This window comes from Dendrobates tinctorius, unplaced genomic scaffold (genome assembly GCF_039654945.1).
Source record: "Dendrobates tinctorius isolate UK_male_01 unplaced genomic scaffold, ASM3965494v1 ptg000430l, whole genome shotgun sequence".
Taxonomy (NCBI): domain Eukaryota; kingdom Metazoa; phylum Chordata; class Amphibia; order Anura; family Dendrobatidae; genus Dendrobates; species Dendrobates tinctorius.
In genome coordinates this window covers 1189514-1261602 of record NW_027362093.1, presented here as the reverse complement: position 1 = coordinate 1261602, position 72089 = coordinate 1189514, and the positions used below count along the sequence as shown (strand labels likewise).

General features: G+C 45.0%; 1 protein-coding gene and 1 pseudogene across 1 annotated transcript; one reads left to right on the top strand and one right to left on the bottom strand.

Moving 5' to 3' along the window:
• Positions 1-13134: 13134 nt before the first annotated feature.
• On the bottom strand, positions 13135-32938 carry LOC141076812 (oocyte zinc finger protein XlCOF8.4-like; annotated as a pseudogene).
• A 27789-nt stretch (positions 32939-60727) lies between these two features.
• LOC141076811 (uncharacterized) lies at positions 60728-65554 on the top strand. The gene is made up of 5 exons (XM_073564120.1): positions 60728-60949; positions 61032-61155; positions 61239-61336; positions 61535-61625; positions 64143-65554. Exons 1-5 carry the CDS (start codon positions 60728-60730, stop codon positions 65237-65239), a joined length of 1632 nt encoding a protein of 543 aa, XP_073420221.1. The 3' UTR covers positions 65240-65554.
• Positions 65555-72089: the final 6535 nt, after the last annotated feature.

Here is a 72089-nt window from a genome sequence, read left to right as displayed (position 1 = left end):
AGGACAAATGACCTGCATTTTTCCTGCAGATTTCTTCCATTTTTAATGCGGTTTTTGTGCGGTTTTCCACTGTGGTTTACCCCCTGCGGATTTGGAGACTGGGGAGGTGGAAAACCGCACAAAAGAAGTAACATGCTGTGGATTTTGTACCGCAGGAAAACCGCGTGGAAAAATCCGCACCGTCTGCACAGCGGTTTTTTTTTTCATTGATTTTAATGCTACTGTACATCACAATGCGGATATGCAGCGTTTCTGCGTGGAAAAATCCGCTGCGGATCCGCTAGATATCCGCAGCGTGTGCACACAGCCTAACAGTTTCAAAACACAAGTCATAAGTAGCAACATTGATACAATAATTAAAGCAGAATCAGCCGCCCCTGCTGGTGAGAGCTCACACTCTACAATGAGGAGGGGAGATACAGAGGACAGGGGTGTATTTACAATGAACGACATCATTGGTTTTACCATATCGTGTACTCAAATATGGGAAAAAAAATTCCAAGTGTGATGAAATTGCAAAAACAGTGCAGCTCCACAACTTTTTTTGGATTTTCTTTTTGCCATGTTCCCCAAATGCTAAGACTGCCCTGCCATTATGATTCTCCAGGTCATTTCAGGTTCATAGACACCAAACAGGTCTCAGTTGTTTTGTATTTAAGTGGTGAAAAAAAATCCAAAATTTGTTGGGAAAAAAATATTGCGCCATTTTCTGAGGCCTGTAGCGTCTCCATTTTTCATGATTTTGGGTTGGGTGAGGGCTTATTGTTTGCGCGCCGAGCTGATGTTTTTATTGATCCCATTTTGGTGCAGATACGATCTTTTCATCATCCGTTATTGCATTTTAATTCAATGTCGCGGCATTTTTACTTTTTTTCTCACTACGCCGTCTAGTGATCGGTTTGTTCCTTTTTTTTATTGATAGATCGGGCGATTCTGAACGCGGCGATACCAAATTTGTGTATGCTTGATTTTTCTATTGTTTTATTTTGAGTGGGGTGAAAGGGGGGGATTTGAACTTTTATATTTTTTATATATTTTTAAAAACTTTTTTTTACTTTTGGCCTGCTTCAATAGTTTCCATGGCAGACTAGAAGTTGCCATAACTCGGTCGGCTCTGCTACGTACAGGCGATGACCAGATCTCCTGTATGTAGCAGAATACCTCACTTGAGCTGACGTGTGCTGGGAAAGATGCTGGCTCACCGCCGGAGCCGACATCAAAGGGAGAGAAGCTACCTGCGCCGTACTAGTACAGTCATGAAGGGGTTAAGGAAAATGGGGAAAAGGGAAAAATGAAAGGGATAGAAAGAAAATGAAAAAGATTGGTCTGCACCGGATAGGCCGGGAAAGGGGTTACGGGACACATGTAATACCTTATATATAGAACATTTAAGAGGCGGGAGGGGAAGAGAAGGAATGGGAAAGGCGAGGAAAGAAAAGGGGAGAAAGGAAGAACAGCTGTAACCAGGCGGAGAGACGAGAATCTAGAGGAATCCTGACTGTTACACCATGGAAGATACTGAGTGCTGGAGTCTGATAGCGCCGCAGTTCTCATGAAATCTGCGCTCTCTGTGGTCTGAAGACCCTGCGGACCTCTGGGGCTTTGATGCGTTTTCCCTTTATAGGCTTCTTCTGAAAAAAAAGTATTAAGAAAAAAAATGTATGAAGAGAAAACCGCCGTCACTACAGTTATATTGGCACAACTATGTCCGGGTTATTCACTGATTTGTGATGCTTATTATTTTAAATAAAACTAACAATGACATTTTTCATTATCAAGTGTTTTTCATTATTATTAGTAATTTTATAGGATGAAAAAATCTCTTATTCTCCTAGAATACAGAAACATCCATTGTACACAGCAGTGTATTTCTATCTGAATAATCTGCCTGTAGTCAGAGCCTGGAATATGGATCAAGTGCACACAATCCTGCAGTCACTTCACTGGAGCTTGTGGCTCAGCAGCTTACAGTGCCTGTCAGTAATGTTGAGGCTGTGGGTTTGGGATCTGGGAGTGTAATGCTAAAAAATACATTTTTGTAATTGCTTATTATTTTTAATACTTTTATAGGAACAAAAAAATATATTTTTCTTCCCCTCAGTATACAGGCACCATAAAAAAAGCATTCTTATACACAATGTATTGCTATGGATATGTATACTCTGCTTCTGAGTTCATTGCCGGCAATATAGAGGTCAATATGACCAAATTCTCCCATCTCCAGCATTGTGAGCTGTGGCTCACTGGTAAAGCAGCAGCCTGTGGAGACTGAGATGGAAGCTGATACTCCTGGGGAGACCAATCACTGAAGGGAGATGAAGTGAATATATAATCTAATTTATGCACTTAGCAGAGAGAAGCAGCCAATCCCTCCAAGCAGGAGGAGCTACAGGAGCAATGAAAATGTCGGAGAGAGGAATATAGAGGTTGGGAGAACAGCTGAGACGGGACATGACAGTCCAGCTGAATCTGGGATGGTTGGGAGCTATGCAATTGAGATGCTGTTGTGTCATTACCTTAAAAAGGCGGTCCATGCTCGGAAATTCTACTAAGATGAGTGGCCAAAATTCCTCCAGAAACTCACTGCCAGTTATTGCAAGCGCTTGATTGCAGTTGCTGCTAAGAGTGGCCCAACCAGTTATAAGGTTTAGGGGCAATCACTTTTTCACACAGGGCCCTGGAGGTTTGGATTTCTTTTTCCCTATATAATAAAGATCTTCATTAAAAAACTGCATTTTGTGTTATCTTTGGCTAATATTTACATTTGTTTGGTGATCTGATACATGTGTGACAAACATGCCAAAGAATAGGAAATGTGTATGCATATGTCTATGTATACATATATACAGTGTGTGTGTATATACATATGGTGATGGTGAGGAGGCAGGGAGGAGTTTGTGTGGAAAATGAAGCAGGCGTGCTAAGTGCTGGCTCACAGGCCACTGCAATGCATAGCGGAGCTTGTAGTATTAGAGCGCAGTACGCCGGGGGACAAGAAGTGATTGATAAACATCAGAGCTGCATCTGGCAGACACCAAGTGATGCTATCTGCCTTATAAAGGTATATATTACTATAATAAGTGTATGGATCCATTACTGGCACATAATAGTAAGATTAATGAATACAAAATTAAACGAATTAGGGTAGTGGATAACTGTTTTAATATTTGGTACAGAAACCTTTGTTTGTAATTACAGAGGTCAGACGTTTCCTGTAGTTCTTGACCAAGTTTGCACACACTGCAGCAGGGATTTTGGCCCATACTTCCATACAGATCTTCTCCTAATCCTTCAGGTTTCAGGGCTGTCGCTGGGCAACATTGATTTTAAGCTCCCTCCAAAGATTTTCTATTGGGTTCAGGATTAGAGTTTGGCTAGGCCACTCCAGGACCTTGAAATGCTTCTTAGTTCCTCTTGCTGTGTGTTTTGGGTCATTGCCATGCTGGAAGACCCAGTCACGACCCATTTTCTATGTTCCAACTGAGGGAAGGAGGTTTTTGGCTAAAATCTCACGATCCTTGACCCATCCATCCTCCCTTAAATACGGTGAAGTCATCTTGTCTGTTTTGCAGAAAGACTCCCCTAAAGTATGATGTTTCCCCCCACCGTGCTTCATGGTTGGGACAGTGTTCTTTGATTTGCACTCATTCTTCCTCCAAACATGGCGGGTGGTGATGATAGCAAAAAGTTCTATTTTGGTCTTATCTGACCAAGTGACATTCTCCCTTGCCTCCTCTGGATCATCCAGATGGCTATTGGCAAACTTCTAATGGGCTGGTGTGAGTAGCAGGACCTTGTGTGCCCGGAAAGATTTTAATCCATGATGGCATTGTGTGCTTGTAGCTCTATTACCGGCACCGCTGCATGGTGGGACGCCAGCTTACTCACTGCCTCAGACCCTCGGCACAATCCCCAGCGTTCTCCTGCTTCCTGGTTGTGTGAGCGCCGCAGCTCCAAGCGATGCACCTAATACACACATGCGCGCACTCCCCCATTCTTAAAGGGGCAGAGCAAGTATATACTAAATACTCTTAGCTTGTTGCTCAGAGATATTTAGTATAATTACTACACCTGGAAGATGGCTTCCAGCTAATTGCTGGGAGTCATCCTATATAAAAGACTCCCTCTCCCTTAGGGATTCGCCATGCGACGTGTAGAATCATTAGTTAGTAAGGTGTACTACTAGTGAGTTATGAGGTCCCCTGGTCCTGGTTTGGCTAGTGTCCTAAACCTGTATTCCTTGCCTCAGTGTGGCCAGTCCTGAATCCGTCATCCCCTCGTCCCAGAGGAGCCAGTGTCTGAAACTCATTCCAGTGTAGCAAGTCCTGTATCCATAGTCCCCTGGATCCAGAAAGGCCATGGCCTGAATCTCATTCCCGGAGCGGCCAGTGCTTGAAGCTTGTCCATGAGTGGCCAGTGCCTGAACATTGTCATCTGGTCTGTGTTCGGCCAAACCCTGTTCCAGTATCATCGACCAGAGTGTCTTAACCTTGCCCTAATCAGTGTCAGTAACCATTCTGTAGAGGTACCAGAACTTACTAGTCTGAACAGAGACGTATCCCTATTCAGTGTCAGCGAACCTGAACCCTGGGGTCTGCAGCTGCAATATTGGGTTCTGCCCAGGAGTGGTACCTGGCGGCTACCTGCAGGTCAGTCTGTATCCACCAGTGAACACTAGGTAGCTGATTAGCTATGCACACTTCCTGAGCAGGCCCGGTCCTGTGATCCCAGCTCTCTTCAGGTCATTGACCCAGTCTTACCATGTAGTTCTGGGATTTCTGACCTTTCTCAGAATCTTCCTTACTCCACAAGACGAGATCTTGCATGTAGCCCCAGACCGAAGAAGACTGACAGTCAACTTGCGTTTCTTCCATTTTCTAATAATTTTGTCAACAATTGTTACCTTCTCACCAAGCTGCTTGCCTATTGTGCTGCAGCCCACCCCAGCCTTGTGCAGGTCTGCAATATTGTCCCTGGTGTCCTTAGACAGCTCTTTGGTCTTGGCCATGGTGGAGAGGTTGGCGTGTGACTGATTATCTGGAAAGGTGTCTTTTATACAGGCAACAAGTTCAAACCGGTTGCAATTAATACAGGCCACAGCAGAGTAGAAGGGCTTTTTAAAGAAAAACTAACAGGTCTGTGAGAGTCTGAATTCTTGGTGGTTGGTCGGAGATCATATACTTATTTCATGCAATAACATGCAATTTCATTATTTTAAAATCATACAATGTGATTTTCTGTTTTTTTTTATTTTTAGATTTTCTGTCACCGTTGAAGTGTACCTGTGATAAATATTACAGACTTCTCCATTCTTTGTAGGAGGGAAAACTTGCAAAATCGGCAGCGTTTCAAATACTTATTTTCCGCACTGTGTCAGGATCTTGGCTGTACATGTCCTTAAAGATTCATTTCTTACATTCGCATCAAGACATTTTTCAACCAAACTGTGAAGTCGTGAGCGATGAGCACGGTGAGAGATTTCACCAAGATATTGCACCTATAGAAAAAAGATCAAGGACAATGGAATCCATCAATGCTTGTAGATAACGTTGGACCATTGTAGGAGATGACCCGGTGCAGGAGTACAAGAGACAAGCAAAAAGAGCTGTCACTGAATGAGGGCCACAGCTTATAATGCAATTTCTGTGACTGTGTGTAATCCGTAATAGTGTTTAGATATGTCTTAGATATTGGAATTGCTGCTAAGCTTCCTCTAAGTATCAGACAATTGGCCTAATAAAATATCACGCATCTTTATATTTGCAGAAATAATGTTTCCGAGTCCTGAAACTTTTATGTATCAATAACATGTAGCGGTAAAAGGAAAACTTGTAGATATCGTAGAAACAAGGGACAAGTAAAATTGTCATTGTCAGCTCTGAACTCAGAAGGGGAGAATCAGGAGGACACGGCTCGTTTCATAACCCAACCGGACAGCTTCTTTATAACCAATGAATTGTTATTAAATGTTAAACAGCTACAAGTCCTACAGTCAGCGCAGAGACCATAGAGTCGGTGATAGGGGCATCACATATGACTTGGCTCCTAGAGAAAAGGAAAAACAAGGAAAACTGAAGCACAAAAAATAGGGATCATACGAACTAAGGGGGGTAAGAGGGAAAGGTAGACATTGCTCCATGAAACTTTAAGCTGATTTTCATCATGCCGTAATTATTTAGTTTCTAATGCAGCGTAATACAATAAATAAGAGGGGTGGTATTGTGATTAACCCCTTTCTGACATCAGACGTACTATTCCGTCCATGTGCCCTGAGCCAATTTGACCATTGACAGAATAGTACGTCTCGGCGATCGGCCGCGCACACAGGTGGTGTGCGGCCGATCGCGGCCGGGTGTCAGCTGATTCTCACAGCTGACACCCAGCACTAAGTGCCAGGAGCAGTCACAGACCACTCCCGGCATTTTAACCCCCAAAATACTGCAATCGAACATGATCACAGCATTCCTGGCGCAGTCAGAGGTCTGACAGTCCCTCTGCCTTTGGATCGGAGACCCCACAACGTGACGCGAGGTCGCGATCACTGCCATGGTAACCTGATGTTGTCACGACCAGAGCTAAGAAACTTCCTGGTCATACGCAGTGCAAGTCAGGCGGTCTCTCAGTGTCAGGGCACTGAGTGCAGCGCTGACAGCTTCTATAGCAGGGGTGGGGAACCTCAGGCCCCAGGGCCATTTACGGCCCTCGATGACCTTTTATCAGGCCTCCGAGCAGATTCTCAGGGACTGCATTCTTGGGCAGGGAGCTGTATTTTGATTGCCAGAAGCTCATTAATTTCTTCTTGCTCTGTTAGCACACACACGCAGTGTTCACTACTGAACATTGAAGGGCATGCAATGAAAGATTAAGTCATGAAACCAGTGCCAGAGTCAGGATGTACTTTGTGGGCGGAGCTTGTACAGCCCCTGAAGGATGGTATAAATATCCAAATGGCCCTTGGAAGAAAGAAGATTCCCACCCCTGTTCTATAGCATGGGGAAGCTGCTTCATCTGCCTGCCATAGAAGCGATCAGCCTGCAAAAAATGACTGTCCCATGGTGGGACAAAGTGTAAAAGATAGAATGAAATGAAAAAAACATGTAACTAATTGTAGAAATAAAAAAAATAAATAGAAAATAAAAAAGTCAATATTTATTCTAACATTAAATAAATATTTGAATTAAAAAAAATCTAAACAGTAAAAGTACACATATTAGGTATTGCCACGTTCATAACGACCCAACCTATAAAACTGTTCGACTAGGTAACCCCTTCAGTGAACACCATAAAAGCAAAGGCAAAAAAACAACGCTTTGTCATCATACCGCCAAGCAAAAAGTGGAAAAACACATGATCAATAAATAAACATGGTACCGCTGAAAACGCCATCTTGTCCCGCAAAAAAAAGCCCCCATACAGTGTCATCAGCGGAAAAATAAAAAAGTTATAGCTCTCAGAAAAAAGCGATGAAAAAATAATTATTTTTTTATATAAAATAGTTTTTATTGTATAAACATAAAAAATGATATAAATGAGGTATTGCTGTAATCATAGTGACCCGAAGAATAAAACTGCTTTATCAATTTTACCACACCTGGAACGGTATAAACGCCCCCCCAAAAGAAACTCATGAATTGATGGTTTTTCTTCATTCTGCATCCAAAAATCAGAATAAAAAGCGATCAAAAAATATCAAAAAATTATAGCTCTCAAAATGTGGTGATGCAAAAACTATTTTTACAATGAAAAGCATCTTTTAGTGTGTGACAGCTGCCAAGCATAAAAACCCGCTATAGCACCTCATTCACATGTCCTGATATTTCTGGTACTGGTACTGTGCCGGAGATCGACACAAGCAGGGGAGAATGGTGAGTCGTGTTCAGCACCTGGCACTGGGGAACAGCGCTTACTGTAACGCTTCTTCCCCGGTGCCAATGCGTGTCACATGAATGATATCCATGTGATTTATGTGTGCACGTATGCTGTTTTGTGGCCCATGCTGACATTAAAAATGGACGTCAGCGTGGTTTGCTCATGGACACACGGTCCATGGAAACACTCTGACATGTGCACAGACCCATTCACTTGAATAGGCAAATAGTGCTCCGGTCCTCCCGAGTCTCTCCGCATGGCTGCCCAATGGTATAAAATTCTGTGACACACCCATGGTGTCTATATGATCACTGCAAACCCTAGATGAATTCATTGAGGTGTAATTCATAAAATGGGGTCACTTATAGGGGGTTCTGCTGTTCTGGCACCTCATGGGCTCTCCCAGTGTGTCATGGCACCTGCAAACCATAACAGTAAAATGTGGCGCTCCTTCCATTCTGAGCTCTGCCATGCACCTAAACTGTGGTTTACCCCAACATATGGGGTATCAGCGTACTCAGGACAATTTGCACAATAACTCTTGGAGTCCAATTTCTTCTGCTACCCTTGAGAAAATAAAAAATTGGCTTAGAAAATATCATTTTTGTGGAAAAAAATATTTTTTACTTTTATGGCTCTACGTTATAAACTTCTGTGAAGCACTTGAGGTTCAAAGTGCTCACTACACATTTAGATAAGTTCCCAGGGGGGTCTTATCTAAATAAGATAAGTTCCCTGGGGGGGTCTAGTTTCCAAAATGGGGTCACTTGTGGGGGATTTCCACTGTTTAGGCACATCAGGGGCTCTCCAAACGTGACATGACACCGCAGACCATTCCATCAAAGTCTGCATTCTAAAACGTCACTACTTCCCTTCCGAGCCCCAATGTGCACCCATACAGTAGTTTTCTGCCACATATGGTGCATCAGTGTACTCAGGACAAATTGGACAACAACTTTTGGGGTCCAATTTCTACTGTTACCCTTGGGAAAATAAAATATTGGGGACTAAAAATCATGTTTGTGGAAAAAATGATTTTCATATTTTCACGCCCAGACGCTATAAACTTTAGTGAAACACCTGGGGGTTCAAAGTTCATATCACACATCTAGATAAGTTCCTTGGGGGGTGTATTTTCCAAAAAGGGGTCACTTGTGGGGGTTTCCACTGTTTAGGCACATCAGGGGCTATCCAAACGCAACATGGCGTCCAATCTCAATTCCAGCCAATTTTGTGTTGAAAAAGTCAAACGGCGCTCCTTCCCTTCCAAGCTCTACCATGCGCCCAAACAGTGGCTTACCCCCACATATCAGGTATCAGCGTACTCAGGACAAATTGCACAATAACTTTTGCAGTCCAAATTCTCCTGTTACCATTAGGGAAAAAAAATAATTGGATCTGAAGTAAAGTTTTTATAAAAAAAGTTAAATTTTCATTTCTTTTTTAAAACATTCCAAAAATTCCTGTGAAGCACCAGAAGGGTTAATAAACTTCTGACATGTGGTTTTGAGCACCTTGAGGGGTGCAGTTTTCAAAATGGTATCACTTTTGGGTATTTTCTATCATATATACCCCTCAAAGTGACTTCAAATGTGATGTGGTCCCTAAAAAAAAAATGGTGTTGTAGAAATGAGAAATCACTGGTCAACTTCTAACTCTTATAACTTCCTAACGAAAAAAATTTGGTTCCAAAATTGTGTTGATGTTAAGTAGACATGTGGGAAATGTTATTAAGTCTTTTGTGTGACATAACTCTGTGATTAATGGGCATGAAAATTCAAAATTGGAAAATTGCAACATTTTCCACCAAATTTCCATTTTTTTCACAAATAAACGCAAGTCATGTCAAAGAAATTTTACCACTAACATGAAGTACAATATGTCATGAGAAAACAATGTCAGAATCACCAGGATCCATGGAAGCGTTCCAGAGTTATGACCTCATAAAGGGACAGTGGTCAGAATTGTAAAAATTGGCCCGGGCATTAACGTGCAAACCACCCTTGGGAGTAAAGGGGTTAATGGCTAACTGAAAAGATGTTAACACATTGCAAGCTTTCCAGACTACTCAGGTCTCTTCAGGCATAGAATAATACAAAATCTGAAGAATCACATAGCACAGACATAATGCAATAGGTAAGACAAATGACGTGAAGTAGAACTATCATTATGGGGGAGGGATAAACAGTGGTGGCCATAAATATTGGAACAGTTCATAGATTAGGAGTGTGAAAGTTTTATTGTCCCCTGATAGGGGTCTGGTTCTGTGTTGTGATGCCACACAATGTCTGAGGAGAAAATTCCTTAATTGATATTAGACATGAATCCATGCGACACATTCATTCCTGCATTGAGAGTGTCAAAGACTGTCATGAGTTTATACTCCCAGATCCTTCTGTTTTTCTGAGATTTGAAGTTACCTTTTTCATACAAGTAATTTCATGTCCATGGTGCTGTGATCAGGGCTACAAAAATGTTTTGCCACAGGTAGATCTATTCTGTTTTCTCTTATTGTGTAGTTGTGAGAATTCATCCTTGTTCTAAGCTTTTGCCCTGTCTCTCCCACATACAGACCCCCCAGTTGGACAGTTGGTACAAATAATTAAGTACACCACTCTTAATTCTTTGACGCCCCCGGAAGCAGGCGGCGAAACGCGCGTCGGGGTGAGGGGACGCTGGATCACACTTGTAATTAGAGGTAATATTACTTTTTCATTCCTTGTGCTCTGTGCATATCGGCATATTTATGATCAGGATTCTTGACGTTCTCATTGTGTCCGTGTTATTTTACACGGTTATAGTATATATGCCTTTAGCCTCTGAGTGGTTTCCCTTATACCCTTAGGGGAGGGATATTTTGGATATCATTGATCTTGTTCAGACATTGTATATGGGTTCTGACTGTATGGAATAAATATTATAATTATTGATATAAGAATTGATATGTACTGTCATGTGATTGGTTCATACATGTCAGTCTTACATTGTCTCCTCATGATTACTTAAGTGTGTACGGTGTCCCCTATTACGGCATTATGCTTTTGTCATTTTTAGAATTTTTGAATAAAATGAATTTTTAATATTTTTGGGATTTCTTCCTTGTTCCATGTTTATATTGATGGGATTTGTGATACGGATTTGCGTGATTTGCCCTTTTGGATTAGGTTTTGGGACATTGTAGTTATTCTATTTGTACACTTAACAAGTGTCCCTCATTTAGTATTTACATAAAGGGTAAGAATGGAGATGAGAACAAGTAGCATTACTTGATTAAACTATTTGCATAGTTTTTCCCTCTCTGCTTTAGAAGTCAACAAACTGGCTCCATAACACAATGCATAATTAGCATATCAGCAAACATCACTAGTGATCAAGGATAAGCGCACAATAAAAGTCAATATTACCGACTTACAAACAAAAGTCTGTTTTCTTGACCAACTAGAAATTAAACACTTAAAATTAAGGCCAACATACAGATAACATTCTATTATTCTTTATTTGCTAAAAATAGTTGTCTGGTTAATTAAGGAACACTGCTGTATGTCTTCACAATGGCAAAAGTAAAAAAAAAAAAAAAAGTTTATAAAAATATTAAAAAAGTAAAAAAAAATATGAAAGTTCAAATTCCCCTTTTGCCCCATTTAAAATAAAACAATAAAAAATACATATTTGGTATTGCTGCATTCAGAATCACCCGATCTATCAACATAAAAAAAGAATTAACCCGATCACTAAATGGCGTAATGAGATAAAACGTAAAAAATGCCAGAATTAAGTTTTTTTGGTCGCCACACTATTACATTAAAATACAATAACAGGCGATCAGAAGATTGTATCTGCACCAAAATGGTATCATTAAAAACGTCCGCTCGGTCCACAAAAAATAAGTCTTCACCCAACCCAAGATCATGAAAAATGAAGATGCGACGGGTATCGGAAAATGGCGCAATTCTTTCATACTTTACCTAATTAAGATGAGTTAATTTTACTGATAAATGTTTGTTTTTGGTCGTTTATTTTCTGTTGGTATTTGGTTTATTCTATAAAACTCCCATATAATATATCATTCTTGAACACACGCCACGCGCATCATGTTTTTGTACAATTTGTGAATAATATATATAGGTTCTCCTCGTCTGAGTTATTTTTGATGGCCCACAAAATACGATTTTCCTGTAACTCATTTCTCACACTCTAGGTATAATAATGACTTTTCCCCGTGTGGGATTTTTGATGTTTGAAAACGTTGTCGGTACCTGCTTTCTGGGGTCTCTTGAGGTTTTTATGTCATGTGAGCCCTGTGCCCAATCAGCGCTGACATCACTGTCCCCACCTTCGGACAAATCAAGCATCATGAGGCCGTCAGAGAGCAGCCGCAGCCCTGGCTTCCTGCTGATGTTCAGACCAAAGGAAGGAGCAGTGAAGCTGCCGCTGATTGGGTGCAGGGCTCGTGTGATGTGAGAACCTCACATTAGCCCCGGGACCGTGAGTCTCAACACCACTGAAGTGGAGCCGGCCCGCCAGTGGAGTGTGTTTTTATTTTAATGAGGTCAAATGTGAGGAATGAGTTCACTGAGAAAAAAAAAAAGATATATATACTGTATTTTTTGGACTATAAGACACACCTAGGTTTAGAGGAAATTAGGAAAAAAAATTGAAGCAAAAATTGTGGTTAATTCTGTACTTAATATCCCCTATCCTGGTATATATGGTCCCCTCATCCCTACCCTGGTATACATAGATCCCTCATCCCTATACTAGTATGCATGGCCCCATCCTTATCCTGGTTTGCAAGGCTCCCATCATGTCGTAGTATGCATGGCCCTCATCCTTATCCTGGTATGCAGCGTCCCCATTTTGTCCTAGTATGCAGGGTCCCATCCCTATTCTGGCATGATTGGCCCCATCCCGCTCCTGGTATGCATGGCCCCAATCCTTATCCTGGTATGCAGGGCACCATCACTATTCGGGTATGACTGGCCCCCCATTCCAGTCCTGGTATGCATAGCCCAATCCTTATAATTGGCCCCATCCTGGTATCCATGGCCCCATCACAAAACATTAAAAAAAAGCATTACACTTACCTACCCGGCGCTCCCTTGCTGAATCCTGCTCTGATACCAGCAACTGCTTTATGCTTGTAAGCAGCACATGGCAGGGACATAATGCGTTGCTCACAAGCAGAGCACAGCTGCCAGAGTACTCGCCTTTAAAACTATATCAACATTCTGAACATAAAAAAGGCTTCTCCCCTATGTGATGTCTCTAATGTTTATTAACAGTTGATTTCCAAGTAAAATATTTCCCACATTAAGAAAATGAAAACGGCTTCTCCTCTGTGTGACTGCTCTGATGTCTAACAAGAAGCGCTTTCCGGTTAAAATATTTCCCACAATCTGAACAGGAAAAAGGCTTCTCCCCTGTGTGAGTTCTATGGTGTTCATTAAGATTCCCTTTCTGGTTAAAACATTTCCCACATTCTGAACAGGAAAAAGGCTTCTCTCCTGTGTGAGTTCTTTGGTGTATATCAAGATTACATTTCTGGTTAAAACATTTCCCACATTCTGAACATGAAAAAGGATTCTCCCCTGTGTGAGTTCTCTGGTGACTAACAAGATGCCATTTCTGGTTAAAACATTTCCCACATTCTGAACAGGAAAAAGGCTTCTACCTTGTGTGAGTTCTCTGGTGAATAAGAAAAAGTTTTTTTTTGTGAAAACATTTCCCACATTCTGAACATGAAAAAGGCTTCTCCCCTGTGTGAGTTCTCTGGTGGGTAACAAAATCTGATTTATGTGTAAAACATTTCCCACATTCTGAACAGGAAAAAGGCTTCTCCCCTGTGTGAGTTCTATGGTGAGCAACAAGCAGTGATTTACGTGCAAAATATTTCCCACATTCTGAACATGAAAATGACTTCTTTGCTTTAGGAGCAGTTTGTTTTTTATTGCCTCTTTTGTGACTTTGATTTTTCTTAGTAGTCAGTAATGAATCAGAAGATGGGACCTGTTTCATAGGACCAGATGACAGATCTTTGCTGTGAATGGATGATGATATATCTGGAGTAATAGCAATCACTTCAGTTGTATCTTGTAGGATCTCAAGATCATCAGATTTCAAAATTGAAGATGTCAGCTGTCCCTCTGATCTCCTGGTACAGTCATCTGCTAAAATAAAAAAACAATTATTTTTAATAAAATATCCTTGAGTTTTATATCTTTGAACGTTTCTACTTGAACTCTCCATAAAAATGGCAAGCTATGTAAAAAACTTTAATTATTTACCAAGACAATGAGAGTTCACAGTCTAATAGAAAATCTTGTTGGATGAGCCAGTAGTGTGCGGTGTTCAACTGTTGGTTCATTCTGCCTCCCAAATATCGAATAAAAAGAAACCAATCAATGTTATGTAGGCGAAAATAATACCAATTCTCATCTCACAAAAACAAGTCCCCACTCAGGTCCATCATCTGTCAATGGAAAAACAGAGGTTCCCGCACTATTAGTGGCTCAAAGGCTGTTGAAAAGCAACAAGGTTTCCATAAACCAATCCTGCAAAATCCGCTCTCACTTCGGAGTCTTGCAGTGTGCGCAAACAACATTTAGGATTCCTGTATTTAGCAATATTATAGTGAGAAGAACCCACTTAATTTGCGGTGTGTGTCTCCTGGAGCACAATCTGGGCACTATGTGCTGGGTAATAAAATGGCAAATGTGTAATTTTCACTCCAACATCCACTGCGTGTTAATTTCCGGAAAGGGGCTGTGGAGTCAAAATATTCACTCCTCCTACACACGTGGTCAAAATTGTTGGTACCCCTCGTTTAATGACAGAAAAACCCACAATGGTCACAGAAATAACTTTAATCTGACAAAAGTAGAAATAAATCAAAAATCTATGAAAATGAGCAGATGAAAGTCTGACATTGCTTTTCAGCCAGGCTTCCACAGAATTTTTTAAAAATTAAAACTCATGAAACCACCATGGTTACTTACCGGTAGCCGGTTTTTCCGGAACCCATGACAGCACCACATGAGAGAGGGATCCGCCCCGCCAGGACAGGAACCTACTGAAACATAAGGGGCGGCACCTCTCCCCCGCTTCAGTTGGATTACAGAGCACCTGAGAGGACTTCCCGGTTAGTTACATATTTATCCAACACCACATCACACAAATACACCCGACTATTGTGCACACCCAAACGGTGAAAAGGGGGGGAAATATACGGGTGCTGTCATGGGTTCCGGAAAAACCGGCTACCGGTAAGTAACCATGGTGGTTTTCCCTTCACCCATGACAGCACCACATGAGAGATTCTGGAGACTTCGAACACCTTAGGGAGGGACCACCGCTTGCAGCACCCTTCTACCAAAGGTCAAGTCAGCCGAGGAGGATAGATTTAGTCTATAGTGTCTAAAGAAAGTTGAGGGTGAGGCCCAGGTAGCGGCCTTACAAATTTGATCTATTGACACCTCTGCTTTCTCAGCCCAGGAGGTCGCCACGGCTCTGGTGGAATGAGCCTTGATGCCGTCAGGAACCGGGACGCCACTAGCTGAATAGGCTACACTAATGGCCTCCCTAATCCATCGGGCAATAGTCCCTTTTGACACTCCATAACCTTTCCTAGCACCCTGGAAGGCTACAAATAGGGACTGGGACCTCCTCCACTGGCTGGTTATAGACATATACTCTACTAGGGTTCTTTTAACGTCTAGGCTATGAAATTTCTCCTCCCCTGGGTTTTTCGGATTCTCGCAAAAGGAAGGGAGGACAATTTCTTGATTTCGGTGAAAGTTAGTTACTACTTTCGGCAAGTAAGCAGGGTCTGTTCTCATCACCACCCTATCCTGGTATATCTGGGTATATGGTGGGTTGACTGAAAGGGCCTGCAGGTCACTAACTCTACGTGCCGACGTTAGAGCTACCAAAATGATGGTTTTTAGGGTGAGATTTTTAGTTGAAATCTGCTGTATGGGTTTAAACGGCTCCTTCGTAAGGGATTCCAGTACCAGATTTAGATCCCATGGAGCTATTTTCGGTAAGGAAACTGGCCTAGATCTGTGGCAAGATTTTATGAACCTGGCTACCCATCTGTCTGCTGCTATGTTGCAATTGTATAATGCACCCAGCGCTGAAACCTGTACCTTTAGGGTATTAACCGCCAGGCCTAGCTGTAAGCCTGCCTGCAAGAACTCCAAGATGGACTTGATTGGGGGTTCTTGACCTAACGGTTTTCCCAGGAATTGAAGGAATTTCTTCCACGTCCTGCCATATAAGTTGGTTGTTATTGGTTTCCTACTTTTCATTAGAGTAGTCACCAACCCCGGGGAAAACCCTTTATCTCTCAAAAGCGCCCTCTCAAATTCCACGCCGTCAGATGGAGCCCCTTGACTTGTTTGTGGAATATTGGCCCCTGAGCTAATAAATCTGGAATTTCTGGCAGTACCCACGGGTCCGAGAGAGAAATCCTTTGTAGTAGTGAAAACCACGGTCTTTTTGGCCAGAACGGGGCTATGAGGATTACTCTGGCTTGCTCATCTCTTATCTTTCTTACCACTGCCGGGATTAACGCTATCGGGGGAAAGGCGTAGCTTAGTTTGAACCGCCACGGGATTTGTAGAGCGTCTACTGCCCACAGGTTTTCCCTTGGGTTTAATGAGCAGAACCTTCTCACTTGCCGGTTGTTTTTGGTAGCAAAGAGGTCGATCACTGGTTGCCCCCATACCTGTACTATCCTCTGGAATATTATACGATTTAAGACCCACTCTCCCTGTTTTAATTTGTTGCGGCTTAGAAAGTCGGCTTGAACATTTTCTGTCCCTCTGATGTGTAGGGCTGTTAGGGAGGTTAGATGTTGTTCTGCTTTGAGGAAGATTCTTTTGGCTTCGTCCATTAGGGAGTTTGACCTTGTCCCTCCCTGGTGGTTGACATACGCCACTGCCACCCTGTTGTCTGACATAATCCGGACGTTTTGACCCTGAAACATGGGGATAAATGCCTCTAGGGCTTTGTTTATCGCTCTTAACTCTCTTAAGTTGGAGGAAGCCTTCTGCTCTATGTGACCCCAGGACCCTTGGGCCATATGTTCTCTCAGGTGTGCCCCCCATCCCGAGGAGCTTGCGTCCGTCAATATTACATCGGACACGGGCCTGTGCCACAACGTTCCTCCTGCTAAATTTGTGCCGTCTAGCCACCAAGTGAGAGAGTTTTTCCCCCTTTCGGAAAGTTCCAGCTTCCCCTCTAAACGCCCTTTCAATCATCTCTGGGCTGACAAGATTTCCGCCTGCAGTTGCCGGGTATGAAACTGTGCCCAGTTGACCGCCGGGATACAGGCTGTTAGCGTGCCCAACAGGGACATTGCCCTTCTTAGGGTCATGTGAGGATGCTGTATTGCCGTAAGGGTCATTTCTCTCACCTTCTCTAGTTTTTTCTCTGGCAAGAGACAAACTTGACGGTCGGAGTCCAAGACGAAACCTAGAAATGTTTGTTTCCTTAGGGGTTGGAGTTTTGATTTTTTTAAGTTTACCATCCAACCCAGTTTTTGCAGGGTCTCCGTTATTTTCTCTACCTGATGTGCGCAGTGATGTTCTGAATTGCCAATGACCAAAAAATCGTCCAAGTAAGGCACCATAATCACATTGTGGATTCGAAGGAAAGCTGTCATTTCCGCTATTACTTTTGTAAAAATCCTTGGCGCTATGGAGATGCCGAACGGAAGAGCTGTAAATTGAAAATGCCTGAGGTCGCCCTGGATGTATAGGGCTACCCTCAGGTATTTCTGGTATTCTTGGTGCATCGGGATATGGTAATAGGCATCCTTCAAATCTATTACGGCCATGAAGCAGTTGTGGTGTAACAGCTTTATGGCCGAAGTCACTGATTCCATTTTGAATGTTTGGTTCGTAATCCATTGATTGAGGCGCCTGAGATTTATTATCGTTCTGAAGGAAAGGTCGGGTTTTTTTATTAGGAAGAGGGGAGAATAGAACCCCCTTCTCTCTTGGTCTTTTGGGACCTCTATCAGAACTTGTTTCTCCAACAGTCCTAAGATTTCTGTTTCTAAGGCTGATTGCTCTTCTGGTTTCTTCCTGACGGGGGTCACCACAAATGAAGCTCTTGGATGCTGGAAGAAGGGGATTTTTAGGCCTTTCTTTATAATGTTCAAAATCCAATTGTTGGCCGATATTTTCTCCCATTCTTGGAAAAAGAGCCTCAATCTTCCCCCCACAGGAGGGCTGGTGTCATTGCGGGGATTTTTTGGCGGTTGAGGTAGTTCCCCCAAACATGAATCCTGGTTCTTTTTTCCTCTTGTCGTCCCACCTTTTCCGCTCTCCCGGGGGACGGCCTCGATTGAACCTTCCCCTCCGAAAGGGCGGTCTCCTTTGATCACCCATGTATCTGGGGAAGCCCTTCTTTTTATCACCGGCTTTTTCCAGGATGTCATCCAGGTTTTTTCCAAACAGGAACTGCCCATCACATGGTAACGAACATAATTTCGCCTTAGATTGAATGTCCCCAGGGCAGCCTTTGAGCCATAACGCCAGTCTTGCGGCGTTCGATAGCCCCGCTGCTCTTGCCGTTAACCTCATCGAGTCGGCGGAGGTGTCAGCCAAGAAGGCGGCAGCTCCGTGTAGCAGGTACATTTCTCCTAATATTTTCTCCCTTGGTACTTTGGAGACTAATTTCTCTTCGAGTTGTTGCAGCCAGACCATTAATGACCGGGCTGTGCAGGTGCCGGCTATTGCTGGTTTCAGACCCCCTGCCGCTGCCTCCCAAGTGTGCCTTAGGTATGAGTCCGCTTTTTTATCCAAGGGATCTCTCAAAACCACTGAATCCTCCAGGGGCAGGGCCGACTTCTTGGAAGACCTAGACACTGCTGCGTCAATCTTTGGGACCTTGTCCCAGACGTCCGTGTCTTTAGCCTCGAAGGGGTATCTGCGCTTTGAAGAGGAGGGAAGGCTACCTGACTTCTCCGGTTTCTTCCACTCTCTCTCGATTAGGGCTTGAACCTTGTCATTGACCGGAAAGGTACGCTTTTTCCTTTCTTGCAGGCCGCCAAACATTACATCCTCCAGTGATCTCTCTACTTTCTCCTCTTGCAGGCCCATAGTGGACCTGATGGCTTAAGGAGAGCGTCCGTATCTTCTACGGGAAAGCAAGGTCTGCCCCCCGTATCACTGTCTGAGGATGAAGATGACCCCTGCTCAACTTGATACTCCGAAGAGGAGGAGCCTGATGAGGAACTCGGGGAGGCTTTCCTACTCTTCTTTTGTAATAATTTTTTAAGTGAGCCCTGTACCTCAGATTTTATTATCGATCTGAGGTTTGTTGCCAGGTTCGGCACCTCTTCAGCCATAGTCCGCTGAATACAGCTGACACATAAGTCCTTTGGGTAGTCTTTGGCTAAAGGGCTGTGGCATATGGCACATTCTCTATTTTTCTTTTTACTTATGGCTTTTTTGGCTCCCTAAGAAAAACAAAAAAGACATAGGAAGGCCTATTATAATACTGCCTAACTTTCACGGAGATCACTCACCACCCAGGAAAGACTGATACCGGGCTCTGGGGCTGCGAAGGAGCGTGCGCCCTGCGCTCTTTTGACCTCGAGGAATCCCTCGATCGGTGACTTGGACGGCTGCTGCTTTTGCCGCTCGAGCGGCTCTTGCGACCAGAAGCTTGCGATGGGGGCAGGGACAATGGGGACGGTGAGCGATCCTCCTGAGACGCCATTGTCACCCCTGCAGCCGCTTCTGCTCCTTCTTTTAACAGTGAGTGAGCCCCACATTACCCCTCCCCCCGCTACCGCCAGCCGCTCCTGGCCGGCGTCGCGCCCGGCGCCATGACCGTCGCGTCCTGATGACGTCAGCGGTCGCGCTCCCAGAATCCTCTGCGCCGCTGACGTCAGACGCCGGTCCCCGCCCCCGGCTTCCCCTGCATGCAGGCGAAGGACGGGCGCGCGGAATGGGAGGGCGGCACGAGGAGGACCTCCGAAGGGAGGACATCAGGACGTGCCCGCACGAACCCGGGGCCCGAATCAGACAACACCCCGGGGACTGCGCTACCAGCTGCCGACGGCCGGCGTTGCAGGTAAGTCAGCCCTGCAATCCTTACACGCTGGGACGGCCCTGGGTCTTTCATTCTGACAGGCACCGCCGCTGTCAGAGGGATTCCTTTCCAGGACAGGAACCCAACTGAAGCGGGGGAGAGGTGCCACCCCTTATGTTTCAGTAGGTTCCTGTCCTGGCGGGGCGGATCCCTCTCTCATGTGGTGCTGTCATGGGTGAAGGGAAAATAGGCCTTAACGTAATCGGTTCATGACCGCCAATGGTAGATAATCGCCAGCGCTAGCAGGGCTTTGTGCAGCGCAGTCGTTTGTCTACGGTCGGCAGTTTTGTGCTCATCGGGACCCCACGTACCTTATAACTAGGGGATTCCACCGCAAAATGCTTCCTGTGACCCCCTACCTCATTGAGACCTGATCGGTACAGGTCCTTATGACGTCAGTGTCACACCAGCCAATGAGACAAATCACTAGGAAAGTTTGTTGTAGCAGCGAACTTTTCCTGGCAATCTGCCCCATAAAAACGCTGTTTCTCCTCAGATCTCCTGTCAGTGAGAGATTAGAGGAGAAACAGTGTTACAAGTGCTGCTGCCAACAGCTGTGTCAGTCAGCGATTGTGCTATAAAGTAACAATACAGATAAGACAGGTTAGGGTTAGGCTAAAGAATTAGGTTTTTCTCAATTGTTTCCCCAATAATTTGGTCACGTCAGAGTTTTCTATTTCCGGGAAAAAAAATAAATAAAATGGCCCGTCAATATTATAGTGCAGAGGAGGCTTATGCACTTTTATGTTCTGACAGTGAAGAAAGTGCAGTGTCAGATGGCGATGTGGATTTCGAGGGCTTTAGTAGCAGCGACAGTGATAGTTCAGAAATGAGCAGTGATTCTGGTCCATCCTCACACACAAGGACCAGTACAACAAGAAGGACAAATAGCGCTTCTGGAGAAATGTCTCCAACTCAGGGAACAATGCCCAGTACTAGCGCTGTCCCTAGTGCTCGGGAATTGGTGTACACCAATGTCCAAGGGGCTTTGCTTCTTGATGAAATATTTCCAAGATGGGAGGCTTCAGATTCAGCTACTCCATTCATCACTAATTTTAATGCCATTCCTGGTATAAATGTGGAGGTGGAAAATTTTGGAACAATTAATTTTTTAATTTGTTTCTGACAGATAGCTTGCTAGAGCATATTGTCCTACAAATTTATATGTGTCCCAATTCATCAGCCAGAATCCACGATCCTATTATGCTAGGTCAAATTTATGGACACCAACTAATGTCCTAGAAAGTAAAACATTTTTAGGACTTACATTCAATATGGAGCTTGTTAAAAAAATGAGCATTCAGTCCTATTGGTCCAACTGCCCTGTTCAAGCCACCCCTATGTTATTTCCATTGATGAGTCCATTATAAAATTCAAAAGGAAGACTGCATCTTAAGCAATTTATTCCTTCTAAGAGGGCAAGGTTCGGCATAAAGCTCTATAAAATGTGTGAGAGTTCAACCGGATACACATCAGCTTTTCACAATTATGACAGCAACCTGAACCCACCAGGATGCCCTACTTAACTGGGGACTGTCAGGGTCCTGACAGCGCCAGCGTACAGCCTCCACTAAGCAGGGACTCACCCGCACCGTAGGGACCCCTGGGGACAAGAACAGCCGGAAAATAAAGATGAACAGGACCTGAATGTAGAAGTTTAGCAAGCCGGCATAGGACCTATGGTCATGTGAACGGCCATGTGACTGCAAGGGGGCAGGGCTTAGTGTCCTGCTTTCAGAGGAGGTAGAAAACTCAGAGTCAGGCAAAGCGGGGGTCAAGCACAATACAGGCAAGCGAGGTACCTGAGGGATAAACAGACGGAAGGTCAGACAAAGCCAAAGGTCATACACAAGATATCAGTACAGTACCAGGGATGAGACAGAACGGACAGTCAGGGCCAAGCAGAGATCAAAACCAAACAGACGTAGAAGGTACCAGGCAGAATCCAAAGCGATATCCAGAGAACAGACCGAGTCATACACAGAGAATCAAGTAACCAGAACACAGCACTAACACACTCAGGGGTCACCACACAATGCCAAGGGCGAAAGTATAACTGACGGGGGATGGGAGCTTCCTGAGGCTATAAGAAGCCTCCCCAGAAACAATGAGAGGCCACCATAATAGGTCCCAGGTGTGCAGGTGAGAGTCTGCACTGCGATAAGAACATTAACCCCAGAAGTGCCGGTCACCCAGCACTGGTATCATGACAGTAACCCCCTCTCAACGGGGGGGCCTCTGGACCCCCAGGCTTGCCCGGGTACCTAGCATGGAAAGCCCGAACCAGACGATCCGCATGCATCAACCGGGCCGGCACCCAGGACCTGTCCTCTGGCCCATACCCCTTCCAATGAACTAGGTACTGTACTGACCGCCGTACCAACCTAGAATCTACGATGTGACCAATCTCATATTCCACATGTCCCTCAACCGAAACCGGAGTAGCAGCGGACTCGGATTCTCCCCGGACTGCTTCAAACGGCTTCAGTAGAGATCTATGGAAGACATTAGGGATCTTGAAAGAGGGTGGAAGGCACAGCCTGTACGCTACTGGGTTGATTTTTTCCACAATCTTGTACAGGCCAATGAATTTGGGGCCCAACTTGGCTGACGGAATCTTTAACTTAATGTTTCGCGTGGAGAGCCAAACTTTCTCTCCCACCTGAACCATGGGACCAGGTGTTCGTTTCCTGTCTGCGAAAAACTTATACCTGCCTTGAGACCTAGATATACGCTGCTGAACTTCTGCCCATGTATCTTTTAACCGCTGAACAGAGTTCACAGCCCCGGGGCACCCCGAATCCAGACGAGAAAACTCACCAAAATGAGGACTGAACCCATAGTTGATCAAGAAACGGGACATACCAGTGGATTGACTCACCCGACTATTGAAGGCAAATTCAGCCAACGGCAGTATATCACACCAGTCATTCTGTCTAGCAGAAGTCAGACATCTGAGGATCTGTTCCAGAGACTGATTAGTGCGTTCCGTCTGACCATTACTCTCAGGATGGTATGCAGACGAAAAGGACAGAGATATCCCTAATTTTTTGCAGAAAGCATGCCAAAACTTAGCCACAAACTGCACACCACGATCAGGCACCACATTCAGGGGTACCCCATGCAAGCGGACCACATGCTGCACAAACAATCTGGATAAGATCTCAGCAGAAGGTAATGCGGACAGGGGTATAAAATGAGCATGCTTTGAAAATCTGTCCACCACTACCCATACCACCGTATTACCCCTGGAAGAGGGAAGATTGGTAATAAAATCCATGGACAGATGGGTCCACGGTCTTTCGGGAGCTTCCAAGGGCATCAGCTCCCCCGCCGGCCGGCTATGGGAGCTTTTAGAACTAGCGCAGACCCCACAACCAGAAATGAATTTCTTTATATCAGAACCCAGAGTAGGCCACCAGAAGACCCTAGCCACCACCAGTCGTGTGGCTGATATACCAGGGTGAGCACACAACTTGGATTCGTGGAACTCTTGCAAGAGTTTAAGGCGAAGTTGCTCTAGGACAAACAACTTGCCCCCTGGCTTGGCCGCAGGAGCCAGCGACTGGGCCCCCTCAATTCCCCGTTCCAATTCAGACAAGATCCCTGCTAACACCACCCCAGGGTGCAGAATGGAGGACGATGGCTCAGGGACAGACACAGGGTGAAAACTATGAGATAAGGCGTCAGCCTTGACATTCTTTAACCCTGGATGGAATGTAATAGTAAACTGGAAACGAGAAAAAAAAAGTGACCAACGGGCCTGTCTGGGCGTTAATCTTTTAGCAGACTCGATGTAAGACAAATTTTTGTTATCAGTGATCACAGTAAGCGGGTGACTGGCCCCCTCCAAAAAGTGCCTCCATTCCTCAAACGCCAACTTAACCGCAAGAAGCTATCTATTGCCTACATCATAATTTCTTTCAGCAGCAGAGAACTTCCTGGAAAAGAAGGCACATGGCCTGAGTTTGGTTAGAGTGGCAGGCCCTTGGGACAACACCGCTCCCACCCCCACCTCGGAGGCGTCTACCTCCACCACAAATGGCTTGGAAGGATCTGGCTGTACAAAGACAGGAGCAGACATAAAACATTTTTTCAGCGTCGCAAAGGCCTCTTTTGCGAGTGAGGACCAATTTCTCACATCCGCACCTTTGCATGTTAGATCTGTGAGAGGTTTGACCACTTGCGAAAACCCCCGGATAAATTTGCGGTAATAACTGGCAAACCCCAAGAAGCGCTGAAGACCCTTAAGATCTTGGGGTTGCACCCAATCCGCAATGGCCTGCACCTTCTTGGGGTCCATGCGAAAACCCTCACCGGATACAATTAATCCCAAAAAAGACAATTCTTGCACACAGAATACACATTTCTCCAATTTGGCATACAGATGATTTTCTCTCAGTCTTTGGAGAACAGATCGTACATGTTCCAAATGAGAATGCTTGTCGGAGGAGTATATCAAAATATCATCTAAGTAGATAACGACAAAACGACCAATGAGATCTAAGAATACCACGTTGATGAAATTCTGAAATATGGCGGGGGCGTTGGTAAGACCAAACGGCATGACTAAATCTTCAAATAGTCCCTCGGTCGTGAGGAACGCGGTTTTCCATTCATCCCCCTCTCGGACCCTTATCAAATTATATGCCCCCGAAGATCCAGTTTAGAAAACCACTTTTCCCCTGATAGTTGGTTACATAAGTCGGGAATCAACGGAAGGGGGTACGTATTCCATACAGTAATCTGATTAAGCTCCCGGAAGCCGAGACAGGGACGTAACCTGCCATCTTTTTTCTTTACAAAAAAGAAACCTGCCGCCACAGGTGAGACTGAAGGACGTATGTGTCCTTTGCGCAGACTTTCAGCAATGTACTCCTTCATAGCCAAGGCTCAGGACCGGACAAATTAAACAGACGGGCTTTAGGTAATTTAGCCCCCGGGACCAGCTCAATAGCGCAGTCAAAGGGTCTATGTGGCGGTAACGTCTCGGCCTCGCTTTCGGAGAATACATCTTCGAAGTCCTTCAGGCATCCCGGAATACCTTTCAGCTCGACAGATGATACAGACACAGATTTAACAGGTTCAACCAGCAGTGCGGATTTATCACATAACTTAAAATCATTAAACCCCCATTGAACAATCTCCCCCGTTTTCCAGTTAATAACTGGGTTATGGTGTTGTAACCAGGGCATGCCCAACACCAACCCTGCAGGTAGATTGTCCAGCACAAAACAACTTAGGTTTTCCACATGAGTAGCGCCCACTCTGAGCTAAAACAAGTCAGACATAAAGAGAATTCCCTCCTTAGTGAGGGGAGAGGAGTCAATGGCCATCACCTTGATCGGAACCTTGAGCCTAACTGTCCCTATCTTGCAGTGTGTGACCAATTGGGAGTCAATGAGATTAGTCGATGACCCGCAGTCCACGAAGGCTGTAGAGGAAAAAGAACTACCATCCACAAACAGTTCCAGAGGCAGTAACACTTTAGAAAACGAGGAAAAGGGTACCTGAGGGTCTGAGTAGTCTCCCTGTTGACTACCTAGACCGAGTTGTTTCCCGCTGACCGGGTTGAAGATGGGCAATCAGGACACTCCCCTTTCCAAAGTCCCGTTTTACCGCAGTAAAAGCATAACTGCTTGTCCTTCCGGCGTTTCCTCTCTGTATCCTTCAGGGAGAGGGCGCCTACATCCATGAGCTCAGGGGCAGTCTCTTTTCCACTGGGGAACAATGGAGTCTCCACCTGCATCACCCCTCTGGCCCACAGCCTGCGGTCCATCCAGACAGCCTGGGTCATGGCGTCCTTGAGAGAGTTAGGTGGGGGATGTAATGCCAAGGCATCCTGCAGCCGCTCGGACAAGCCTCTGCGAAAGAGTCCTCGGAGTGCGGCGTCGTTCCAAGAGACCTCTGCGGCCCAGCGGCAGAATTCAGTACAAAACCACTCAGCTGAGTGTTTCCCCTGACAGACACTCATCACCATGTCCTCTGCCAATCGCACTCGGTCAGGCTCAACATAAATGTGCCCGAGGGCCTCAAAAAATGCATTCACAGACACTCTCTCAGGGGCAGTGGGAGAAATCCCAAGCTTGTGGGGACCATTTTAACAGAGACATAACAACCCCAACCTTCTGACTTTCGTCCCCAGAGGAACGTGGTCTCAAATTTAAAAAAAGTTTGCACCCCTCCATGAAGACCCTGAACTCCTTTTTGTTTCCAGAAAAAAAGTCAGGCAGTTTAACAGGTGGTTCTGGGGACACCAAAGCAACATCACTCGCTCCAGCCCCCAGAGACCCAGCAGCTAAAGCCCCCCGCACTGTCTCAGAAACCTGCTGCTGAGAACGAGCCAGAGCTTGCTGCTCCAGAGATAAACTCTGAAACATCTGACTCAGACTTTTCATCTTGTCATATGGGAGCCATAACTCTCTGCATAAAAAACCCCCCAAAAACTTAATGGTCAGTTATAATGTCAGGGTCCTGACAGCGCCGGCGTACAGCCTCCGCTAAGCAGGGACTCACCCACACCGTAGGGACCCCTGGGGACAAGAACAGCTGGAAAATAAAGATGCACAGGACCTGAATCTAGAAGTTTAGCAAGCCGGCATAGGACCTATGGTCATGTGACTGCAAGGGGGCAGGGCTTAGTGTCCTGCTTTCAGAGGAGGTAGAAAACTCAGAGTCAGGCAAAGCGGGGGTCAAGCACAATACAGGCAAGCGAGGTACCTGAGGGATAAACAGACGGAAGGTCAGACAAAGCCAAAGGTCATACACAAGATATCAGTACAGTACCAGGGATGAGACAGAACGGACAGTCAGGGCCAAGCAGAGATCAAAACCAAACAGACGTAGAAGGTACCAGGCAGAATCCAAAGCGATATCCAGAGAACAGACCGAGTCGTACACAGAGAATCAAGCAACCAGAACACAACACTAACACACTCAGGGGTCACCACACAATGCCAAGGGCGAAAGTATAACTGACGGGGGATGGGAGCTTCCTGAGGCTATAAGAAGCCTCCCCAGAACCAATGAGAGGCCACCATAATAGGTCCCAGGTGTGCAGGTGAGAGTCTGCACTGAGATCAGAACATTAACCCCAGAAGTGCCGGTCATCCAGCACTGGTATCATGACATGGACATCTGGAAAAATGGTTTGGGAGATGATAACTCCATTTTTACAAAAAGGCTACAATCTGTATGTTGACAACTACTACACCAGCATACCCCTATTTAAAAGTCTGGTTGAACATAACATAGGGGCTTGTGGGACCATTCGCAAGAACCATCAGGGGTTTCCACAATCATTGGTCAAAGAAAAGTTCTGAAAGGGGCAGTCAGGGGCTTTACACAATGGAGAGCTGCTTGTCCTTAAGTATAAGGATAAAGATATTTTTATCCTGAGCTCGATCCACACAGATGCCACAAGGGCCACTGCAGACCAACAGGGATCCACTACTCCAAAACCTGTGTCTGTCACTGACTACAACAAATATATGGGGTGTGGACCTTGCAGATCAGGTTCTACAGCCATACCAGGTATCAAGAAAATCATACATCTGGTATAAAAGTTAGTCATGTATTTGTTTCAGGTGGCCACATATAATTCTTTTGTGTTATACAAAAAGCCGGAAATGCAGATACTTTCCTTGATTATCAGGAAAAGGTCACTGAAAATCTTGTTTTTGACAATTTTGTCCCCACCAATCCTTTAGAATCTGAAGATGTGAGAAGACTCACTGAGCGACATTTTATTGCCCTCATCCCAGTAACTGAAACAAGAAAGAACCCCCAGAGAAGATGTCGTGTATGTTCCTAGAGAGGAATGAGGCATGATCCCCGCTATTATTACCCACAATGCCCATCATTGCCAGCCTTATGCCTCCATGACGGCTTTACAATCTTCCACACAGAACCACGTTGTTGAACTGTTTTGACATTCAAGTATTTGGTTTATTTAGTGACAGACACATTTGAGTAGAGCTGACTTAACAATTTCCGGGGGTAGGTGGGGGAGGTCTCCAGAGACACAAGCTGGGCACAATATATTGGGAACTACAATGACATTTTTGCAATTTTTGCTATAAAACTTCTACTACGAGGTTCTGGAAATCATCCATGTAGAGAAAATGGTCACTATATTCATAGATGAATTCCCAGAGGGGTGTCATTTCCAAAATGGGGTCACTTCAGGGAGGATTCTCTTGTTCTGGCACTTAGCGGCTCTCCAAAGTGCCATAAAAGCAGAATCCCCCCTGAAGTGACCCCATTTTGGAAATGACACCCCTCTGGGAATTCATCTCTGGGTGTAGTGACCATTTACCTATCTACCAATGTAATATCTGGGGTTAAAAAAAACATTTTAGTCGTATAAATGTACCATATTATTCGGACTATAAGACGCACTTTTTCCCAAATATTTTTTGGGGAAAATAGGGGTGTGTCTTATGGTAGGAATATACTTACAAATGATGCAGCGGCGCTCTGTGCTGCGTGGAGGGCTCCGCCAGCATTTTGTCAAAGCCCAGAGGCCCCTGCAGCTCCATTGCTGCGATGCGGTGGTCTCCAGAAAAATGGCCGCTGTGGGCGGCTCATGCTCAGATTCAGATCTCGCCCCAAGATCTCGTTGCCGATCTCGTTGCTGAATCTGAGCATGCACCGCCCCCAGCTGCCATTTTCCCAGAAGCTACCGCATCGCAGCAATGGAGCTGCAGAGGCCTCCGCTTTGACAAAATGGCGCCGCCGCCCCAGCACAGAGTGCTGCCACCGTCGCAGGTAGAGCGCTGCCGCACCAGCATAGAGCGCTGCCGCCACCCCAGCACAGAGCACCGCTGCCGCACCAGCCTGGGATGGGATTTTCCGGAGGCCACTGCACCAGCATAGACCACCGAACAACCTCTGTGATCACTCTTGCACCTGTGCTGATCCCCCCCGGTAAGCAGAATTCAGACTGTAAGACGGACCCCCATTTGGCACTTTTTTCCCCTATTCTCGTTTTGAAAATTTGGGGTGCATCTTATGGTCCGAAAAATACAGTAATTTTTTCTTCACTGCCCAATGGTATAATTTTCTATGGAACAGCAGTGGTGTCAGTATGCTCACTGCACCACTAGAAGAATTCATTCAGGGAAGTATTTGGTAAAATGCAGTCACTTTTGCGGCTTATGCTGTTCTGGCACCTCAGGGGCTCTGACAATGTGACATGTCACCCACAAACAATTCCAGCAAAATCTGCTCTCCAATATGGCGCTCACTCCCTTCCGAGCTCTGCCATGCACCCAAACAGTGGATTACCCCCACATATGGGGTGTCAGAATACTCAGGACAAATTGCAAAACAACTTTTTGGGTGCAATTTCTCCTGTTACCCTTTGGAAAAAACATTTGAGGTCGAAAAGTTAATTTTTTGTCGAAAAAATATGATTTTTTATTTTCACAACTCTATGTAACTAACTTCTGTGAAGCACTTGGGGATTCAAAGTGCCCATCACACATCTAGATAAGTTCCTTGGGGGGTTTAGTTTCCAAAATGGTGTCACTTCACTGTTTAGACACGTCATTGTCTCTGACAATGTGACGTCACCCACAAACAATTCCAATATGGCGCTCCTTCCCTTTCAAGCTCTGCCATGCGACCAAACAGTGGTTTCCCTTTTTATTTCCACGGCTCTACATTATGAACTTCTGTGAAGCACCTGTGGGTTCAAGGTGCTCAATACACATCTGGATAAGTTCCCTAAGGGGTCTAGTTTCCAAAATGGGGTCACTTGTTGGCGGTTTCCACTGTTTAGGGACATCAGGGGCTCTGCAAATGCGACATGGCAACCGCTAATTATTCCAGCATATTTTACAGTAAAAAAAAATGAGAATTTGCAAAACAAACTGTATCGTCCATTTTCTCCTGTTACCCTTGTGAAAGTAAAAAAAAAATTAGGTGTAAAGGAAAATTTTTGTGAAAGAAAAGTAAATGTTTATTTTTTCCTTCCACATTCCATTCATTCCTGTGAAGCACCTGAAGGGTTAATAAACTTCTTGATTGTGGTTTTGAGCACCTGGAGGGGTGCAGTTTTTAGAATAGTGTCACTTTTGGGTATTTTCTGTCATATTTACCCCCCAATTTCACTTCAAATGTGAGGTGGTCCCTAAAAAAATGGTTTTGTAAATTTTGCTATAAAAGTGAGAAATCGCTGTTTAACTTTTAACCCTTATAACTTCCTAACAAAAAAAAATTTGATATAGTTGATATAGAGGCTACTGCGCAGGCGCCGCCATCACCGGTGACATTGTGCTGGATGTAATTTTTTTCTAAGCCTCACAATAGCCACAATATTATAGGCATTATCACCAATAATATCAATGCTATTATATGCATTATGTAATAATGGGGGCAGGTCAGTGAGGGGTCAGCGACCTGTCATAAGACAATACAGATGAATATGTAATCAGAGCACCACATAAAGCCCCGCCCACAGCCCCGCCCCAGAGCACGAGAATCTCATTAACTGAAAACTACAAATACAGATTACACAACAGTAAACCAGAGTTGCCCTCATTTATGGTGGACCATTGGAGCTACTATGAATCCTGACCAGAAGATTAGAGAAAATAATATTGCTCCCCATTTCAGGAGAGATTGTGCAGTAATCTGAATTCCTTAGGATCAAAAACAATGTAATGTATGACGTGGAGAGAATCCATGACACCAGGGCTGGAGCCAACACATCTCCTGCAGGCGGGAATAAATGTATATTACAGCCACCAGCCACGCACAGCTTAGAGATCTATCATGGCACAGGTGGAATGTTTGTCCTGGAGATTATCACAATCCTCCTGGAAGTTAGTTGGTTTTAATACAAATTGAAAAGTCAGGATAAAGGGAAACTCTGCTGTTATTGGACAGAAATTCACACTTGGCCTCACTGCACATTTACTGGTGTCGCTCATAAAAGGGAAGTTTGGCCAGAAAGACTGGACCTGGTCTTGTAGGGACCATGAGACATTCAGCAGCACAGAAGGGAGAGAAGATTCATCCGATAAGATCTCAGGGATCTAGGAAGCCAACAGCATCATCACCCTCCGCTTTCTCTTACAGGCCCAGCATAAGATTTTTCTACAAGTGATTTCCTATCTTGTCAGCACATTCTACGTACGCTGTCATTTGGCTTTATAGTTACAGATCTGGGCAGGTAACGGTCAGCGTCTCCTAATGTGATGGAGAGAATGGCTATTTCGTTTCTTTTGAGAATAAACTTGAGTTTTGTGCAAGCCTTTACTGAGAAGAGTAGACATGTAAGGTCGGGATCACACTACTGTGTGTGATGTGAGAAACTCGCACGAGTCTCTCGCATCAACACCCGGCACTGCCACCGATACTCAGAACCGGAGCTGTGGTTGCATGTATTTCTATGCATTTCTATGCAGCCGCAGCTCCGTTCCTGAGTACCTGCAGCGGTGCTGGATGTTGATTACGAGAGATTCGTGCGAGTTTCTCGTATCACACAAGGAAGTGTGATTCCGGCCTAACTGTGTGATCGGTGTGACTCTTTAAGCGTGCACTCAGCCTATATTGGGTCAGTACAAGGAATCATATAGTTATTGCTTTAAGGGATCACCCTCACACTAATCGCAGGGTGTAGGTGGATCCTCCAGTTTGTAAGTTCTATACAAAAGGACTTTCAATGCCCAAAGTCATTTGAACAGTTTTGGGTGGAGGAGAATGTTGTAGTCTAGAGGCAAAATGGTGATCATGGTAATACGGCCGGACTACACCACCGATAAAGCAGCCACAGCCGGTGACTGAGAGGAATCTGTGACTTCTCTGCATTCAGTGGTTACTACTCACCTGGGTAGTCATATGTGGGAATCTCCTCTTCACATCGCTCATCACCCCTCACATATGTCTCTGTAGTATTAATATGGGTCAGATCTTCACCCTGAAACAAATATTGTAAAAGTCACAGACAGATGGAGAAGTCCCATCTATGATCAGCTCTAATCCTGCCATCTCCACCGTTCTCATTACACAAGTATAAAACATATAATACTGGTGGATAAAACAAGACTGAGCACAAGACCTTCACAGCCGTCTACACATCATAGGGGAGATCTCCTGACACCTTCTCTCATCTACCTGATGATCCTGAGGAACATTGGGATCTTCTTGGTTACAGTCCTGTGGAAGAAGAGGACGGGGACATCTCTCTGGTGTTGTCCTCTTACTGGATAGATCTGGAGGAAACACATACAGGGACTGAATTCATTCTCTACATACAGATAATTATAGGCTGTGTGTATTTAGTCCTGTCTATTACCTGGAGATGTGAGGGGCTGGGGAACCTCCATTATGACGTTCTTGTACAGATCTCTGTGTTCTTCTAAATACTCCCACTCCTCCATGGAGAAATAGACAGCGACATCCTGACACCTTATAGGAACCTGACACATACAATGATACCGTCATCCCCCGATCCCTTCATAGTGTTACTGTATAATGTCCCAGCATTCCCAGCAGTGTCACCTCTCCAGTCAGCAGCTCAGTCATCTTGTAGAAGAGTTCTAGGATCTTCTGGTCATTGATGTCCTCATGGATCAGGGGGTGAGGTGGAGGCCCCGTGATTGGGCTCAGGGGTCTTCCCCATCCCTCAGACACAGGGTCCTGACAGCGATCACTAGAGGTCTTCTTCACCACTGTGTAATCCTGGTTATGGAGAGACACATTAATAAATCTCACTCCAGACATTTCCAGAGTCCTCACCTCTCCAGTTCTGTCCATCTGTTATTCCCATAGATAAGAATGATGTAATGTGACGTCATCAGAATCTCTCACCTCTCCAGTGAGACGGAAGAGGATCTCTAGGGTGAGGTGTAACATCCTCTCCGCCATCTTGTCTCTGTCCATATCCATCCTTGATGGGTAAATCAGGAAAATTCTCTTCTGTAGAAGATCTTCACTGAGAGGATCCGATATTGTAGACACCTGAATGAGAAGAAGATGATCCGATGTAACATCATAAGAATCCTGTGTAATAATACAATTACTGGAGATAATAAGGGAAACATATGAGGAGATTTATTATCTTACAGGGTTTAGTTTTCTCCCCTGACATCTACTAATAAAACCTATATATTTAGGCCACAGACAACAAGCAGTTTCCTCCTCGGAGTCGGCAGCTGAACACGTTCCTCATAGACTCATCTTCCATAACGCTAATTCTCGTCTCATTACCGACACTGGAATCGGCATTAGCAATACTGCAGGAGATATTCATTACACGCGACATGAGAAATAACTCCTTCATGATGAGGACGACATCTTCATCTTCTACTACGGCTCTAGAGACAGATTTGGCCAGAGTCGGTCACTGCCTCCATCCCCACCGGCCGTCTATATGAAGGTTTCCCGTCTTCCCCGCACTGGAATCTTCTCTCACGTTAGATCTCAGCTCTGAGTCACACACAGAAGTTTGAGGCTTTTCTGGAAGAACAGGACAGGAGAGATCTGAGGCCGATGTCTCCATGTACAGGGTTTCCCCTCGGGATAAGAGGCTTTTCTATCCCTTTCCCCCAATTAGAGGGGACACCTGTGGATATCGGGGTCTTTACCGGCTGCAGTCCTGGGGGGATTTACTCGGTAACGTGGACGTTGGACAAACGTCACCATCAATTCCCATCAGAGTGAAGGAACATCGCTCCTCTATTCAGCTCTATGGATCCAGGATGAAATCCACTGCGGCCCCTGCAAGAAAAGAGCGAAGTCTGGTGAGACCCCCGAGGCCGGAGATTTCTACAGCTGCTCTGTGCACACAGGACCTGTGATGAGGTCACAGGAGGGGAGGAGCCAGGGGTCACATGATCAGGGGCCTCAGTGTGGGCAGGACTCTGCTGTGCTGGTTGTCATGGTGCTGGATGAGGGGAAGTTTATGTGTGGGGTCAGGAGGGGTTTAGGCTGTGTGCACACGCTGCGGATTAGGTGCGGATTCATCCGCGCGGATTTTGTAAAATCCGCAGGTGAAACCGCAGGTCAAAATACCTGCGGTTTTACCTGCGGATTGCTCTGCGGTTTTGCCCTGCGGTTTTTCATCTCCTCAATGGAGGAGATGGCAAACCGCAGGCGAATCCGCAGAAAGAATTGACATGTCAATTCTTTCTGCGGATTGAAAACCGAACATAATATGCAGCGTGTGCACACAGCCTTACAGGGTGGATGTAGCAGAGCCGTGTGTGTGCGAGGTGTACGGAGCGGAGCCGTGTGTGTACAAGGTGTACGGAGCGGAGCCATGTGTGTACGAGGTATACGGAGTGGAGCCGTGTGTTTACGAGGTGTACGGAGCGGAGCCGTGTGTGTACGTGGTGTACGGAGCGGAGCCATGTGTGTACGATGTGTACGGAGCGGAGCCGTGTGTGTACGAGGTGTACGGAGCGGAGCCGTGTGTGTACGAGGTGTACGGAGCGGAGCCGTGTGTGTACAAGGTGTACGGAGCGGAGCTGTGTGTGTACGAGGTGTACGGAGCGGAGCCGTGTTTGTGTGGACCCCTCTGTGTACTCTGTATACCCCCATCTTCAGTCACAGACCCCACAGTGTACACTGTATACACCCATATACCCCCAGCTTCGGTCGCAGACGCCTCTGTGTACACTGTATACACCCGTATACCCCCAGCTTCAGTCGCAGACCCCTGTGTATAATGTATACACCTGTATACCCCCAGCTTCAGTCTCAGAACCCTGTGTGTATTCTGTATACACCTGTATACCTCCAGCTTTGGTTGCAGACCCCTGTGTTCACTGTATACACCTGTTTATCCCCAGTTTTGGTCGCAGACCCCTGTGTACACTGTATACACCCATATACCCCCAGCTTCAGTCGTAGACCCCTGTGTGTACTGTATTCACCTGTATACCCCCAGCTTCAGTCACAGACCCCACGTCTCACACTGTATTCACCTGTATACCCCCAGCTTCAGTCTCAGAACTCTGTGTGTATGCTGTATACACCCGTATACCCCCAGCTTTGGTTGCAGACCTCTGTGTTCACTGTATACACCTGTTTATCCCCAGTTTTGGTCGCAGACCCCTGTGTACACTGTATACACCCATATACCCCCAGCTTCAGTCGTAGACCCCTGTGTGTACTGTATTCACCTGTATACCCCCAGCTTCAGTCACAGACCCCACGTCTCACACTGTATTCACCTGTATACCCCCAGCTTCAGTCTCAGAACTCTGTGTGTATGCTGTATACACCCGTATACCCCCAGCTTCGGTCACAGACCCTTCTGTGTATGCTGTACACACCCGTATACCCCCAGCTTCGGTCACAGCCCCCTGTGTTCACTGTATATACCTGTATATCCCCAGCTTCAGTTGCAGACCTCTGTGTACACTGTATACACCCGTATATCCCCAGCTTCGGTAACAGACCCCTGTGTACACTGTATACACCCGTATACCCCCAGCTTCGGTCGCAGATCCCTGTGTACTCTGTATACACCTGTATACCCCCAGCTTTGGTCGCAGACCCCTCTGTGTATGCTGTATACACCCGTATACCCCCAGCTTCGGTAACAGACCCCTCTGTGTATGCTGTATACACCCGTATACCCCCAGCTTCGGTAACAGACCCCTCTGTGTATGCTGTATACACCCGTATACCCTCAACTTCGGTCACAGACCCTGCATCTCTCACACTGTAGAACTGACACCGGACACACACGGTAAAACTGCGGTCGTCGGTCTCTCATCTCTCGCACTTATACTGATAACATAAGATGGAGTCAGACGAACCCTCCTACAAAACGTGAGAACAAAGTCATTACTACAGGACTGTGTGAGAAAGGGATTTATTCTACAAGAAACGCTGGGGCCACAAATGAGAATAACATAATGTCGCTCATCTTCTCTTTCACCATAGATATTGACAGTGAGGGCGACTTCCACTTTGCCGCAATGTGGATTTTAGTGGCCATACATAAGTAGTTTACTAGCTTCTGAAAGCTTTCTGGAAGCCGGGAAGGCCTGGTTCCCAGTAAAAGGTTAAAAGGTTCCAGAACAACCGGTCCACCATACATCTGTGCTATCAGATGCTTCACCTTCTCCCAAAGCCCAGAAACCACCATACAAGACCACCAAATATGTCTCATGTCACCAGATATTCCACAGCCCCTAAAACAGTCTCCCGAGATTTTAGGAAAAATGCTGTGAATTTTTTCCGGTACATAATAGACTCTGTGCAATAGTTTTAAGGAGGTCTCCACAAGGGAAGTCTGGTGACTACCTCATGATATGGTGTCACAGCTACGATACCATTCATCAATTGACTGTTCAAACCCCAAATCCTCCTCCCACTGTAACATAGTGTATACTTCAATTTTTTATCATCTTTTGGAGAATTTATAGCATAGTAGATCAATGAGATCGTTCCCCTGCCCAAAGGGTCATTTAGACATTAATTTTCAAAACTCGTTGCCCTGAGAGTAGTACCGCTCGGGAGGATCTGCTTTGCAAAGTGGAAGATCTGGTTCAGTCGCATTACCTCCCTAACTGGAGGGTCAAATTTTTGAACAAATTCCTGTCTGTCAAGTAAGATATTAAATGGGGAACACAAATGTTTAAGTATATGAATACCTTTCAGCTTCCACCAAGAAAAAATTAGTGGCTCAAGACCTGGCGGGAACATGGGGTTTTGTAATATAGCTGTCAGGGGAGAAGGGATTGATTGTAAGTTATATTTAAACCGGACTTTCCTCCAAAGAAGCAACGAGTGGACTGTAAAAGGAGCCACATTCATTGACCCCCGTGGAAGTCAGTCTGTGGTCCACATTAGGCCTGATAAAGAGAATGGTTTGGAGAGAAATGATTACAGAATAACCCATCTCAGACTATTGGGATATGAACACGCACTTATTAATGGAGCAATCTGTGCCGACTTGTAATAAAGTGTAAAATTAGGGAGGGATAAACCCCCTTCTTTTCTGTGACGGAACATAAGTTTTTGCACAATTCTGGGTTGTTTTCCGAGACAAAGAAACTTAGACCTCATAGAGTGTAAATGAGTGATCGTTCTGGCTGGTACCATAATTGGGAGGGACCTAAATAGATATAAGAAGCGAGGCAGTGACACCATTTTTAATGCATGTATTCTGCCGGGCCAGGATAACTTTGAGGAAGCCCATCTATCCAGGTCCCTCTGGAAGTTTTGGATCAGTGGAGTGTAATTCCACCTAAACAGAGGTGACCTGTTGGCTGTTAAGTTGATACCCAGATATGTTAGATAATGTTCTTTGTGTATAAACCCAAAATGGGAGGCTATATTAGTTTGCTCTGTCTAAGGAAAATTTACAAATATTGCTTCGGATTTATCAATGTTAATCTTTAACCCTGAGATCTTCTCAAATTCGTGAAGGAGGGAAAACAAGTGAGGGAGTGTAGTGTGGGGACTTATTAATGTTAGCAGGAGATCATCCGCAAAGAGGCTGACTTTATATTGGTCTCCCATATTCTCAGGGCCCAGGATATTCTGATCTCTCCTTATTGCTTCCACAATGGGTTCCATTGCAAGTGCAAAAAGATCCGGAGATAGAGGACAGCCCTGCCTGGTACCCTCTGAATATTAATTGGAGGGGGATGTGGTGATGGGAGTTTTACATAATCGATAGGGCTATCATATAACAATTGGAGGCACTTTATAAGTTTAGGGGAGAATCCGACTTCCGATAGAACCGTAAAGAGATATGTCCAGGACACCGAATCGAAAGCCCTCTCAATATCTAATGCAAGCAGGAGAAGTCGCTTTCGCTGTAGGTTAGTTGTATGAATAATATTTAACGCTCTCCTAATATTATCTGGGGCCTGTCGCGCTGGTATAAAACCAACCTGATCCCGATGGATGAGGTGAGGGAGGATTTTATTGGTCCTGTTAGTGACAATGGATGTAAAGATTTTGAAGTCAATGTATAAGAGGGATATAGGTCTATAATTTGTGGTGAGATGATCTTTCTTAGGATTAGGGATTACGGTTACATGCGCCACGTAGAGCTCAGGGGGCAGCTGTGAGCCATTTAGTAGTGAATTACAGAGGTTTTTATATGTGGTGTCAGCACATCGCTGCATTTTTTATAATATATTGCTGTAAGACCATCCGGCCCCGGGGACTTTCCTCTTTTTAGTTTTTTGATTGTTGAAACTATTTCCTCCTCAGAGATGTGTAAATGGAGTTGTTGTGCCGCGGACTCAGTCAGGTTAGGTAGATGTAGTGTGTGAAGGAATGACTCCAGTAGTGAGGGGGGTGATTGTGGGGGCGAATACAAACTCTGGGGGTATTCATTATAAGTGCTATACATGACATCGGGGTGGGCTGAGGTCTGACCCTTAGGGTCTTTTATAGAGGAGATTATATGCAGTGACTCTCTCATTCTGAGCTTACGAGCGGCATCTTATTAGGCTTATTGGCATGGTGATAAAACGCGGCTTTACTCCAAGTTAGCGCCTCTCCGTTCTGGTGGTGAGAATGGCGTCTAATTGTCATTTCATATCTTGTATTTGTGTAGATAAGTATAGGGGTGAAGAGCGCTGATTGGCCAATTCTAACTCCTGCAGTTTCTCCTCCAGTCTGGGCTGTAATTCAGACCTTTCTTCTTCCTGTCGGCCGATAACTTATCACAGAACCGGGAATAGATTTTCTGTACGCGTCACATTGCTCCAAGTGAGGCCTCCTCCGCTGTGTGAGTTTACGGGAAATTTGTTCTATCTTCTCTTATAGCGGTTACATTAGAGATTTGGGCATTTTAGCTCCTGGTGTGGAGTCGATAGCACAATCATATGCCGCCATATAGTAGACGGCCGGTAACTGGTGAGAATTCCCTCCTGTGTGGGGTCTATTTCCCTCCAGAGAAAGCACACGTTACATTCCACACATAACACTGTGTAGAGAAGGCGGCGCAGGGGTAATTGTGCCAGTAGTGAGGGGCGAATAATGGCGGGAATGTCACTGACTGAGGAGAAGGCTCCATGGAGCGTCTTCACTCCGGAGATCATGTGACCCCTGACTCCTCCCCTCCTGTGACCTCATCACAGGTCCTGTGCACAGAGCAGCCATATATGTGGAGTGCGGCTCTGCAGGTTAGTGATGGGCAGTCCGGCTCTTCTGGCTCCTTTCCCCACTTTTCTCCCTCCTGTCCCTTCACTATAAAGCCTGAGCCTCATTATACAGCTGTACAGGGGTCTAGTGAAGGCTTTTTAGCCCTTTCCCCAGACTGTAGCTCCTGGGAACAGGCCCTCACTCCTGTCCCTTCACTATAAAGCCTGGGCCTCATTATACAGCTGTACAGGGGTCTAGTGAAGGCTTTTTAGCCCTTTCCTCAGACTGTAGCTCCTGGGCACAAGCCCTCACTCCTGTCCCTTCACTATAAAGCCTGAGTCTCATTATACAGCTGTACAGGGGTCTAGTGAAGGCTTTTAGCCCTTTCTTCAGACTTTAGCTCCTGGGATCAGGCCCTCACTCCTGTCCCTTCACTATAAAGCCTGGGCCTCATTATACAGCTGAACAGGGGTCTAGTGAAGGCTTTTAGCCCTTTCTTCAGACTGTAGCTCATGGGAACAGGCCCTAACTCCTGTCCCTTCACTATAAAGCCTGGGCCTCATTATACAGCTGTACAGGGGTCTAGTGAAGGCTTTTTAGCCCTTTCCTCAGACTATAGCTCCTGGGAACAGGCCCTCACTCCTGTCCCTTCACTATAAAGTCTGGGCCTCATTATACAGCTGTACAGAGGTCTAGTGAAGGCTTTTTAGCCCTTTCCTCAGACTGTAGCTCCTGGGTACAGGCCCTCACTCCTGTCCCTTCACTATAAAGCCTGGGCCTCATTATACAGCTGTACAGGGGTCTAGTGAAGGCTTTTTAGCCCTTTCCTCAGACTGTAGCTCCTGGGCACAAGCCCTCACTCCTGTGCCTTCACTATAAAGCCTGGGCCTCATTATACAGCTGTACAGGGGTCTAGTGAAGGCTTTTTAGCCCTTTCCTCAGACTGTAACTCCTGGGAACAGACCCTCACTCCTGTCCCTTCACTATAAAGCCTTGGCCTCATTATACAGCTGTACAGGGGTCTAGTGAAGGCTTTTTAGCCCTTTCCCCAGACTGTAGCTCCTGGGCACAGACCCTCACTCCTGTCCCTTCACTATAAAGCCTGGACCTCATTATACAGCTGTACAGGGGTCTAATGAAGGCTTTTTAGCCCTTTCCCCAGACTGTAGCTCCTGGGCACAGACCCTCACTCCTGTCCCTTCACTATAAAGCCTGGGCCTCATTATACAGCTGTACAGGGGTCTAGTGAAGGCTTTTTAGCCCTTTCCTCAGACTGTAGCTCCTGGGCACAAGCCCTCACTCCTGTCCCTTCACTATAAAGCCTGAGCCTCATTATACAGCTGTACAGGGGTCTAGTGAAGGCTTTTAGCCCTTTCTTCAGACTGTAGCTCCTGGGAACAGGCCCTCACTCCTGTCCCTTCACTATAAAGCCTGGGCCTCATTACACAGCTGTACAGGGGTCTAGTGAAGGCTTTTAGCCCTTTCTTCAGACTGTAGCTCCTGGGAACAGGCCCTCACTCCTCTCCCTTCACTATAAAGCCTGGGCCTCATTATACAGCTCTACAGGGGTCTAGTGAAGGCTTTTTAGCCCTTTCCTCAGACTGTAGCTCCTGGGCACAAGCCCTCACTCCTGTCCCTTCACTATAAAGCCTGGGCCTCATTATACAGCTGTACAGGGGTCTAGTGAAGGCTTTTTAGCCCTTTCCTCAGACTGTAGCTCCTGGGAACAGACCCTCACTCCTGTCCCTTCACTATAAAGCCTGGGCCTCATTATACAGCTGTACAGGGGTCTAGTGAAGGCTTTTTAGCCCTTTCCCCAGACTGTAGCTCCTGGGCACAGACCCTCACTCCTGTCCCTTCACTATAAAGCCTGGGCCTCATTATACAGCTGTACAGGGGTCTAGTGAAGGCTTTTTAGCCCTTTCCTCAGACTGTAGCTCCTGGGCACAAGGCCTCACTCCTGTCCCTTCACTATAAAGCCTGAGCCTCATTATACAGCTGAACAGGGGTCTAGTGAAGGCTTTTAGCCCTTTCTTCAGACTGTAGCTCCTGGGAACAGGCCCTCACTCCTGTCCCTTCACTATAAAGCCTGGGCCTCATTATACAGCTATACAGGGGTCTAGTGAAGGCTTTTAGCCCTTTCTTCAGACTATAGCTCCTGGGAACAGGCCCTAACTCCTGTCCCTTCACTATAAAGCCTGGGTCTCATTATACAGCTGTACAGGGGTCTAGTGAAGGCTTTTTAGCCCTTTCCTCAGACTATAGCTCCTGGGAACAGGCCCTCACTCCTGTCCCATCACTATAAAGTCTGGGCCTCATTATACAGCTGTACAGAGGTCTAGTGAAGGCTTTTTAGCCCTTTCCTCAGACTGTAGCTAATGGGTACAGGCCCTCACTCCTGTCCCTTCACTATAAAGCCTGGGCCTCATTATACAGCTGTACAGGGGTCAAGTGAAGGCTTTTTAGCCCTTTCCTCAGACTGTAGCTCCTGGGCACAGACCCTCACTCCTGTCCCTTCACTATAAAGCCTGTGCCTCATTATACAGCTGTACAGGGGTCTAGTGAAGGCTTTTTAGCTCTTTCCTCAGACTATAGCTCCTGGGAACAGGCCCTCACTCCTGTCCCTTCACTATAAAGTCTGGGCCTCATTATACAGCTGTACAGAGGTCTAGTGAAGGCTTTTTAGCCCTTTCCTCAGACTGTAGCTCCTGGGCACAGGCCCTCACTCCTATCCCTTCACTATAAAGCCTGGACCTCATTATACAGCTGTACAGGGGTCTAGTGAAGGCTTTTTAGCCCTTTCCTCAGACTGTAGCTCCTGGGCACAGGCCCTCACTCCTATCCCTTCACTATAAAGCCTGGGCCTCATTATACAGCTGTACAGGGGTCTAGTGAAGGCTTTTTAGCCCTTTCCTCAGACTGTAGCTCCTGGGTACAGGCCCTCACTCCTGTCCCTTCACTATAAAGCCTGGGCCTCATTATACAGCTGTACAGGGGTCTAGTGAAGGCTTTTTAGCCCTTTCCTCAGACTGTAGCTCCTGGGCACAAGCCCTCACTCCTGTCCCTTCACTATAAAGCCTGGGCCTCATTATACAGCTGTACAGTGGTCTAGTGAAGGCTTTTTAGCCCTTTCCTCAGACTGTAGCTCCTGGGAACAGACCCTCACTCCTGTCCCTTCACTATAAAGCCTGGGCCTCATTATACAGCTGTCTAGGGGTCTAGTGAAGGCTTTTTAGCCCTTTCCCCAGACTGTAGCTCCTGGGCACAGACCCTCACTCCTGTCCCTTCACTATAAAGCCTGGGCCTCATTATACAGCTGTACAGGGGTCTAATGAAGGCTTTTTAGCCCTTTCCCCAGACTGTAGCTCCTGGGCACAGACCCTCACCCCTGTCCCTTCACTATAAAGCCTGGGCCTCATTATACAGCTGTACAGGGGTCTAGTGAAGGCTTTTTAGCCCTTTCCTCAGACTGTAGCTCCTGGGCACAAGGCCTCACTCCTGTCCCTTCACTATAAAGCCTGAGCCTCATTATACAGCTGAACAGGGGTCTAGTGAAGGCTTTTAGCCCTTTCTTCAGACTGTAGCTCCTGGGAACAGGCCCTCACTCCTGTCCCTTCACTATAAAGCCTGGGCCTCATTATGCAGCTGTACAGGGGTCTAGTGAAGGCTTTTAGCCCTTTCTTCAGACTGTAGCTCCTGGGAACAGGCCCTAACTCCTGTCCCTTCACTATAAAGCCTGGGTCTCATTATACAGCTGTACAGGGGTCTAGTGAAGGCTTTTTAGCCCTTTCCTCAGACTATAGCTCCTGGGAACAGGCCCTCACTCCTGTCCCTTCACTATAAAGTCTGGGCCTCATTATACAGCTGTACAGAGGTCTAGTGAAGGCTTTTTAGCCCTTTCCTCAGACTGTAACTAATGGGTACAGGCCCTCACTCCTGTCCCTTCACTATAAAGCCTGGGCCTCATTATACAGCTGTACAGGGGTCTAGTGAAGGCTTTTTAGCCCTTTCCTCAGACTGTAGCTCCTGGGCACAGACCCTCACTCCTGTCCCTTCACTATAAAGCCTGTGCCTCATTATACAGCTGTACAGGGGTCTAGTGAAGGCTTTTTAGCTCTTTCATAGAATCATAGAATCGTAGAGTTGGAAGGGACCTCCTGGGCCATCTGGTCCAACCCCCTGCTCAAAGCAGGATTCGCTAAATCATCCCAGTTAGATGTCTGTCCAGCCTCTGTTTGAAGACTTCCATTGAAGGAGAACTCACCACTTCTCGTGGCAGCCTGTTCCACTCATTGATCACTCTAACTGTCAAAAAGTTTTTTCTAATATCTAATCTGTGTCTCCTCCCATTCAGCTTCATCCCATTGCTTCTAGTCTTTCCTTGTGCAAATGAGAATAAAGTTGATCCTTCTACAATGTGACAGCCCTTTAGATATTTGTAGACAGCTATTAAGTCTCCTCTCAGTCTTCTCTTTTGCAAACTAAACATTCCCAAATCCTGCAACCTTTCCTCATAAGACAGGGTTTGCAGACCGGTCACCATTCTGGTCGCTCTTTTCTGAACTTGCTCCAGTTTCTTGATGTCTTTTTTAAAATGTGGTGCCCAAAATTGGACACAATATTCCAGATGAGGTCTGACCAAAGAGGAGTAGAGGGAAATAATTACTTCACGTGATCTAGACTGTATGCTTCTGTTAATACATCCTAGAATTGCATTTGCCTTTTTTGCTGCTGCATCACACTGTTGACTCATATTCAGTCTGTGATCTATTAGTATACCCAAGTCTTTTTCACATGTGCTGTCACTTAGCCCTATTCCTCCCATTCTATATATTCTTTTTTCATTTTTATTGCCCAGATGTAGTACTTTGCATTTCTCCCTGTTAAAAACCATTCTGTTAGTTGCTGCCCACTTCTCCAGTTTATTTAAATCTTTTTGAATCCTCTCTCTCTCTTCTCTAGTATTAGCTATCCCTCCTAGCTTTGTGTCATCAGCAAATTTAATCAGTTTACCCTCAATTCCTTCATCTAAATCGTTGATAAAGATGTTGAACAATACAGGGCCCAGGACAGAGCCCTGTGGTACCCCACTTGAGACATTCTTCCAACTGGATGTGCAGCCATTTACGACCACTCTTTGGGTCCGATCACTAAGCCAGTTATGAATCCACCTAACAGTTGCCTTGTCCATTCCATACTTAGTCATTTTTTCAATAAGGATTGTATGAGAGACTTTGTCAAATGCTTTGCTGAAGTCAAGATATACTATATCTACAGCATTTCCTTGATCCACCCAATCAGTAATACCATCATAGAAGGAAATTAAATTAGTCTGACATGACTTATTAGTTACAAACCCATGCTGACTCTGTTTAATCACTTCATTCTTTCCTCAGACTATAGCTCCTGGGAACAGGCCCTCACTCCTGTCCCTTCACTATAAAGTCTGGGCCTCATTATACAGCTGTACAGGGGTCTAGTGAAGGCTTTTTTGCCCTTTCCTCAGACTGTAGCTCCTGGGCACAGGCCCTCACTCCTATCCCTTCACTATAAAGCCTGGGCCTCATTATACAGCTGTACAGGGGTCTAGTGAAGGCTTTTTAGCCCTTTCCTCAGACTGTAGCTCCTGGGCACAGGCCCTCACTCCTATCCCTTCACTATAAAGCCTGGGCCTCATTATACAGCTGTACATGAGTCTAGTGAAGGCTTTTTAGCCCTTTCCTCAGATTGTAGCTCCTGGGAACAGGCCCTCCCTCCTGTCCCTTCACTATAAAGCCTGGGCCTCATTATACAGCTGTACAGGGGTCTAGTGAAGGCTTTTTAGCCCTTTCCTCAGACTGTAGCTCCTGGGAACAGGCCCTCACTCCTATCCCTTCACTATAAAGCCTGGGCCTCATTATACAGCTGTACAGGGGTCTAGTGAAGGCTTTTTAGCCCTTTCCTCAGACTGTAGGTCCTGTGAACAGGCCCTCACTCCTGTCCCTTAACTATAAATCCTGGGCCTCATTATACAGCTGTACAGGGGTCTAGTGAAGGCTTTTTAGCCCTTTCCTCAGACTGTAGCTCCTGGGAACAGGCCCTCACTCCTGTCCCTTCACTATAAAGCCTGGGCCTCATTATACAGCTGTACAGGGGTCTAATGAAGGCTCTTTAGCCCTTTCCTCAGACTGTAGCTCCTGGGAACAGGCCCTCACTCCTGTCCCTTCACTATAAAGCCTGGGCCTCATTATACAGCTGTACAGAGGTCTAGTGAATGCTTTTTAGCCCTTTCCTCAGACTGTAGCTCCTGGGCACAGGCCCTCACTCCTGTCCCTTCACTATAAAGCCTGGGCCTCATTATACAGCTGTACAGGGGTCTAGTGAAGGCTTTTTAGCCCTTTCCTCAGTCTGTAGCTCCTGGGAGCAGGCCCTCACTCCTGTCCCTTCACTGTAAAGCCTGGGCCTCATTATACAGCTGTACTGGGGTCTAGTGAAGGCTTTTTAGCCCTTTCCTCAGACTGTAGCTCCTGGGAACAGGCCCTCACTCCTGTCCCTTCACTATAAAGCCTGGGCCTCATTATACAGCTGTACAGGGGTCCAGTGAAGAGTTTTAGCCCTTTCCTCAGTCTGTAGCTCCTGGGAACAGGCCCTCACTCCTGTCCCTTCACTATAAAGCCTGGGCCTCATTATACAGCTGTACAGGGGTCTAGTGAAGGCTTTTTAGCCCTTTCCTCAGACTGTAGCTCCTGGGAGCAGGCCCTCACTCCGGTCCCTTCACTATAAAGTCTGGGCCTCATTATACAGCTGTACAGTGGTCTAGTGAAGGCTTTTTAGCCCTTTCCTCAGACTGTAGCTCCTGGGAACAGGCCCTCACTCCTGTCCCTTCACTATAAAGCCTGTGCCTCATTATACAGCTGTACAGGGGTCTAGTGAAGGCTTTTTAGCTCTTTCATAGAATCATAGAATCGTAGAGTTGGAAGGGACCTCCTGGGCCATCTGGTCCAACCCCCTGCTCAAAGCAGGATTCGCTAAATCATCCCAGTTAGATGTCTGTCCAGCCTCTGTTTGAAGACTTCCATTGAAGGAGAACTCACCACTTCTCGTGGCAGCCTGTTCCACTCATTGATCACTCTAACTGTCAAAAAGTTTTTTCTAATATCTAATCTGTGTCTCCTCCCATTCAGCTTCATCCCATTGCTTCTAGTCTTTCCTTGTGCAAATGAGAATAAAGTTGATCCTTCTACAATGTGACAGCCCTTTAGATATTTGTAGACAGCTATTAAGTCTCCTCTCAGTCTTCTCTTTTGCAAACTAAACATTCCCAAATCCTGCAACCTTTCCTCATAAGACAGGGTTTGCAGACCGGTCACCATTCTGGTCGCTCTTTTCTGAACTTGCTCCAGTTTCTTGATGTCTTTTTTAAAATGTGGTGCCCAAAATTGGACACAATATTCCAGATGAGGTCTGACCAAAGAGGAGTAGAGGGAAATAATTACTTCACGTGATCTAGACTGTATGCTTCTGTTAATACATCCTAGAATTGCATTTGCCTTTTTTGCTGCTGCATCACACTGTTGACTCATATTCAGTCTGTGATCTATTAGTATACCCAAGTCTTTTTCACATGTGCTGTCACTTAGCCCTATTCCTCCCATTCTATATATTCTTTTTTCATTTTTATTGCCCAGATGTAGTACTTTGCATTTCTCCCTGTTAAAAACCATTCTGTTAGTTGCTGCCCACTTCTCCAGTTTATTTAAATCTTTTTGAATCCTCTCTCTCTCTTCTCTAGTATTAGCTATCCCTCCTAGCTTTGTGTCATCAGCAAATTTAATCAGTTTACCCTCAATTCCTTCATCTAAATCGTTGATAAAGATGTTGAACAATACAGGGCCCAGGACAGAGCCCTGTGGTACCCCACTTGAGACATTCTTCCAACTGGATGTGCAGCCATTTACGACCACTCTTTGGGTCCGATCACTAAGCCAGTTATGAATCCACCTAACAGTTGCCTTGTCCATTCCATACTTAGTCATTTTTTCAATAAGGATTGTATGAGAGACTTTGTCAAATGCTTTGCTGAAGTCAAGATATACTATATCTACAGCATTTCCTTGATCCACCCAATCAGTAATACCATCATAGAAGGAAATTAAATTAGTCTGACATGACTTATTAGTTACAAACCCATGCTGACTCTGTTTAATCACTTCATTCTTTCCTCAGACTATAGCTCCTGGGAACAGGCCCTCACTCCTGTCCCTTCACTATAAAGTCTGGGCCTCATTATACAGCTGTACAGAGGTCTAGTGAAGGCTTTTTAGCCCTTTCCTCAGACTGTAGCTCCTGGGTACAGGCCCTCACTCCTATCCCTTCACTATAAAGCCTGGGCCTCATTATACAGCTGTACAGGGGTCTAGTGAAGGCTTTTTAGCCCTTTCCTCAGACTGTAGCTCCTGGGCACAGGCCCTCACTCCTATCCCTTCACTATAAAGCCTGGGCCTCATTATACAGCTGTACATGAGTCTAGTGAAGGCTTTTTAGCCCTTTCCTCAGATTGTAGCTCCTGGGAACAGGCCCTCCCTCCTGTCCCTTCACTATAAAGCCTGGGCCTCATTATACAGCTGTACAGGGGTCTAATGAAGGCTTTTTAGCCCTTTCCTCAGACTGTAGCTCCTGGGAACAGGCCCTCACTCCTATCCCTTCACTATAAAGCCTGGGCCTCATTATACAGCTGTACAGGGGTCTAGTGAAGGCTTTTTAGCCCTTTCCTCAGACTGTAGGTCCTGTGAACAGGCCCTCACTCCTGTCCCTTAACTATAAATCCTGGGCCTCATTATACAGCTGTACAGGGGTCTAGTGAAGGCTTTTTAGCCCTTTCCTCAGACTGTAGCTCCTGGGAACAGGCCCTCACTCCTGTCCCTTCACTATAAAGCCTGGGCCTCATTATACAGCTGTACAGGGGTCTAATGAAGGCTCTTTAGCCCTTTCCTCAGACTGTAGCTCCTGGGAACAGGCCCTCTCTCCTGTCCCTTCACTATAAAGCCTGGGCCTCATTATACAGCTGTACAGAGGTCTAGTGAATGCTTTTTAGCCCTTTCCTCAGACTGTAGCTCCTGGGCACAGGCCCTCACTCCTGTCCCTTCACTATAAAGCCTGGGCCTCATTATACAGCTGTACAGGGGTCTAGTGAAGGCTTTTTAGCCCTTTCCTCAGTCTGTAGCTCCTGGGAGCAGGCCCTCACTCCTGTCCCTTCACTGTAAAGCCTGGGCCTCATTATACAGCTGTACAGGGGTCTAGTGAAGGCTTTTTAGCCCTTTCCTCAGACTGTAGCTCCTGGGAACAGGCCCTCACTCCTGTCCCTTCACTATAAAGCCTGGGCCTCATTATACAGCTGTACAGGGGTCCAGTGAAGAGTTTTAGCCCTTTCCTCAGTCTGTAGCTCCTGGGAACAGGCCCTCACTCCTGTCCCTTCACTATAAAGCCTGGGCCTCATTATACAGCTGTACAGGGGTCTAGTGAAGGCTTTTTAGCCCTTTCCTCAGACTGTAGCTCCTGGGAGCAGGCCCTCACTCCGGTCCCTTCACTATAAAGTCTGGGCCTCATTATACAGCTGTACAGTGGTCTAGTGAAGGCTTTTTAGCCCTTTCCTCAGACTGTAGCTCCTGGGAACAGGCCCTCACTCCTGTCCCTTCACTATAAAGCCTGGGCCTCATTATACAGCTGTACAGGGGTCTAGTGAAGGCTTTTTAGCCCTCTCCTCAGACTGTAGCTCCTGGGAACAGGCCCTCACTCCTCTCCCTTCACTATAAAGCCTGGGCCTCATTATACAGCTGTACAGGGGTCCAGTGAAGGCTTTTTAGCCCTTTCCTTAGACTGTAGCTCCTGGGATCAGGCCCTCACTCCTCTCCCTTCACTATAAATCCTGGGCCTCATTATACAGCTGTACAGGGGTCTAGTGAAGGCTTTTTAGCCCTTTCCTCAGACTGTAGCTCCTGGACTCCATGTGATCTCACCATAACCCTAACAAGCTAATTAAGGTGTGAAATCTTGATCAAAATTATCTCAGTACACAAATCTCTAAAGGTGCCCAAAGTTTTGCATCGCCCCTTTTTCCTTTTTGCAATTATGAAATTGTAAAAAAGTCTATATATATATATATATACTAGCTGAAGAGCCCGGCGCTGCCCGGGCATAGTAACTAACTGTGGTTAGTTATAACAAATTATAATTATCCTCCATCCCATAGTCCTATGCCCATACACCCATCATACATATCCTCCATCCCATAGTCCCGTGCCCATATACCCGTCATACATCCTCCATCCCATAGTCCCATGCCCATATACCCATCACACATCCTCCATCCTATAGTCCCATGCCCATATACCCATCACACATATCCTCCATCCCATAGTCGAGTGCCCATATACCCATCATACGTATCCTCCATCCCATAGTCGAGTACCCATATACCCATCATACATATCCTCCATCCTATAGTCCCGTGCCCATATACCAATCATACATATCCTCCATCCTATAGTCCCATGCCCATATACCCATCACACATATTCTCCATTCCATAGTCCCATGCCCATACACTCATCATACATATCCTCCATCCCATAGTCCCGTGCTCATATACCCGTCATACATCCTCCATCCCATAGTCCCATGCCCATATACCCATCACACATCCTCCATCCTATAGTCCCATGCCCATATACCCATCATACATATCCACCATACCATAGTCGAGTGCCTATATACCCATCATACATATCCTCCATCCCATAGTCCCATGCCCATATACCCATCACACATATCCTCCATCCCATAGTCGAGTGCCCATATATATCCATCATACATATCCTCCATCCTATAGTCCCATGCCCATATACCCATCACACATATCCTCCATCCCATAGTCGAGTGCCCATATATATCCATCATACATATCCTCCATCCTATAGTCCCATGCCCATATACCCATCATACATATCCTCCATCCCATAGTCCAGTGCCCATATACCCATCATACATATCCACCATCCCATAGTCCCATGCCCATATACCCATCACACATCCTCCATCCTATAGTCCCATGCCCATATACCCATCATACATATCCACCATACCATAGTCGAGTGCCCATATACCCATCATACATATCCTCCATCCCATAGTCCCATGCCCATATACCCATCACACATATCCTCCATCCCATAGTCGAGTGCCCATATATATCCATCATACATATCCTCCATCCCATAGTCCCATGCCCATATACCTATCACACATATTCTCCATCCCATAGTCCAGTGCCCATATACCCATCATACATATCCTCCATCCCATAGTCGAGTGTCCATATACCTATCACACATCCTCCATCCCATAGTCAACCATTATGACATCATAATGAGTGGCAGGGCTTGCAACCTATGATGAATCAGTGTCGCCATGGCAACCATTATGGCATCATAATGAGGGGTGGGGCTTGATCCGCACACACTTTTTCCCCATTATGTAGATGGGGCAAAATTGTTTCGCCTCACAACATAGCTTAGGACGCTCTCGGGGTCCAGATGTGTGACTGTGCCAAATTTTGTGGCTGTAGCTGCGACGGTGCGGATGCCAATCCCGGACATACACACATACTTACATACACACACACATACATAAATACAGTACATACATACACACTTTGAGCTTTATATATTAGATATATATATATATATATATATATATGTGTTTTATTATTTTTGCCTAAAATACAAAGGCCATGTGACATCTTAGGCTAGTTTCACATTAGCGTTTTTTTGCGCAGCGCATCGTGCGCATAAAAAACGCAAAGAAAAACGCAAAACAAATGTGCGTTTTTTTTCTTCATGCGCACGCTGATGCGTCAAAATAACGCAGTGTTACTTGCGTTTTACATGCGTTTTTGCATGCGGTTGCGTTTTTTATGCGCATGCGTTTTTAGGTGTGACATTTCACAATAGCAAAATCTTTGACCACCAATGGGTCACCAGTGGGCGTGTGTCATTGGAATGTTTTATAGACCCTGTACTGCTGAATTCATCAGATTTTGCTGCTGTTTCCGGTGTCAAGATGGACCTGCGTCTGGATAATTTCCGCTTCAAGCTGGATCTTGACATCGCGCTGTCTCAGGCGTATGCCTTTTGTTGCCAGCAAGAAAGGGAGAGGGAGAGACAGCAGAGACGGCAGCGGCGTAGGTTTTGGAGGCATCCAATCATCGAACTCCGGCCAAGCCGTGGAGCATATCACACGCTGTACAGCGAGCTACAGGAAAACCCGGAGAAATTTGCTGACTATACACGGATGTCCCAGGAAAGCTTCCTTGACTTGCTGGGTATGGTTGAAGGAAACATCCGGAGAAGGGACACTCAGCTCCGGCGTGCCATTCCTCCCGAAGAAAGGCTCCTTGTCACCTTACGGTATGTATGTTGTTATGTTTGCATAATTTTTTTGGCTTTTTATTTTTTTTTTTTTTTGGTCCAAAAAATTAGGGTTTTTTTGGCTATTGATTTTTAACATTATTTTTGTGAAATTGCTTTTTTGCATAATGGTTTTTCTTCTGGCATGTACTAATCCCAAGCCTTTATAAAATGTTTTTTTGCTATGTTGTATTAAAAAAACATGCAAAATAGTTAGGCCATGTACTTTTTTATTTTCAGTGTTTTTAGTAATACCCAAGACAGAAATATAATTATTTTTTCTTTTTATGTTTGGCAGGTTCCTGGCAACTGGAGAGTCTTTCATCCCTGCATTTCCAGTACCGGCTGGGAATCTCTACTTTATCTGGGATTGTTGCCGACACCTGCAGGGCTCTGTGGGATGTTCTGTGTCCGGAGTTTCTGCCATTGCCCACTGCCGAAAAGTGGCTTCAAATATCGGAGAAATTCTGGGCAGTCTGCAATTTCCCGAACTGCCTAGGAGCGGTGGACGGGAAGCACATCCGCATCACAAAACCCGCAAGAAGTGGCTCCGAGTACTACAACTACAAGAAGTACTTTTCCACAGTCCTAATGGCCATTGCGGATGCAGACTGCCGGTTTGTGGCGGTGGACATAGGGGCATTCGGACGGGGCAACGATTCACAGACTTTTAAGAACTCTGATATGGGCTGGAGGTTGTACGGCAACCATTTCAATTTTCCACTGGCACGGCCTCTTCCCCAAACCCAAACTCCACCACTGCCATTTGTAGTGGTTGGGGATGAGGCATTTCAGATGTGCCCAAACCTGCTGAAGCCGTACTCCAGCCGTGACTTGGACCACCGCAAGAAAATTTTCAACTACAGGCTTACGAGGGCTCGCAGGACTGTAGAGTGCGCCTTTGGCATTCTAGTGGCCAGATGGCGAATTCTCAGCACCGCCATCAATCTCAAAATGGAAACAGTTGATGAGGTCGTGAAGGCATGCGTGGTTCTCCACAATTTTGTTATGGCAAAGGAGCGGCCGAACTTTGACATGGATGAGCCTGCTGCCAACCCTTTGCCAGATTTTACTCAGCACCCTCTTCGGTCCTCAGTCGAAGTTGCCCAAATGAGGGACCAATTTGCGGACTACTTTTTATCCGATGTTGGTCGTGTAGCATGGCAGGATCAAATGGTTTAATAGTTTTGTTGTTTGTTAAAAATAAAATACATGGTTTTTTATACCTGTACCCAGTGTACTGTGTCTTAATAAACTCCACTACTCATCTGCCCAGGTTAAATTGAAGAAAGGGAAACCACCATAAAAAAAAAAAAAAATATATATATATATATATATATATATTTATATATATATATATATATATATATATATATATATATATATTTATATTTATATATTTATATATATATATATATATATATATATATATATTTATATATATATATATATATATATTTATATATAAATATATAAATATATATATAAATATATATATAAATATATAAATATATATATAAATATATATATAAATATATAAATATATATATAAATATATATATATATATAAATATATATATATATAAATATATATATATATATATAAATATATTTATATAAATATATATATAAATATATATATATAAATATATATATAAATATATATATATAAATATATATATATATATATATCTATATCTATATATCTATATCTATATATATATAAATATATATATATAAATATAAATATATATTTATATAAATATATATTATATATATATATATTTATATATATATATTTATATATATATATTTATATATATATATTTATATATTTATATATATATATATATATATATATTTATTTTTATATATATATATATATATATATATATATATATATATATATATATATATATATATATTTTTTTTTTTTTGGTGGTTTCCCTTTCTTTACTTTCTACCGGATGGTCAGCCATCCAACTCTGAAAGGGATACTATATTTCATTTTTGTTTTATTTATATATATATATATATATATGTATATAAAAAAAAAAAAAAAATATAGTATCCCTTTCAGAGTTGGATGGCTGACCATCCGGTATAAAGTAAAGAAAAACAAACCATAGTGTAGGGCGCAGTGTGTGCAGGCGGCGAAAGACACAATAACCAAACATTATTTTGAAAAAAAAATATAACATTTATTTAAATTATTTTTTAGTTGCTGGAAACTGGGGGGTGTGGAGGGATGAGGAACGGCTTTGGGTGGAGTAAGGGGTTCTAGGGGAAGGAGGAACCAAAGAAGTGGGGGAAGGGAGCTGAGGCAAGGAAAGTTGTGAAGTGGGAGGTGAGGGAGGAGGGAGGGTAAGAGTCCTCCTCTTTGTTTTTTTAGGACGGTGGCCCGTCGTCTTCCTGCTGTCCTCGCTTGAGCCTGAGGACTGGCTAGACCCCGGGGACTGCCTTGAGCCTCTGGACCGCCTTGAGCCTCTGGACTGCCTTGAGCCTCTGGAACGCCTGGAGGCTGGGGACTGGCTGGAGCTGGGGGACCGCCTGGCACTTGTTGACCGCCTGCCAGGATCTTGTTCCAGCTGTGGCATGCTGGAGGTGGTGGATGTCCTGGCAGGGGCCGTAAATATTGAATGCGGGTCCCCCAGCTGATGCTGCTCCGAGGTGGTGGTGGTGGTGGTGGCGGTCCATGCAGGCGTGGTGGCTGTGGCGGTCCATACCGGGGTGGTCCTCCCGCTGGTGGTGGTGGTTGCGGCGCTCAAGGCAGGGGTGGTGACGACGGGCCATCCAGTGGTGGTGGCGGCAGCAGTGGTGGGCCAGGCAGGAGCAGCGCTTGGCATGGTGTTGGCGGGTAAGTGTCCAGCTGCACTCGGACTTGGGGCGGTATATTGGTGTCCGGCGAGGCTTGGAAGTGTGGTGGCTGTGCAGTGATATGCAGCAGAAGTAGGTAATGCTGTAAAACGAGTCAGTGGTGGCACCGGTGGAAATGCCACCACTGACTGCTGCATAATCCTACTCTGCTGCATAGCCTGCATAAAAGCATTGTTGCAGGCCTGCATGACAGTCAACTGGAGGTCAGGGGTAAGGTGTTCCGCCGTGTCCCGAGCTATTTGGGTATAAAAATGATGCGCTGGTCTGGCGAGGTCGACTTCCAGGCGCTCAAGGCGACCCTCGATAGACTTGTAGCGTTGGTCCAAAAGGAGGAAACCACTCTCAAGTCTATCGGAGAGTGCCTTGAGGCTACTCTGAAAGACCGAGCTCAATTCAACGAACTCGGGCATGAGAGGCCTGTCCAAGGTCCTCTGCCGCTGCTGGCGGGAAGTGCCCGCAAAACCAGTGGCAGAGACCTGGGACAGGGGAACACCTGAGCGACCAGCTTCCTGGTCTCCAGATGACTGTGGTGCAGACCTGCAAGGTGCTTCCTCGCTGATGGATGGCTGGGAGGGGTCCGGGGCAGCTTGATGAAGGACCGCTTCGGGACCAGGTTGCAGGGTGCTGCTCCAGGTGCTGTGAAAAGAAAAGAAAGAAATTACTACCATAAATTAACAATCGCCAACTCCTGTGGAATAGAAAAGCACAGAATAAAACACAATACAACTAGAAAATACTTACGTTCGGGAGGCAAGGACCGGTCTTAAAAATGCCAAGGCACGATGGTATCGGTACTTCGTGCCGGTCCTTGCCGCAGCACCACTGCGAACCTTATTCTCCTGACGGATATCCCTGTTGAAGCGGTCCTTCATCGAGCGCCAATGGGTTCTGACTTTGTTCACTGTGATGGAAAAAAAAAAAAAAAGAAAAAAAGTAAGACTATGCACTGGAGGCTGTGATCATCCAACTGTGTGTGATGATAGAAACTCCATGGAGTTAATAGCATCACACACAGTTGGGTGATCCCGGCCAAGATCACTGCTGCATCACACTGCATTTAAATACTTACGAAAATCCTTGCGGACCCGGGGAGAGGCGTTGTCCCAGCCATCCATCAGCGATGCGGCCACCTCGTTCCAGAGCCGCCGGATCACCACGTTGTCCGAGTGCAGTTGGTGACGGGTGTCCCACAACGGGACTCGCTCCTGGACTAGACGGATGAGCTCGTCGTTGTCCAGGGCGAGGTCCTCCTCCCGCTGTGGAGCCTAGAAAAGAAAGACAAACATTAATCTTTGAAAGATTTTAAAAAAAAAATATCGATAACTAGCTGAAGAGCCCGGCGCTGCCCGGGCATAGTAACTAACTGTGGTTAGTTATATAAATTTAAAATTATCCTCCATCCCATAGTCCCGTGCCCATATTCCATCATACATATCCTCCATCCCATGCCCATATACCCATCATATATATCCTCCATCCCATAGTCCCGTGCCCATATTCCATCATACATATCCTCCATCCCATAGTCCTGTGCCCATATACCCATCATACATATTCGCCATCTCATATGCCTGTGCCCATATACACATGATACATGTTCGCCATCCCATAGTCCCGTGCCCATATACCATCATACATATCCTCTATCCCGTGCCCATATACCCATCATATATATCCTCCATCCCATAGTCCCGTGCCCATATACCCAAACAAACAAACATACACACACACACAAACACACACACACATACACACTTTGAGCCCTAGATATTGATAAACAATCCATGAAAAAATTATTTGTTTTAAATGGAAATAAATGGAAAAAAAACAACAAACATCGAAAAAAACAACCATGAAAATTTAAAAAAAACAAACTAAAAAATACCAAAAAAAAAAAAAAAAAAAAAAAAAAACCAGACTAGAAAATAAGTAAAAAAAAAACAAAAAACAGTCCATCTGTACTTACATCACGTCTACCCGCCCGCACTTGGCCTTGCTGCTCCTGCCGTTCCTCCGGTGGTGGTGGCGTGATGGAGGATGAGCTCTGAAAATTAAACCAAAAAAATTAATCACATGTGTTTATTTTTTCAAATCCATACGGAAGCATAGTACTCACTTCTTCTGCCTCTTGCCCTGTCCCGGGGACATATTCTTCACCAGATGAAGACATGCTGCAATAAAAAAAAAAAAGAGACATAAGTACATAGAAATGTATTGAAATTTCAGCCAGACATTAGGTTTTTCATACTTACATTGGTGCAGCTTGTGCTGTGTGTCCACTAGTGAGCAATCCTTAAAGTATTGTGGAATCCCAGTGCCCACACCATTTTATCACCTTGGTTCAATTTTTTTTTTTTACTGTCTAGACCAAATTTCAGTCATGTTTATGTAAAAAACGCATGCGCATAAAAACGCAAGACCATGCGCAAGTATTGCGCTCCCATAGGCTCCAATGTGGTGTTTTTGCGCATTCCGTGCGCATGCGTTGTTTTAACGAGACAGGGCGGAACCAAAAATGCAACATGTTGCGTCTGACGCGCCTGGCGCAAAAGACAAAAAAACGCATGCGCACGAAAGCGCAAATATGCGCAAGACCATGCGCACATCATGTAAAATATAGGTGCGCAGTGCGCATGCGCACTGGTGCGCCCGATGCGCTGCGCACAAAAGCGCTAATGTGAAACCAGCCTTAGAGGTTCGGCCTTTTAGAGATCATTTCATCTTCATCTTACTACTGCTCACAATAACGGTCATTTTGACCAGGGGCGCCCACACTTTTACATGCTGCTGTCAATGCTTCATCCCGCTGGTGCTCAATATTTAATAGGGTCTCGCTATTAAACTTAATGAAAAGTTCGGTGAATTTCTTTGAGCTGTTATTACTAGAGATGAGCGAATATCGTCGGAGAAGTTGTTATTGACTAATATCACTTACCGAATAGCTGCATCGGGACCCCGGATCCCTGGAGCGCTCCCGATAATCAGCTGCATGTGTCGCTCTCCATGCAGGTGCTGTGACTATCACACAGCGCGACACACGCAGCTGATTATCGGGAGCGCTCCAGCACACTGAGTCCTGCACACACTGAGGCCCCTGATCATGTGACCCCTGACTCCTCCCCTCCTGTGACCTCATCACAGGTCCTGTGCACAGAGCAGTCATATATGTGGCAGACACTCCTGGATCTTCTGCTTTCTGGGCCGGTTCCTCCTGTGAGTCCTATTAACCCTTTCACTCCCTGTATTCTCCTTTCTGACAGGACAATATCTGAATTCGGATAGTGTGACAGGAATTTAAGCAATGTGGAAGGAAAAAATGACAATTTTACTTTATTTCCTCACAAAAATGTGACTTTAGCCCCAAAATCGGCAGCGTAACAAATCCTTATTTTCCCACTGTAGTTTGTAGACTCCATATACAGATCCCTTAAGTGCGAAAAGAGCTGAATTCCCCACTTAAGTTATTGCATTTTGGAAATTGCCCCCCACTGGGAATTTATCTCCAGGTAAAGGAACAATTGTGTCTCCATGGGGGTTGTGCTCACAGCCCAACATCGTGTGGCCTCCAAAGAAATGCCACCCCACACCATTACTGACCACTGCCAAACCGGTCATGCTGAAGGATGTTGCAGGCAGCAGATCGCTCTCCACGGCGTCTCCAGACTCTGTCACGGCTGTCACATGTGCTCAGTGTGAACCTGCTTCCATCTGTGAAGAGCACAGGGCGCCAGTGGCGAATTTGCCAATCCTGGTGTTCTGTGGCAAATGCCAAGCGTCCTGTACGGTGTTGGGCTGTGAGCACAACCCCCATCTGTGGACGTCGGGCACTCAGACCATCCTCATGGAGTCAGTTTCTAACCGTCTGTGCAGACACATGCACATTTGTGGCCTGCTGAAGATCATTTTGCAGGGCTCTGGCAGTGCTCCTCCTGTTCCTCCTTGCTTAAAGGTTGAGATAGCGGTCCTGCTGCTGGGTTGATGCCTTCATACGACCCCCTCCACATTTCCTGGTGTACTGGCCTGTCTCCTGGTAGTGCCTCCAGCCTCTGGACACTACGCTGACAGACACAGCAAACTTTCTTGCCAAAGCTCGCATTGATGTGCCATCCTGGATGAGCTGCACTACCTGAGCCACTTGTGTGGGTTGTAGGGCCCGTCTCATGTTACCACAAGTGTGAAAGCACAACCAACATTCAAAAGTGACCAAAACATCAGCCAGACGCATTGGTACTGAGATGTGGTCTGTGGTCCCCACCTGCAGAACCACTCCTTTATTGAGGGTGTCTTGATAATTGCCAATAATTTCCATCTGTTGTCTATTCCAATTGCACAACAGCATGTGAAATTGATTGTCAATCAGTGTTGCTTCCTAAGTGGACAGTTTGATTTCACAGAAGTTTGATTTACTTGGAGTTATATTCTGTTGTTTAAGTGTTCCCTTTATTTTTTTGAACCATGTATATAGATAGAGAGATAGATAAATAGATTTTTTTTCCATTATGTTGGAGGGCCCAATTCCAGCTATTGCTGTGGGATCTGTGATTTCTATCTACTCCACTGTGTACAGGATAATAGAGTATAATAAAGTAGTTATGGACGTGACGTAACTAACATTGTGCAGTGACTCTGCTTTCCATATAGTGATGGATATTTCTTGTTGCTGAAACTGATATATTTTCCCCCTTTAAACCTTTTTTAAACCCCTCTGATCAGTGCGATCACACAACATACAAGCCTCTGATGGCTCCGGTGATGCCCTGTACTCCTGTAGTGCCGTGTATCATCACTGCCTGTCAGTGTAATACTAACGGCCCCATACACATGAGATCAGAGTTGGCTGAACGGTCATTTGGCAGACGGCGATCTCTCCCGACTCCCCCATACACACAAATATTCCAGCTTTCCTGTGGTCTGTATGAGAGAGTCGCCTCCAGACTCCTCTAGAGGAGGATTATCTACAGGAAGAACAAACAGATTATCCACTGAAATTCAGGATGCCGGATCCTTCTCTGCCCTGACATCATCTGTCGGGAGGCCCCCAAATACATTATATGGTCGGCCAAACCCCCCGAAATCAGTGCTTTCATGGAACTTTAGTCTAATGTGTATGGGGGGTTATAAGGTAACTTATTGGACGCTGCCTCTGGCCCGGCCTAATAGACCTTCATACATTGCAGCCCAGACCCCATTATTAGGCATGTAAGTATCGTAGTAACTAGGCCGCCCCATACTATCGAGTACTTGGAGGCGGGGGGCATTCAGCCAAACTCTGTCACACCTTCTTAGATGCCATGTTTGCTTTTCAGGGTTTTGTTGCAGCCTCACCTGTGCCGTCCCTGCGGTGTACGTCTATGTTCTGGGGCCCAAAAAGATTCATTTCTTTTAATAAATGTTTCATATTAAAATTTATAAAATGTGTCTTCTGCTTTTTACATATTTTTTTTCTTCTTACAAGAATTGTTGGAGCCAATTTTCATTAGAAACATTTTAATATCGGCTTTTTCTGGAGTTTTTCTTGTAATATAGGAAAGCCTAAGGCCAGAAATAATCCCCATAAATCACTGTACATGGAGACTTTGGGATCAGATCATTTCTGTCCGTTGTAATTGTGGAAACAAAAAATCTTTTCTAAAAGCCTCAAACTTCTGTGTGTGACTCAGAGCTGAGATCTAACGTGATAGAAGATTCCAGTGCGGGGAAGACGGGAAACCTTCATATAGACGGCCGGTGGGGATGGAGGCAGTGACCGACTCTGGCCACATCTGTCTCTAGAGCCGCAGTAGAAGATGAAGATGTCGTCCTCATCATGAAGGAGTTATTTCTCATGTCGCGTGTAATGAATATCTCCTGCAGTATTGCTAATGCCGATTCCAGTGTCGGTAATGAGACGAGAATTAGCGTTATGGAAGATGAGTCTATGAGGAACGTGTTCAGCTGCCGACTCCGAGGAGGAAACTGCTTGTTGTCTGTGGCTTAAATATATAGGTTTTATTAGTAGATGTCAGGGGAGAAAACTAAACCCTGTAAGATAATAAATCTCCTCATATGTTTCTCTTATTATCTCCAGTAATTGTATTATTACACCGGATTCTTATGATGTTACATCGGATCATCTTCTTCTCATTCAGGTCTCTACAATATCGGATCCTCTCAGTGAAGATCTTCTACAAAAGAGAATTTTCCGGATTTACCCATCAAGGATGGATATGGGCAGAGACAAGATGGTGGAGAGGATGTTACACCTCACCCTAGAGATCCTCTTCCATCTCACTGGAGAGGTGAGAGATTCTGATGACGTCACATTACATCATTCTTATCTATGGGAATAACAGATGGACAGAACTGGAGAGGTGAGGACTCTGGAAATGTCTGTAGTGAGATTTATTAATGTGTCTCTCCATAACCAGGATTACACAGTGGTGAGGAAGACCTCTAGTGATCGCTGTCAGGACCCTGTGTCTGAGGGATGGGGAAGACCCCTGAGCCCAATCACGGGGCCTCCACCTCACCCCCTGATCCATGAGGACATCAATGATCAGAAGATCCTAGAACTCACCTACAAGATGATTGAGCTGCTGACTGGAGAGGTGACACTGCTGGGAATGCTGGGACATTATACAGTAACACTATGAAGGGATCGGGGGATGATGGTATCATTGTATGTGTCAGGTTCCTATAAGGTGTCAGGATGTCGCTCTCTATTTCTCCATGGAGGAGTGGGCGTATTTAGAAGGACACAGCGATCTGTACAAGAACGTCATAATGGAGGTTCCCCAGCCCCTCACATCTCCAGGTAATAAATAGGACTAAATACACACGGTCTATAATTATCTGTATGTAGAGAATGAATTCAGTCCCTGTATGTGTTTCCTCCAGATCTATCCAGTAAGAGGACAACACCAGAGAGATGTCCCCGTCCTCTTCTTCCACAGGACTGTAAGCAAGAAGATCCCAATGTTCCTCAGGATCATCAGGTAGATGGAGAGAAGGTGTCAGGAGATCTCCCCTATGATGTGTAGACGGCTGTGAAGGTCTTGTGCTCAGTCTTGTTTTATCCACCAGTATTATATGTTTTATACTTGTGTAATGAGAGCGGTGGAGATGGCAGGATTACAGCTGATCATAGATGGGACTTCTCCATCTGTTAGTGACTTTTACAATATTTGTTTCAGGGTGAAGATCTGACCCATATTAATACTACAGAGACATATGTGAGAGATGATGAGTGGTGTAAAGAGGAGATTCCCACATATGACTACCCAGGTGAGTAGGAACCACTGAATGCAGAGAAGTCACAGATTCCTCTCAGTCACCGGCTGTGGCTGCTTTATCGGTGGTGTAGTCCGGCCGTATTACCATGGTCACCACTTTGCCTCTAGACCACAACATTCTCCTCCACCCAAAACTGTTCAAATGACTTTGGGCAGTGAAAGCCCTTTTCTATAGAACTTACGACCTGGAGGATCCACCCACCCCCTGGGATTAGTGTGAGGGTGATCCCTTAAAGCGAGATCTATATGATTGCTTGTTCCTAACCTAATATAGGCTGAGTGCGCGCTTAAAGAGTCACACCGAACAGAGAGTTAGATGTCTACTCCTTTCTCAGCAAAGGCTTGCACACAACTGAAGTTTATTCTCAAGACAAAGAGACAGGAAATGGGTGTCACACAATCTTCTGAGTAGCCAGTGTCAGTCTATGATAGGTCCATTTCAGCTTCACTTCCATATTTGGTATCCAGTATCTCAGCTTCTGCGTTCCAAGGATTCCTTCCAGGGTGTTGTCTGAAGACACAGACGCCATCTTGGCACCCCATATGTGAACTGACTTATATAAGGTTTAATAAATGATTTCATTAGCCATTCTCTCCTCCACATTAGGAGACGCTGACCGTTACCTGCCCAGATCTGTAACTATAAAGCCAAATGACAGCGTACGTAGAATGTGCTGACAAGATAGAAAATCACTTGAAGAAAAATCTTATGCTGGGCCTGTAAGAGAAAGCGGAGGGTAATGATGCTGTTGGCTTCCTAGATCCCTGAGATCTTATCTGATGACTCTTCTCTCCCTTCTGTGCTGCTGAATGTCTCATGGTCCCTACAAGACCACGTCCAGTCTTTCTGGCCAAACTTCCCTTTTATGAGCGACAACAGTAAATGTGCAGTGAGGCCAAGTGTGGATTTCTGTCCAATAACAGCAGAGTTTCCCTTTATCCTGACTTTTCAATTTGTATTAAAACCAACTAACTTCAAGGAGGATTGTGATAATCTCCAGGACAAACATTCCGCCTGTGCCATGGTAGATCTCTAAGCTGTGCGTGGCTGATGGCTGTAATATACATTTATTCCCGCCTGCAGGAGATGTGTTGGCTCCAGCCCTGGTGTCATGGAGTCACTCCACATCATAAATTACATTGTTTCTGATCCTAAGGAATTCAGATTACTGCACAATCTCTCCTGAAATGGGGAGCAATATTATTTTCTCTAATCTTCTGCTCAGGATCCATAGTAGCTCCAATGGTCCACCATAAATGAGGGCAACTCTGGTTTACTGTTGTGTAATCTGTATTTGTAGTTTTCAGTTAATGACATTCTCGTGCTCTGGGGCGGGGCTGTGGGTGGGGCTGTGGGCGGGGCTTTATATGGTGCTCTGATTACATATTCATCTGTATTGGCTTATGACAGGTCGCTGACCCCTCACTGACCTGCCCCCATTATTACATAATGCATATAATAGCATTGATATTATTGTTGATAATGCCTATAATATTGTGGCTATTGTGAGACTTAGAAAAAAATTACAGACAGCAAAATGACACCAGCGGCCCCTGTCCAGTAGCCTCTGTCGCATATAAATTTGTAGGACAATATGCGCTAGCAAGCTATCTGTCAGAAACAAATTAATAAATATAATTAGTCCAAAATTTTCCACCTCCACATTTATACCAGGAATGGCATTATAATTAGAGATGAATGGAGTAGCCAAATCCGAAGCCTCACATTTGGGAAATGCTACATCAAGAGGCAAAGCCCCTTGGACATTGGTGTGTGCCAATTCACGAGCACTAGGGACAGCGCTAGTACTGGGCATTGTTCCCGGAGTTGGAGACATTTCTCCAGAAGCGCTATTTTTCCTTCTTGTTGTACTGGTCCTTGTGTGTGAGGATGGACCAGAATCACTGCTCATTTCTGAGCTATCACTGTCGCTGCTACTAAAGCCCTCGAAATCCACATCACCATCTGACACTGCACTTTCTTCACTGTCAGAACATAAAAGTGCATAAGCCTCCTCTGCACTATAATACTGATGGGCCATTTTATTCATTTTAATTTATTTATTTTTTTCCAGAAAAAGAAAACTCTGACATGACTGATGTGACATGACCCAATTATTGGGGAGACAATTGAGAAAAGCCTAATTTTTTAGCCTAATCCTAACTTTAGCCTAACAGTAACCCTAATTATAGGAATAACCCTAACCTGCCTTATCTGTTTTTCTATTGACAAATGATGGACCTGAGTGGGGACTTGTTTTTTGTGAGATGAGAATTGGTATTATTTTTGCCTGCATAACATTGATTGGTTTCGTTTTATTCGATATTTGGGAGGCAGAATGAACAAACAGTTGGACACCACACACTACTGGTTCATCCAACAAGGTTTTCTATTAGACTGTGAGCTGTCATTGTCTTGGTAAATAATGGACAGTGTAAGTAGAAGTGTTCAAAAATATAAAACTCAAGGATATTTTATTTTAAAAAAAATGTTTTTTTATCTTAGCAGATGACTGTATCAGGAGATCAGAGGGACAGCTGATATCTTCAATTTTTAAATCTGATGATCTTGAGATCCTACAAGATACAACTGAAATGATTGCTATTACTCCAGATATATCATCAAACATTCACAGCAAAGATCTGTCATCTGATCCTATGAAACAGGTCCCATCTTCTGATTCATTACTGACTATTAAGGAAAATCAAAGTCACAAAAGAGACAATAAAAACCAAACTGCTCCTTTAGCAAAGAAGCCATTTTCATGTTCAGAATGTGGGAAATGTTTTGCACATAAATCACTGCTTGTTGCTCACCATAGAACTCACACAGGGGAGAAGCCTTTTTCATGTTCAGAATGTGGGAAATGTTTTAAAAAGAATGTGAGTCTTGATGAACACCATAGAGTTCACACAGGAGAGAAGCCTTTTTCCTGTTCAACATGTGGGAAATGTTTTGCACGTAAATCATTGCTTGTTACTCACCATAGAACTCACACAGGGGAGAAACCTTTTTCATGTTTAGAATGTGGGAAATGTTTTGCACAGAAATCACATTTTGTTACCCATCAGAGAACTCACACAGGGGAGAAACCTTTTTCATGTTTAGAATGTGGGAAATGTTTTGCACAGAAATCACATTTTGTTACCCATCAGAGAACTCACACAGGGGAGAAGCCTTTTTCATGTTCAGAATGTGGGAAATGTTTTAATGAGAAATCTCATTTTGTTACACACCATAGAACGCACACAGGGGAGAAGCCTTTTTCCTGTTCAGAATGTGGGAAATGTTTTAATGAGAAATCACAATTGGTTAATCACCATAGAACTCACACAGGGGAGAAGCCTTTTTCCTGTTCAGAATGTGGGAAATGTTTTAGCCGGAAAGTGATTCTTGTTGCTCACCATAGAACTCACACAGGGGAGAAGCTTTTTTCCTGTTCAGAATGTGGGAAATGTTTTAAAGAGAAATCACATTTGGTTGCTCACCATAGAACTCACACAGGGCAGAAGCCTCTTTCATGTTCAGAATGTGGGAAATGCTTTATCTGGAAAACAGATTTGGTTAATCACCATAGAACTCACACGGGGGGAGAAGCCTTTTAAATGTTCAGAATGTGGGAAATGTTTTAACTGGAAGCAAAATTTGGATGATCACCATAGAACTCACACAGGAGAGAAGCCTTTTTCATGCTCAGAATGTGGGAAATGTTTTAACCGGAGAGGGAATCTTGATGAACACCAAAGAACCCACACAGGAAAGAAGCCTTTTTCCTGTTCAGAATGTGGGAAATATTTTAACCGGAGAGCGCTTCTTGTTAGACATCAGAGCAGTCACACAGGGGAGAAGCCTTTTTAATTTTCTAAATGTGGGAAATATTTTACTTGGAAATCAACTGTTAATAAATATCAAAGACGTCACATAGGGGAGAAGCCTTTTTTATGTTCATAATGTTGGAATAGTTTTAACCAAAATTGAATCTTCTTAAATGGGTTGTCGCTTGTCATTCCTCATGTTTGCTTAAAAAAAGGATAAAACTAAACTTTATTAATTCCAAATGTATAACTATACCCATATTTCACGCCCTGAAGGGTAGTCAGTATGTGACCAATAGAAAAAGCATATACCCCACATCTCAGTATATAGAGTGAGGTGATGTATACACACTCACTCTCCAAGCCTCTAATTTCTACGGGTTTCATCATCCTCACCAAAGGCGACTCATCAGGAGACTATTTAATATTGACCTATATTCAAGCAAGACTAGACAAAAAAAACTAAAATCATGTATCATGTTATTCGAAACAGTCAGAAAACTAGCCCCATATTGGCAGATCCCAGACCTCAGACTATATACTGTGTAAGTTTATAAGCCCCTCCAGTGTCAGGAATAGATAGTATGTGAAAATACAGTATAATTCTTGTGTTTTTCTCCTATAGGGACTGCCCTAGTTTGGTAATGTAACTGCTGTTAATTAGTAGTGCAGACAAATTGTCCTAGACTAAACTCAGTCTTCAGACGGCCCAATATGTACCACTCAGGGAAAACTTACCTGCTCCAAAGATCATTAGCAGCTTCTAACTAATGGCCATGCTGCAGTCTGTCAGGGAATGAGTGCAATATCGTTATAAGGACTAGGGATATGTGCAATCATAATGTCTGGGAGATCTGTGCCATTATTAAGTATGAATATGGAAATTATCTATGAAAGTAAAGTGTTCCCTGAGCGGTATAACATGCAAAACAAGCCGCGGAGACACCATCACATGTTTCTCAACGCAAGCAATGACTAGCCAGTTCTTTCCCCGGGAAGGAACAACCACGTGAAGGGCAGTCTCCTATGCCAAAACATGGTATCCACAGACAGCTGTTTCGGGGTATTGCCCCTCATCAGTGTGGCGTAGGAAACTGGCCAGTAGGAGCAATGCCTAGTAGAAGACTGTGAAAAATGAGGATGAATGAACTCATGGAGATCAACATCCAACACTGCGGAGACATCATCACATGTTTCTCAATGCAGTGATTCTAGAGCAATGCCCTCATCCCCTATGGGAAATATGTAAAACATGCAAAACACAAGCTGCGGAGACACCATCACATGTTTCTCAACGCAAGCAATGACTAGCCAGGTCTTTCCCCGGGAAGGAACAACCATGGGAAGGGCAGTCTCCAATGAAGGAAACCACCTATGCCAAAACATGGTATCCATCCACAGACAGCTGTTTCGGGGTATTGCCCCTCATCAGTGTGGAGTAGGAAACTTCCCGGGGAAAGACCTGGCTAGTCATTGCTTGCGTTGAGAAACATGTCATGGTGTCTCCGCGGCTTGTGTTTTGCATGTTTTACACATTTCCCATAAGGGATGGGGGCATTGCTCTAGAATCACTGCGTTGGAGAAACATGTGATGGTGTCTCCGCAGTGTTGGATGTTGATCTCCATGAGTTCATTCATCCTCATTTTTCCCTGAGCGGTATATACGGTATTTTCACATACTATCTATTCCTGATACTGGAGTGGCCTATAAACTTACAAAGTATATACACTGCTCAGAAAAATAAAGGGAACACTTAAACAACAGAATATAACTCCAAGTAAATCAAACTTCTGTAAAATCAAACTGTGCACTTAGGAAGAAAAACTGATTGACAATCAATTTCACATGCTTTGTGCAAATGGAATAGACAACAGATGGAAATTATTGGCAATTATCAAGACACCCTCAATAAAGGAGTGGTTCTGCAGGTGGGGACCACAGACCACATCTTAGTATCAATGCTTTCTGGCTGATGTTTTGGTCACTTTTGAATGTTGGTTGTGCTTTCACACTCGTGGTAACATGAGATGGACTCTACAACCCACACAAGTGGCTCAGGTAGTGCAGCTCATCCAGGATGGCACATCAATGCGAGCTGTGGCAAGAAGGTTTGCTGTGTCTGTCAGTATAGTGTCCAGAAGCTGAAGGCACTACCAGGAGACAGGCCAGTACACCAGGAGATGTGGAGGGTGCCGTAGGAGGGCAACAACCCAGCTGCAGGACTGTTACCTCAGCCTTTGTGCAAGGAGGAACAGGAGGAGCACTGCCAGAGCCCTGCAAAATGACCTCCAGCAGGCCACAAATGTGCATGTGTCTGCACAAATGGTTAAAAACCCACTCCATGAGGATGGTCTGAGTGCCCGACATCTACAGATGTTAAGTGTTCCCTTTATTTTTTGAGCAGGGTACTTTGCAGAGGTCATTTTCACACCTTCAGGAACCTTAAAGGGCCCTACCAGCTGTTTCCCTATGATTTAGGCCCAAAACTTGACTCCTCCACCTCCTTGCTGATGTCGCAGCCTTGTTGGGACATGGTGGCCATCCACCAACTATCCACTTCTCCATCCAGCTGGACCATCCAGAGTTGCTCGACACTCATCAGTAAACAAGACTGTTTGAAAATTAGTCTTCATGTATGTCTGGGCCCACTGCAACCGTTTCTGCTTGTGAGCACTGTTTAGGGGTGGCCGAATAGTAGGTTTATGCACCACAGCAAGCCTTTGAAGGATCCTACACCTTAAGGTTCCAGGGACTCCATAGGCACCAGCAGCTTCAAATATATGTTTGCTCGTTTGTAATAGCTAGCCGACCCCAAACTTCAAACTATATACTTTGTACATTTATAAGCCCCTCCAGTGTCAGGAATAGATAGTATGTGACCATACAGTCTATACCGCTCAGGGAACACTTACCTTTCAGAGATAATTTCAGTAGTCATACTAAATAATGGCACAGATCTCCCAGACATTATGACTGCACATATCCCTAGTCTTTATACCGATATTGCACTCATTCCCTGACAGACCGCAGCATGGCCATTAGTTAGAAGCTGCTAATGATCTTTGGAGCAGGTAAGTTTTCCCTGAGTGGTACATATTGGGCCGTCTGAAGACTGAGTTTAGTCTAGGACAATTTGTCTGCACTAGTAAATATCAGCTGTTACATTACCAAACTAGGGCAGTCCCTATAGGAGAAAACCCAAGAATTATACTGTAGTGTCACATACTATCTATTCCTGACACTGGAGGGGCTTATAAACTTACACAGTATATAGTTTGAGGTCTGGGATCTGCCAATATGGGGCTAGTTTTCTGACTGTTTCGGATAACATGATACATGATTTTTGGGTTCTCTTCGTCTAGTTCCGCTTGGATATACTTCAATATTAAATAGTCTCCTGATGAATGAATGAATCCAATGAATATTCATTTCTCTTAAGTAGCGGCACACATGATCGCCGGTAGCAGCAGGAAGCCAGTGGCTGACACTGCGTGCTACTGAAGAGCAATGAATACTCTCCGTGATCTCCGATGAACCGTCCCAGTGAGTACTCCAGCTCCTGTGCTCTGCTTGTGAGCAATGCATGACGTCCCTGCCATGTGCTGCTTACAATCATAAAGCAGTTGCTGGCACCGGAGCAGGATGCTGTGAGGGAGCGCTGGGTAGGTAAGTGTAAATTTTTTAATGTTTTCTCGTGGGGCCATGTATGCGAGGATGGGGGTGGAGGCAATAGGGATGGGGCCCTACATACTAGGATGAGATGGGGGCCCTGCATACCAGGATAGGAATGGGGCTATCATACTAGGATGAGATGGGGAACCCGGAATACCAGGATAGGGATGGGGCCATGCATACTAGTATAAGGATGAGGGTGATCATTCCTGCCAGGATAGGGATGAGGGGGCCATGTGTATCAGGATGGGGATGAGGGGACCATATATGCTAAGATAGGGCATACTGTATTAAGTACAGAATTGACCACATTTTTTGCTTTATTTTTTTTCCCCTAATTTCCCGCTCTAGAACCTACGAGCGTCTTATAGTCCAAAAAATACGGTATATATATCTTTTTTTTTCTCAGGGAACTCATTCCTCATGTTTGGCCTCATTAACCCCTTTCCTTCATTGGACGTAATATTCCGTCCATGTGCCCTGGGCCCTAATTACCATGGACGGAATATTACGTCATAGCGATAAGCGGCGCCCACGTGGTGAGCGCCGCTTATCGCGGCTGGGTGTCAGCTAATTATCATAGCTGACACCTGGCACAATGTGTCAGGGGCGGTCACGGACCGCCCCCGACACGTTAACCCCTTGTACACCGCGATCAAACACGATAGCGGTGTACCGGGGGTTAAAGGGAAGCATCGGCAGGGAGGGGGCTTCCGTGCTTCCCTGAGACCCCCACGGCAGCGCAATGTGCAGCGCTGCTACGGGGGTCTCCTTTCCTGCAGGTCCCCGGATCCAATATGGCGGCGGGGACCTCCGAGGGCCTGCAGGAAGCTGGATTCCTCAGTGCCTGCAAAGCGCATGCAAGGAGGAAATCTGCACACTGCCTGTGACAGATCGCTGATCTGTCACAGCGATCTGTGATGTGACAGATCAGCAATCTGTCACAGGACAGTTATGTCCCCCCTGGGACATTGTAGTAAAGTAAAAAAAAAAAAAAAAGTGTAAAAATAATTTTAAAAAAATTACACATGTTTGGTATCGCCGCGTCTGTAACGACCTGCCCTATAAAACTGTCCCATTAGTTAACCCCTTAAGCAAACCTCTTAAAAAATAAAAATAAAAAATGAAGCAAAAAATAATGATTTATTATCATACCGTCGAACAAAAAGTGCAATAACACGCGATCAAAAAGACGCATATAAATATCCATGGTACCGCTGAAAATGTCATCTTGTCCCGCAAAAAAACGAGCCACCATACAGCATCATCAGCAAAAAAATAAAAAAGTAATAGCTCGCAGAATAAAGCGATGCAAAAATAATTATTTTTTATATAAAATTGTTTTCATTGCATAAAACCGCCAAAACATAAAAAAGCGACATAAATGGGGTATCGCTGTAACCGTACTGACCCGAAGAAGAAGACTGCTTTATCAATTTTATCGCACGCGGAACGGCGTAAACGCACCACCCAAAAGAAATTCATGAAACGCTGGTTTTTGTAAATTCTGCGTCCCAAAAAACAAAATTAAAAGCGATCAAAAAATGTCACATGCCCGAAAATGGTACCAATAAAAACGTCAACTCGTCCCGCAAAAAATAAGACCTCACATGACTCGGTGGGTCAAAATATGGACAAATTATAGCTCTCAATATGTGGTGATGCAAAAACTATTTTTACAATAAAAAGCGTCTTTTAGCGTGCGACAGCTGCCAAATATAAAAACCGCATAAATAGTAAATCAAACCCCCCGTTATCACCCCCTTAGTTAGGGAAATATAATAAAATTAAAAGAAAATGTATTTATTTCCATTTTCCCATTAGGGTTAGGGTTAGGGCTAGGGTTAGGGTTAGGGGTGTGTTGGGGTTAGGGTTGGAGTTAGAATTGGGGGTTTCCACTGTTTGGGCACATCAGGTGCTCTCCAAACGCAACATGACGTCCGATCTCAATTCCAGCCAAAATCGTCAAATGGCGCTGCTTCCCTTCCGAGCTCTGCCATGTGCCCAAATAGTGGTCTACCCCCACATATGGGGTATCAGCGTACTCAGGACAAATTGCACAATAACTTTTAGGATCCTGTTACCCTTGGGAGAATAAAAATTGGGGGTGAAAAGATCATTTTGTGGAAAAATATGATTTTTTAATTGTACTGCTCTACGTTATAAACTTCTGTGAAGCCCTTGTGGGTTCAAAGTTCTCACCACATATCCAGATAAGTTCCTTGGGGGTCTAGTTTCCAAAATGGGGTCACTTGTGGGGGGTTTCCACTGTTTAGGTACATCAGGGGCTCTCCAAACGTGACATGGCGTCCGATCTGAATTCCAGCCAATTTTGAATTGTAGTAAATATAGTAAAATTAAAAAAAATAGTAAAATTAAAAGTCAAACGGCGCTCCTTCCCTTCTGAGCTCTGCCATGCGTCGAAACTGGTTCCCCCCCACATATCAGGTATCAGCGTACTCAGGACAAATTGCACAATAATTTTTGCAGTCCCATTTCTCCTGTTACCCTTGGTAAAATAAAAAAAAATTGAACCTGAACTATTTTTTTTGTGAAAAAAAGTTAAATGTTCATTTTTTTTAAATATTCAAAAAATTCCTGTGAAGCACTTGAAGGGTTAATAAACTCCTTGAATGTGGTTTTGAGCACCTCAAGGGGTGCAGTTTTTAGAATGGTGTCACTTTTGGGTATTTTCTATTATATAGACCCTTCAAAGTGACTTCAAATGTGATGTGGTCCGTAAAAATAAAATGGTGTTGCAAAAATGAGAAATCGCTGGTCAACTTTTAACCCTTATAACTTCCTAACAAAAAAAAATTTTGGTTCCAAAATTGTGCTGATGTAAAGTAAATATGTGGGAAATGTTACTGAGGGTGGTTTCACATTAGCGCTTTTTAAGCGCACGCACGGTCGGGGGTAGCTCCGCCCCCGAGCCGGCTCTCTGCCCGGCGTGCCCGCCCCTTGCTT

Excerpts from the sequence above, each read along its gene's own strand:
- LOC141076811 (XM_073564120.1), top strand. The coding sequence starts at position 60,728 with ATGTCTGTAGTGAGATTTATTAATGTGTCTCTCCATAACCAGGATTAC. Across the intron at positions 60,950-61,031 it reads TTGAGCTGCTGACTGGAGAG|GTTCCTATAAGGTGTCAGGA; the intron begins GTGACACTGCTG and ends TGTATGTGTCAG. Across the intron at positions 61,337-61,534 it reads ATGTTCCTCAGGATCATCAG|GGTGAAGATCTGACCCATAT; the intron begins GTAGATGGAGAG and ends TATTTGTTTCAG.